Below are 72,089 nucleotides of genomic sequence, written 5' to 3'. Positions count from 1 at the left end.
ATGAGCACTTAGGAAATACCTACTGTATGCCAGGAACTTCGCAAATATTGCCTCATTTGATATTCGCAAGAATCACATGAGGTAGGTGTTTATTGTTCCTATTTTATAGTTGAGGAAACTGAGGCAGACAGAGGTTAAGTGATTTGTCCATGGTTTCACAGCTAGTAAGAGTCTGAGGCTGGATTTGAATTCAGATCTTCCAGACTTCAGGTTCAGTGCTCTTGCTACTACACCATGGAGTTGTCCTTTCCTTCTTGTAATATGTGAATAACAATAGTACCTTCCTTCCTTCCTTTCTCTTCCCCTTCCCCTTTGTTCCTTTCCTCCTTCCTTCCTTCCCTCCCCCGTACTTCCTTTTTCCTCTCTTTTCCTTCTCTCTTTCCTTCCTTATTTTTTTCCTTCTTTCTTCCCTTCCTTCTTTTCTTTTTTCCTTCCTTCCTCCCATTTAACACCCATTTTGCAGGACTATTGGGAGAATTAAATGAGATGATGTTCTTTGCAAGCTGCAAAGTTCCATTTAAATATTAATTATTGCTATTATTTTATTTGATCTAGACTTGTGATTTCATCAGTAGGGGACTCTGGAGAAGGAAAGCCATTCAACTGACGCAGGTCAATGACTGGTTTGCCACCTATCACCTTAGGAAGTGAACTCAAAGTACAGAGAGACTAAGGGATTGGGTCAGAAGTGGAATTCAAAGCAAGCCTTCCTGATTCCTAGGCTAATTCTGTCCCAAGATATTCTTACACCTGAGTATAGTTATTGTTTTAAATTCTGAATATTACTCCAAGAAGTCAGTCTATTTGGTGCTGTGCTCAGCTGATTCTGCAATACCTGGAACACCCCCAAAATAGAGGTGACTCCTAAGGGCTAGGTCCCAACAGTTCAAGGACCTGGGGAGTTCCAAGGCAGACAGTAAGTCTCACCCAGTTATTAAGGGAGGGTGAGGAATCTAATGAGCTGAGAATAAATCTGGCATGGGAGTAACTGCAAATTCTGAGAGATATCAAATGGGATAGGCTTGGCTTTGCTTGAACCCCTACAGAGCAGTCATTTGTCTGGAATGGTGGCCCCCAAAGAATCAAATGAGATCATTCTTGCAAGATGAGTCGACTCACTTTGGCTAAACTCTAAGCAAGGGAACAACCTGTAACGAACCCAGCCCGATTTATTGAGATGTCTACCTCCTCCCTGTTGTGATCTTACATCAGGCAGTCAATAAGTAAGCACCTACTATGTGCCAGGAACTGGGCTCTTATGTTACTGAGAGACACAATTCCCTAAGGCATTTTCTTTTGCATTATACCTAATGTTTATGTAGCGCTTCATAGAACATAATATCTTAGATTTAGAGCTGAAGGACCTCTTACAGCTCATCCAGTGGACTCTTCCCCTCCTTTCTAAATGAGGAAAATGAAGCCTAGAGAGTTTAAGTTACTTGCTAATGGTCACATGTCTAGCCAGTGTCTGAAGAGACATTCAGGGCTAAGACTTCACGGCTCCAAGCTCCATTTGCTGTTCCACATTTCTTCTTTGTGAAAAAAGCTTCCTCGCAATAGCCCTAGGAGGAAGGTTAGTTGTGAGCATTATTGTTTCCATTTTATGGAGGCAACTGAGCCCTGCCCAAATTAAATAAGTTGATCACACAGTTACAAGATCTACAACACCAGTCCAACAATCTTCCCACCAGGCTAGTTACCAGATTTTAGCAGTAGGTAGAGAAGTTGTTCATGGAGTCAGGGAGACCTGGGTTCCAACTCTTCTTCAGATACTTACTTTGCTGTGTGGCTCCGGACAAATCATTGAACCCTTCAGACTCCATTTCACTTATCTCTAAAAGATAATACCATCTACCTCACCGGGTGATTATGAGATTCAAATGTGTTCATACGTCGAAAATTCTTTGTGAATGTTGAGGTGCTACTATAAATCTGAGTGTATGGCTTCTCTCCCTTGCCTTGGGAGATTCCCAAGCAGTTGCTCATTACAAAAAGTGGTCTTAGGGACTCCTGCAGTATCCCTTAATTCCACCCCATAGCATTCCTATCTTCCAGAGTGCTCACCCAATTCTCAGTGACATTTTGTTGTTTTGTGGCTGTTCAGTCACATCCCACTCTTCATGACCACATTTGGGCATTTTCTTGGCCAAGATACTAGAGTGGCTTGCCATTTCCTTCTCCAGCTCATTTTACAGAGGAGGAAACTGAGACAAACAGGGTTAGGTGCCATGCCCAGTGTACCCCAGCTAGGAAGTGTCTGAGGCCAGATTTGAACTCAAGGAGATGAGTTTTCCTGACTCCAAGCCCAGCGCCCTATCTGCTGCATCACCTCACTGCACCAGCCACCATGCAGACATGCAACTCAAATATTTAAAGAGGTAAGGTTTATTGCTTTTTTTGTTTGTTTATTGCTGAAATGAGGAAAACAATGCCAATAGGAGAAAAGAACCTTTCAATAAGGGTTACACAAAATTTTGAATGAGAAGATCACTAGTTAAACCCCTCATGTTACAGTTAAGGAAACTGAGGTACAGAGAAGTTAAAAAACCTAAGGCCACACAAGTAGTAAGTCACTGACAGAGCCACAATTTGAATCCAGGTCCTTTAGCTCCATTTTTTACTTTACCTCTTTAGGTCTCCTACTCTAGTTCCTAGCAGATGCTTTGGGTTATGACTCTCCCTTACAGCATTAGAGCTATGCTTCCTTCTATAGGTCGCCATTGTTACCAGGAAGAGTCCAGCATTGCCTTCCAGTATCTTTGTCAAGAAAATCCCAAATGGTGTCATGAACAGTCAGACATGACTGAAAAATGACTGAATAATGCACACATATTGTATACATATATGTGTGTATGTAAATAGCTATAAGTATATACATATATTTACATATGTACCTATATCCTATATTTCCTTACATGAAAGATCAATATAGAGCACATCTCAAAAGGCTTACTGCAGTATTCAGGCATTAAAACTTAAAACAGCACTAAGTCTTTTGGGATACACTGTATATGTATGTGTGTGTATATGTATACTTATGTAGATACATACACAAACACACACACACACATATATATGTATATGTATATACATATATATATACACACATATATATAAACACACATAAACATTCATACATACATATGTTGTTGAGCTTTGATATCAAGTCCAATTTCAATCATGTTTTAATATCTTCAATATGTTCTGAAATGTGGAAGGGCCTACCCTTCTCTATCATGAAGGCCTGGAAGCAGGCCCACCTCAAGCTTCTAGAGCTTGACAGGCATGACAGTGGCACGACAGTTGGATGGGGGGAATGGAGGGGCAAGAGGACACTACATTAATTTAAATCCTGTCTTTTAAGAATTCTGTTAGCACCAGCACCCTCTTCTTCCTCCTCTTTTTCTTCATCTTCTTCCTCCCCCTCTATCCCCTCATTATTGTCATGGTACAGCTTGGAGTCAGTAAGACTTAAGAATAGTTCTGAGACCTTGGACAAGCCACTTCTAATATATGAGTTAGCAGTTGTGAGGCTCAGATGAAATGATACAGGGAAAATATTTTAAAATGTCTAAGCCCCACGTGAATGTAGATCTTTGATGTCACCATCATCATCACTCATATACAGTGTTTTAAGATTTGCAGAGCATTTGCCCATTATCTCTATTAACCCTCGTAATCTCTTTGGGGAATGTGCTACTGTTACTTCCCTTTTTTTGAGATAAGGACACAGTCTCATAGATCAGAAGAGTAAGAGAACAGTCATTTATTAGGCACTTACACTGTGCTTGCTAAGTGCTTCACAACTATCCTTTCTGATCCTCACAACCACCCTATCATCCCCATTTTATAGTTGAGGAAGCTGATGCAGCCAAAAGTTAAGCAACTTACTCAGAGTCACACAGCTAGTAAGTGTCTGAGGCTGAATTTGAACTTGGGTCTTTCTGATTCCAGGCCTTGAACTCTATTCATTGTGCCACCTTGCCCAAGGTCATACAGCTAGAATGAAATAAGTAATCTAAGACTATCCTAACTATGACTGTTAGGCTATATTTTTTCCCCATTAAAAGTTAGTGAAACAATCCCTGAAACTTATTTGACTCGGGAACTGAAAGACTCAGGCCAGTAATGCATGTTTCTGGTGTGCTAGATGAGTAAAAGCACGTCATGAGAAGTCTATGGCTCTTCCTTCATAGCATAAGAAAGCTATGACCACCTAAATCAATACTGTATCCTTGCTGAATGTCCTTTCCATGTTGGGGATCAGCAAACTTCCCTTTGATGACTCTTAGACAAACCACAAGTATCTTATTTTGTTTCAATTTTTAATCTAAGCATTCAGATCAGCCTGAATCCAGCCTGTCGTAGGAAAGCTAGATAAGTATCAGAAGCAAGTTTTGAATGAAAGTGCTTTATCTGCTGGAAGCAGCTAGGAGGCTCGGTGGAGAAAGCATTGGATTTGGAGTCCAGGAGACCTGAGTTCAAGTCCAGCCTCAATCATTCTCTAGCTGTGTGACCCTGGACAAGTCACTTGACCTCTGCCTGCCTTAATCGCCGGAGAAGGAAATGGTGAACTTCTCCGGTATCTTTTCCAAGAAAACCCCAGAGACAGTATCGGCGTGCTATAGTCCACGAGGTCAGGAAGAGTTAGACATGAGTGAATTATTGAACTGCAACATTTTATCTGTTCTACCATCCCAGCTCTAATAGGTACCAATCAGGCAATTGTTAGCTTCTATTTCTGAGTCTTTATCACTGTTTGATGAGTCTGTCTACTTCAGTTGAGAAGGGGGAAAACCAATTCATGAAAAATGTAAGAATTGCTGGATGTCCAAATAGAATAGGCAATCCTTCCTTGGCATTACGACCTTCTTTTAAACTCAGCCCTGACCCAGGTCTTCATAGATGGGCCATGGCAGAAGAAAGTACCCTTAGAAAGAACAGAGCATTTAACCCGAGAGAGAGTCCAATTTGGAAAAAAAAAAAAAAGAGGAATTACCCCAAGTCTTTCATTCAATAGATCAATTAATCATTTGGGTCCGTGTCATTGGGCTCTATTCAGACCCACAACAGTAGATTCAGTATGTCTCTGATGTGGGGCCTCATGAAAAGTCCAGCCAACCAGCCATGTGTTTATACAAATATATTAGCTAATGTCAATATCCCAAAGTAAACTCCTGCACTCCATAACCTCTTGTGGATTTTGGATGATCTCTGGAGAAGTTTGAACTCAGAGGGAAAAGGGGAAAGAAATGACACATACTACCCTTGTTCTCATATGCTGTTTAAGGGGAAACTCTACCTCACATGCCTTACGGCATGGTGGGGCTAGGTAATTTGATTATAATGGCTGAACAGAATTTGATAACAGAAAATTTGATATACAAAGTCAACTGGCCTGAAGGGTAAGAAATCAGGGTTCTTATGGCAAAAATGAACAAAACAAAGAGTGATAAATTCACCCCCATTTTCCCAAAATTCCCAATTCATTTCAGCTTTCTGAGTCTCTCAGCTTCTTAACCTACAAAATGGAGATGATAAGATAACCTTTGTTTTATATACATACACTATCTATTCTAAGATTTTTGTAGCAGCATTATATGCAACTGTCCCAAACTAGAAACAACCTAAATGTCTTACAAATAGGGAAAATGGTTAAGTAAAGTAGTACATTAATATGATGGACTACGAAAACACAATTAAGACATCGCAAGTATCAGGAAAGACCCAAAGCTATAGGTAGGTAGATAGAGATATAAATACATACAAACACATAATACATAGAGACATATGTTGTATATACATATAAATATATAAAATATAATATAAATATATACCTATACAATAATATATGCATATATATATACATACATGTACACATATATCAGAACTAGAAAAACAACATGCAGATTATGACCACATCAGAAGAAAATGGCACAAGAATAAGTGGACAAAGAAATAAACCTGCTGAGGACTTAAAAGGAGTGACTGAAAAGTTGTTATCTACACATCAGAATTAATTAATTTAAATGTAAATACTTGAAAAGCAAACTTAGGTGGTTGTGCTGCCATTCACTCAAGTTTTTAAGGAAACACTGAAATGAATGAAATGTAAAAGAGAGAGTCACCAGAAAGGGGGCAAAGAGAGTACTTGACCACAAAGTGGATACAATGTAGAAAATAAAATTAATAAAATTTATTTTTATCAATTTTGTTAAATTTTATTTAATAAAATAAATTAATAAATTTCTTTTTATCAATTTTCTTAAATTTAATTTAATAAAATAGATTATTTGAAAGCACTCTATAATCTTAAAGTGTCAAGTGATTCAAATCAATTCAATGTTATTAAGAGCAACATATGTTCTAGGCACTGCAATGGGAATTTCCCCAGCAACAATGAAACGCCTACCCTCTAGAAGCTTATATTCTGCTATTACACATAAAAATGTACATGATCATGCTCATCATAATTGTACAGTGAAAAAGATCTTGGATTTGAAGTCAGATGAAACCTGGGTGCAAATCCTGCCTCCTATAGCTACTAGTCATGTCTTTGAACAAGGCCTTGTGTCACTAAGTCTCAGCTTCACTATCTACAAAGTGACAATCACAAACTTCCTCACCTGAGAGGGCTGGTGTAGGAATGAAATAAAATTATGTTTGTAAAGCCTTTGCAAACTTTAAAGCATTGCGTAAATGCCAAATATTATTATCTTAGTCTTCTTACTTACTTCTTCTATTTAAAAAGGCATTGACCATGGGCTTCCCTGCTCACTTAAGGTATGAAATAAGAATACTCATTGACATAAGTATTAACTTCTAACTAAGATTGGTTTTAATCTATGATAATGTATGTTTTTCATGTCCAGAAAGTTAGGAGCAAAATGCTCATTATTTTTGATGATTCAATGTTGAGAATAAGTGAGATAAATGGGAATGCAAGGCACTTTGACATTATTGAAGGCAGAAGCCCATGGGGAACTGGAATAGAGGCTATTACTAATGGAATTACTATTTTTATCTTGTTTTATTGTGCATTAATTTTCCCATTACATCATTTTAATGTAGGAGGAATACACACAAATTAAGCAAATATCATTCTAATGAGTTTCTTTGGTACCTCTTCAGCTACCCTCTTACCAGAGTTGCAGAAGAACAGGAAACAAAATGGACGGGGATTCTTAAACCCATTGTTTTTCATTCCAAAGACCTTTCACCAATAGAGAACCCATCAAAAAGTCACCTGTTTGTGAACAATACTGGATGAATGATATCAAGCTCTCATATGCTATAAGGGCTTCTCAGTGAGATCTACAGCCAAGCAAGAGACTTTTTAGTCATCCATCCAAGAAAAAACTTAGTAGATTAAGAAAGCTTATTGCCAAGCTTCTGACATGCAGCTCTATGGCCAGTGTTGTGGATTCCCGAAGGTTTCTGTTTTGAAACCACCATTTCTGCTGCCTCATTTTCCCTTCTCTTAGTTTCCCCCTCACTCTTTTCCCCAAATTTTGCCATATGGTGAGTATGTGGAATTAAAAAAACAAAGAAAATAGTTTAACTAGCAGGGACCTAGTAAATTACTAAGAGTATATAAATCCTTAAAAATATTTAAATACAAGAAAAAATGTGCAAAACTGTGATTTGAAGACACTTCATTCTGAAATTTTCATGTGGACATAGGTCCCCAAGCTTTTGACCACTGTATTTTTAACCTGTGATTTTTTTTTTTCATTTCAACTCAGTGAGTACTTACTAAGTATTCAGTATTGTGCCAGGCACTATACTAAATATTTGTGATATAAAGGCAAGAAAAAGTCTCTGCCTTGAGAAATCTGTGGCACCATTATGAATTCAGTCATTCATTCAATAAATAGGCAAGTTATTAGGCTAAATATTTGACAATAAAATCAATCCATTCTTCAGTTATTGACTTATTGTGATAATTAAAAAACAAATCATGGTGGCAACCTAATGGGGAATGTAGAGATGGCCTTCTTCATTAGCAAACCACTGCATTTATCCAGAGTTCCTTATTACATTGAAACCCAATTACCCCTTTCCCTCTCAGAGCATTTTCTTCCCTGAGGAAAGGAATAATGCAGGTTTCTCTGTATTTGTTTACTTTTCAGATTTATTTTTTTTAATGTTCCCAATGCATTTTATGAGTTACAGCTATTAATGAGAGAAAAATCAACAAAATTCTGGAATTGTAAATCCACCCTGACTCCCAAATCCTTTCCCTTAAGAAGGCAAGGTGAAAGGACAGGAATTTGACTTATACCATGCCCTGGGAGCCAGGAAACTAGAGCTTTGTTGGCCCAGGAAGGGAAGGGAAGTAGAAAGCCAGAGGCTCCCTCTGGGAAATCTGTGGTTGTCTCCTAAGGACTGAAATAGCAGAACACCCTGATGTTAACACAAGCCCGGCAGGTCATATTAATGGTCTCAAGGTAAGGAAATGACCCTTCTTTTACCAAACCAGGGATGATTGAATGATGAGCTGGAGAGGCCACAGTCTGTCAGGCCTGGGCTCTAAATGTTAATGAAATTAAGTTTTCACTCCCAGCATGTCTGTCTCACCAGGCCTGATGCCTTCACATTCACTGTCTCCATGGAAAAGGAGCTATTGGTTAGGTACAGGGGGCTATAAACATCTAGTGGCCTACCTGACCTGGAGTTGGGAAACTTCTCTGCATAACCAAGAGGAGAAATTGGGCATTCTAAGAGTGACTTTCCAAGAATTAAAGGAGGTGGCTCCTAAGGATTAAAAGATAGGAAAGAAAAACTGGACAGATTTCTACTCAGGTATAATAATGTGAGCTAGGAAGTCAACACTATGAAGAGGAGGATAAAAACCTGCTTCTGACATTGCCTTGTGATGTTGGGAAAGACACTAAATCTCCCCTGCCTCACTTTCTTCATTTGTATAATGAAAAGCTACTACTAGATGGCCCTGGAATTCCCTCCCAGTTCTATGAGCCTATGATCCTATTTACAAAGGAAACAAAATTGATTACTTATAACCCTCATCCTTTCCCTGCAGCTGATAGACTGGAATACAAGGCTTTTCTTGTGACATGTCTCAAGAAAAGGGGACAACAAGGACCAAAATGAATGAGGAAAGGATGTTTCCCTGAGTGCGGCAACGAAGGGACAGGATACTGAATTTCGCATTTTCTAGGTGGCTGGAGCAGATCAAAGTAAGCCCAACTGAGGGCATTATATATGACAGGAGGAAAGACTAGGGAAGAGAAAGACAATGCTTGCTGGACCCTGTTCTCTCATAAACTGAAAACAGATGAAGAGAAATGACTGACTCTCCTGGACCACTGTTTCTGGCAACTCCCTCCCCCTATATTTCATTTCCCTCTCTACTTTTTGCTTATCTTTTCCATAGCCTTCTCAACCACCACACCATCACAAGCTTTCTTTCCTATTCCTTCTGCTCTATTCATGGAACCATGACTCACGATCAAATTGGCTCTGCCATTGTTTCGAGATGGGGTTTGTTAATCTGCTTCTCTCTAACACCAGTCACTTAACTTTCTGACTAGAGTATTCCTTTGTAGACAGTACCCATGAGTCCTTATTTGGATTGTCTTTCCAATGGGAATGCTCCTCGGGGGCATTTGCTTTTTTATTTGCATTCCTAGTTCTTAGAACAGGGTCTAGCATATAATAAAACATTTAATAAATGCTAATTCATTCATCCATATCAGTCATTGTCTGGGGAGCTTGATCCTATGACGATATGGAGGTATCTATATCCAGGGATATGTATTTAGAGGGGCAGGTAGATGGTTCAGGTTTTATGTTGTGTGATATAAATACCTCGTGCTATTCTAGGTGACAAGATACATGATATATTTGAGTAGCCCTTGCCTGTCCTGTCACACTTTGAAAAATTCCCAGCACATACCTCCTAGAACATACGTATCCTATATCAGTCTATGAAGTACCAACATCAGTATATAATGAGTTGAAAACTAAAAGGTGACCCTAGACTGCCCAGTGTGGCTTGGGAAGCCAGAGAAGCTGATTAAGTGTTATTTCCTGATCTGTAAATCATCTGTTTCCAACTTCGTTGTGTGCCGTCCATAAAATATTGGCTGAGGGCTTTTGTTATAAAAAAAAAGACTTGATTTTTACAGTGACCTTATAAAGAATTAACATGATATAAAACACACAGCATCCTGTCATAAAAATGCAACATGAGATCATTTGTTTAATTGTTTGGTTGGCAGAGGTATATGTAAGTACATGTATTTATCAATGGGCACTTTGTAAGGGCCCCCATGTTGTATGTCCCTCTGTGTTTGCATCTACATTAATTTCATGATGCAGGGATGACTTGTTGCAAATACTATTTCCGTGTTGTCTTTGGAAGCGTTGTCTTTTATCCCCAGAATCTAGAGCTTAATAAGTTTGAATCTGAGCAAATTCATGACTTCATTGTCATTATCATTAAAACATTAACAACGACAACAACAACATTTCATTGAGAACCTACTACATTCTATGTCTCACATGATAGAAGTCATGTATGAACATAGTGGGAATTAAGAAAGAATTTCAGACAAACCCTAAGTTGACATGGAACTGTTTGAATCGGCCATATTGACTGACTTGACAAGTCATCAAATTAATCAAACCACAAGTTAAAATAAACGACTGGTTCACCTGATTTTTTCCTACTTCACTGACATGCAAACAACTGATGGAAAAGTGAAAATTTCAGTCAACAGTTTGCAGCTTGGATGTTTTGGGCCACAAAACCCCAGCGGTTCTGTTTTGAGTGATTTTTCCGCTCCCCAAATTAGCTGAACTGACCTGTTGTTTTACCTTCTAAAAGACATGGTCTAAGTAAATGGTTTTCTAACCAGTGGGCAGTCCACCCCTGGGAGACTATGGGGTTATCACTAGGGGTCCACAAATCCTGGTGGTACAAAAAAGGATCAGTTATGTCATTAAATGACTCAGTGTATGAAAAAAGAAAACATACCTTCTGTATGACTGAATGAGGCTGAGATGGAATGACTCACATATATGTACATTACTATTTATCAAACATATGTAGATATGATTATGATTAATAAAATAAAAATTAATTTAAAAGATTTACTGACATCTTAGCAACTTTTTTGCTATCATGTGTTTTCTTAAATGATAGATAGTCCCACAATACTACGTCTACTACCAACATGTTAGAGTCTGAAAAATCCTTTCCCTTTAGAAAGAAGCCCTTGTACTCAAAAAAGGTTGGAGACCACTGGCCTAGATAGTAACATACTATTTTCAGGTTTCTGTAACTGGAAAACACCAGGAAACTAGGAAAACACAGTCAGTTTCCCCTAACTATGCTAGCACTGACTAATATTAACTATTATATGCAGTACGTATTCATACTTTCAAGGATTAGCAACAAAAAACAATTAAAATGGAACACTATTATGAGGAAACTATAAAAGGGCGAGAAGTGGAGGTGTAGAGAGAGAATAAATAATTTCCAGTTGGCTTAAAGCAATATGGAAAAAGAACTGATTCTGGTGTCAAAAGACCTGGGTTGAAATCCATGTTTGATATGTTGGGTAAATCGCCTCACGGTACCTCTGTTTCTTCATCTGTGATGTATGGGGCTTTGGACTATGTGACCTCTGAGCTCCCTTCCCGCTCTAGTTCTGTGATCACAATATTAAGTTTGACTAGGACTTTTGGTTAACATGGGCTGATTAAATACCACCATTTTCAGAATGCCTTCCTTTTCTCCCCTATTGCTAGTGTCTTCTCTTTGAAATTATCCTCCCTACCCTATCTCTGTGTCCCTATGTGTGTGTGTATGTCTCTCTCTCTCTATCTCTCTCTGTCTCTGTCTCTCCATATCTCTCCATATGTATATGACAGATAGATACACACATATATACACAAACACATATGTGCATACATTTATACAAACAAATATGCACATTTAGTAATAGATGTCCCATATCTATTACTCAATTGTTTGCGTGTTGCCTCCCTCCTCTAGACTATAAGCTCCTTGAGGACAGGGACTATGTTTTTGTTTTTCTTTGTAATCTAAATCCTAAGCATAGTGCCTGGTACAGGATACATTCCTTCCTTTTCCTTTGCTTCCAGTTCCATCATCAGTCATATACCAGCACTTGTGGAATATTTAAAGTAGAGAGGAAGGCTAAAGTTCGGTTCAGCTAGAAATGATCACGGTTGAGTTTAACAACAACGGTGCTAGTTTTTTGCCCGGGCATTTATATTTCTTAAGCTCTAACTTGTGTATTGCCTTTATTTTATATAAATTTCTCATAATAAGAAATGAAATAATTTATGCTGTTATCTTAATGAAGTGATCTACTTTGACAGAAAAACATCGCTGACTAAACTGTGTCACAGTGAATGGTCTCTCAGCTATTCCAATATAGAGAAAGCCCAAATCTTAGGTTAATTTAATCTAATTCAGTTCATTCAGCATTTATTAAGTGCTTAGTAAGGGCAAGGTTATGCTCCAGGTGCTGAGGTTGCAAAGACAAACACGAAAAATAGTCCCTCCTAGCAAGAAGTTTACATTCATTGATTATGCAGATTACATTTACTTTACCTCTGCTGCTCAGCTTGGTTTCAACTCCTGGGAACAAGATGTTCCCTCTCAGATTATCACCTCTAATCTCATTACCACACTGCTAACTCAAGCCTTTCCTGACACCACCTCTTTATTGTTCCAGTTCCCTGGAATAAGATGCCTCTGTACCAAGTACCCCCTTGGTGTCCCACCCCACCCCCTCAACTGGCTTAGATAACATAATAAAGACCAAGTAAGAAACACATTAAGCTGAGAGTTAGAATTGTGAAGCGGTCACATAAAATCTTGTTCTCCCAAGATGGACTAGATTATAGGCTAGCTTAAAATGGGGTCTGTGAACTTAAAAAAAAATTGTTTTGATAAACATACTTTGATATCATTGGTTTTCTTGGTAATTCTATGTGTTCTATTTTATGCAATTAAAATTTATTGCTATCATAAATACTCAAATTAAGTATGAAGAGCATATGAAGAAAGACACTATCTGTATACAGAGAAAAAACTGAAAAATAGAAATATGTATGGAATAATTTTACATATGTAGGTTATAGCACATTGTGCACAATAGATTTGAAGTTTCATGTGCATATTGAGACAGAGACAGAGAGAGATAGAGAGACAGAGTGAGACAGAGACAGAAACAGACAGAGAGACAGAGAGACATACACACACACATAGGGACACAGAGATAGGGTAGGGAGGATAATTTCAAAGAGAAGACACTAGCAATAGGGGAGAAAAGGAAGGCATTCTGAAAATGGTGGTATTTAATCAGCCCATGTTAACCAAAAGTCCTAGTCTAACTTAATATTGTGATCACATGTATATTGAGGTATATATTAGAATTCATATTTATAAAATATATCATATATTAATACAATATTTATACAGCAATTATACATTATGTAATACACTATATAATGTTTAATGTATATAAGACATATTGTTTATCAATTATATAATTATATGTTGATATGTTTTATTAAAATTTTTATATATATATATATATATATATATATATATATATATATATATATATATATATATATATATATAGTTAGAAGAGATCTCAGAAAGCATCCAGTGCAACCTACATCCAAATGTGAATCCTCTTCACAACATATATGTGTACGTGTGTGTGTGTATGTACATATATAGTTAGCTAGCTAGATATATCTATATCTATATATATATATATATATATATATATATATGAGAGAGAGAGAGAGAGAGAGAGAGAGAGAGAGAGTGAGAGAGAGAGATGAAAGAGATATTGTTCAGTGGATAAAGTGCTGGGCTTGGAGTCAGGAAGACTCATCTTCCTGAGTTCAAATCTGGCCCCAGTCACTTACTAGCTATGTGACCCTAAGGAAATCACTTAACCCTGTTTGCCTCAGTTTCCTCAGCAGTAAAATAAGCTGGAGAAGGAAATGGTAAACCACTCCAGTATCTTTGCTGAGGGTCACAAAGAGTTGGACACTACTGAAAAACAACTGAACCACGTATGTATGTATGTATGTATGTATGCATACGTATGTATGCATATCTATACATAATATGTAAAATAAATTGATTTGACATGAACAAGGACTAAGTGGGTTTAATTACTTCTTAGGGTCCATTTGGACCTGATTCTTTAGTCCTAGGACATTTTCAAAGTCACATAAAATGCCTCTGGCAGAGCCAAGGCTCAGACTTAAGAAAGACTTCACATTGGCAGTTTAGAGCCCTTTTCCTGAGGATGCCTGAGCTCTATTCTGAAGTTCCAAGTCCCTCTTTCATTCTGCTCTCCATGATGGCTACAGTGGATTCTATTATGCCATCACTGGCAAGAAATTTAGAAATGTATGGCATCTCTGTTAATGCAACCCTTAGCTATAGCAAAGGAGCCTTATACATTGATGGCCATAAATCATCCATGGCTTTGATTTTATAATTTTGCAGGCATGAAGAAAAATGAGTTTGTACAACATTTTTAATGTGGAAACCACTTAAATGGCCCATTAAAGGTTGGGACTTTAAGCCTCCATAAGTCAGGATATTATGAAAGAAAAGCTCTCACAGTATCAATAAGGCTATGTCTGTATATTACAACCAAATAACCCATGGCATAGTTGATTCCATAACTTAGACTATCTTAAATATAAGATAGATATCTGACAATTCAGTTTAGACTTTTAAGACAGCCAGAATGGTGGTCAGTCTGGGAAAAATCCAGTCTGGAGTTTAATTATCTAGACAGGGCCTATCCCAGTTATATCTGCCTTAACTAACCATTAGCCTTCCTTTCAACTTTAAGGGAAATTTAAAACCTTCTTTTACCGTCAGAGCTTCTCGGGGGCTTATTAGCAATTCTTGGCCTGTTACCACCTATTCTGGCCTTCTCCAGACTGAAGATATGAACTACCCTACTGGCATTGCCTTTGCTAGACCTCTGTTTAGTCCAGGAGTTCTTAGCCTTTTTTCTATTTGGATCTCTTTAGAAGTCTAATGAAAGTCTATGGGACTCTTTTCAGGACAATTTTTTTAATTTATTTTATTTTTAAGTTATACAATAAAATAAACATTTCCCTAACACGGTGCAATAAGAAAGGATGACAATAAAAATGATTGCACATGAAACTTCAAATCTATTGTGCACAATGTGCTATAACCTACATATGTAAAATTATTCCATACATATTTCTATTTTTCAGTTTTTTCTCTGTATACAGATAGTGTCTTTCTTCATATGCTCTTCATACTTAATTTGAGTATTTATGATAGCAATAAATTTTAATTGCATAAAATAGAATACATAGAATTACCAAGAAAACCAATGATATCAAAGTATGTTTATCAAAACAATTTTTTTTTAAGTTCACAGACCCCATTTTAAGCTAGCCTATAATCTAGTCCATCTTGGGAGAACAAGATTTTATGTGACCGCTTCACAATTCTAACTCTCAGCTTAATGAGTTTCTTACTTGGTCTTATTATGTGACCTAAGTGGAAAAGTAAGAAAAATGGAGAATGTTCAGGTTTGTCCAGATAGGGGTGGGTCTGGAGAGTCCTACCAGATGGCAAAGGCTTTATATATGGGTCTAGTGACAATTTATGTTCCTCATTGGAACATCATTCAGAACTGGACACCAAGGATTAAATTTGTTATGGCTGCAACTAATGAAAATTAACTATTGAGTTGTTGGAAGAGTTGTGATGGACATCAGTGGAAGGAGGGCCCACATTAATGAAACTGGATGTATTTTGGATTGGTGAAGTGTCATGACTATTTTCACCACTTTTGTTAATAGGCAAATGATTGTGGAAGAATATTTCACATAGCACATTGCCACTAGAATGTCAGATTTAAGCTCCATGTAAGAAAAAAAAATTAACAATTTAGAGCCATCTCTAATTGAAGTGGGTTGACTCCGATGGTGGTTGAGGTCTTTAATCAAATATTGGATGACTTCTTCCTGGAAGTGTTGTAGATGATCATTGCTACTTATGCAATATCCAGAAAGTCACTTAACCTCACTATGACTCAGTCTCCTTACATATAAAATGAGAGAGTTTAACTAGATGATTTCCAAAATCCATTCCAGCTCTAGATCTGTTTCTGTGATCCTATTACTTCTTAGTTAGTTGGCTCTTGCTTAGTCATTTTTCAGTCATGTCTGACTCTGTGATCCCATCTGGAGTTTTCTTGGCAAAGATACTGACGTGGTTTGCCATTTCTTTCTCCAGCTCATCTCACAGGTGAGGGAACTGAGGCAAACAGGGTCCCACAGCTAGTGAGTGTCTGAGTCAGAAAGATGAGTTGTCCTGACTCCAGGCCCTGCACTCTATCCTCAGAACCACCTAACTGCCTGCAATTCTTAGTTAATTATGAATTTTAACTACTTGGACGCTAAAGTCCCTTCCAGTTCTGAGGTCCCATGATTCTGGTTCTCTCCTCTGCATTTGTCTTAAATCTCCCTTGTATCACAATTCTTTGCATATCTGTCTTCCCCCTCATTGGATTATAAGCTCCTTGAGAGCAGGATCTGTATCTTTGTATTCACAGCACCCAGCAAAATGTTTGCACATAATAAGCACCTAATAAATGTTTATTTAAATGCTATAGGATACCTGGCTCTGGAGAGAAAACATTGTGGTTGAGACATCTGAAGGTCCAACCATGCTGTAGGAAGGACTGGCTTCATTGATAAGAGTCCAGGAGCCACATAACTTTGGAAAGTAGAAACACACTTTGAAATGACTATGACTTGGGGAATTCTAGGAATTGTCACTGCCTCTTGTGACCAGCTTTCTTTATAGAGGCAGCATCTACCTCAGGTCCTTCGGATAAAGGTTGTAGGTTCTGACAATAAATTTGAGCCTGTCTTGATATTCTCATGATCTCTAAGACTTCTTTTCCACTTAGAAGATATATAAGCTCCTGAGGGCTCAAAAAAGCCTCCAAAACTCAACATTGACAAATAAATGTGTATAATCAGTGTAGCCTATGTCATTGTCCAACAAGGAAGTCACATGCCTTGTTTCACCTTTCTCCTTTGTTTTGATCTCATATCCAAAGGATCCTTCTTTGCTAACCCCGGTGTCTTCTGTGGGTGTGTATATGTGTGTTTGCGTTTCTGCCAGAGGTTTCTTCAAAGTCTTAATGTTCCTTTTTTTGAACATTTTAAAGACAGAGTTAGGTGGGGAGAAAGCTTTCCTCCCAGTTGGGATGTGTTGTTTTCTTGTTTTGAAGTTATTGGTCCCTATCACCTCCTACTCACACATGTGCTTGCACAAAGTCTCAAGGCTCATTTTCATTGGCTAGAAAAGAAGAGAAGGCAAAGAAAAGTATAAAAATGGGAAAGGACTGGGATGAAGCGTGGATTCCTGTAAACACTGGACAGGGTGTTTATGTCACTCAGCAGCACGAGAGTCTAATAAACCGGCAAAGGAGCATTCTTGGGTGACCACACTCCAGCCCATTCAAATAAACACCCTGCCTAGGTTTATTTGAATGTGTTCACCTTGGTGCATATGTGTTTGTGTGTATGTGTGTGTTGGGTGTGCATCTTGATATGCACCATCCCACAAAGAAATAAGCACAGCTGTGTTTATTCAAGGTTCTAACACTACACACACACACACACACACACACACACACACACACACACACACATACCAGGCAAAGACACAGTCAAGGAATCATTCTTAGTATAAAAAATAAGTGAAAAAAAATTTACAGTGCTGATTGACAGCAAAGAAGACAGATCCACATGTGTACATGCACGTGTGAATACAGAGAGATGCTCAAAGTGAACTAGGCTCTGGCTGAGAAACTAAGTTCATTTGAAGAATGAAGGCATTGTACTTGGAGGCCTTTCTGAGGAGAAACACAAACAAGATTAAAAGGGGTATGAAAGATTTGTACGAAATGTTACAAGGGACTGAGGTTGTTCCCCAGGGAAAGGAGAAATTTTCATATATGTGTCAGGGCAGAGAGGCGAGGCTAATTTAATACCAATTTTTATAACTATAAAAAATTATAAGCAAAAAGAAATAACAAAGAGTACTGGTCCAGTCCTCAGAAAACCTGAATGCTCGCTCCAGGTCTTCAAATTACTGCCTGTATGATTATGGACAAATCCTCTAACCTCTCTGGGTCTCAGTTTGTGATTCATAAAATAAAGGGACTCAATGATATGACCTTTATAATTCCATCTCTAAGATCCTATAAAGAGTTAGCATAGGTTGATGCCAAAACAGTCAGGTGACTTGGGTTCTAGCTGTGCCTCTTACTAACTATATGATATTAGTCAAATCATAATCATGTTTTACAATGTGTATATATATATATATATATATATATATACACGTTATATATATATATATATACATTGTAAAACATGATTATGATTTGACTAATATCATATATTATATATTAAAGGAAGAAAGGAAATAAGAACTTATTAAGTGTTTATTATGTGCCAGACACTATGCTAAGGACTTTTGTAAACATCTCGTTTCATTCTTGCATCAACCCTGGGAGGTAGATGCTGTAAATTAGGTGACTGCCTGGCCCAAGGTCACATGGCTAAGAAGTGTCTGAGGACAGATTAGAACTCAGATCTTCCCGACTCCAAGCCCAGCACACTATCTACTATATCAGCCAGCTGCCTTTAATCTTTTAAGTTCCTTCTAGTTATAAAATAGATATTGTAATTGGCTTATCTCTATTTCTTCTGAAAACTAAATGCAGGGTGGACTTGAAACCTGAAAAAAAAAAAAATTTCTGCCACATTTTCAAATTAAAGGCCAGGCATATGCCTAGATGAAAAGTAGACCTTTGTCCCAGGCTTAGCATTTGTGCTTTCTTAGCTTCACTTGCACAGTCAACTTAAAGTTTATGTTGTCCTATCCCTCACAATACCACAGGGGATTAGATTCACACCACTTTTAAGTTTCCTATGGCTTAACTCCCATGAAATAAGTTTGAGGGCCAAAATTCTCCACTGGGAATTAAACAGGGGTTCACATAGAGTTTCAAGCCCTAATTTAGAGGACTTATCTTCCTAAGAGAGGAAGGGAAAAGGAGGAAAGGGAAGGGGGGAAAGGGGGGGAGGAGAGAGAGAAAAGGTGAGGAAGAGAGAGAAGAAAATGGGGGGGAAGAAAACTGAGGAGGGAGAGAGAGAGAGAGAGAGAGAGAGGCAGAGACAGACAGAGAGACAGAGAGAGAGAGACAGAGAAAGAGGGAGAAAAGGGGAAAGATCTTTGATTGAGATGCAAGTCCCAGTGACTAGGAGATACAACTCAAAAAACAGATAAATCTGTCAGCACTAGCTAGCTGGAGTTGTTCTATGTTCCAAAGAGTTTCATGTCTAGGGCAAATATTCTCCATCCAAAGAGAAAGCACTCATTCTCCTGCGACTCAGAAAAACAGACAAATCTTAAAGAAAAAAAACTTAGAAGATCATTTCCCTAAGAAGGTTCCTCTCACCTCTACAACCCAGTCCAATGATTGATTATATGAGTGTCTGTCTTTTTTTCTAAAATAACTTTATAGAGGAAAACCTTAGGATTTTAAAAGAGCTATGCTAGTATTTGCTCATCCTCAAATAACTGCTGGTTAACATGGCTATGTGAGAGGTTCTAAACAAACACAAGTCCCCTGAGGAAGGTATTAAAAATAAAAAGGACCACAGGAAATGGCAGAATGAAGAAATGACAGGACTAAAATTCTCTATCTCATAAAACATGGCCCAAGAAACCTGGACCTGCAGCAAGGGTCACTCCATGGGTTGAAGCTTCCTAGTTGGAAGAAGGACATTGAACCAATGCTACAATGATTAGGAATTGGAGGATGCCACAGGAGATTATTACCAAGCCAGCTCCATCTCTACTGGGGTTGCTTCAAGGGTTGAGACCTGGGGCTGGAGTCCGAAGCCACAGACCTCTGGCAGATGACTACACAAGGACATAGGCAAGACCAGTGCAACGAGGCTGAGAAGCCTCAGATACTGCCAATTGTAGTGGTGAATGGGGTTCAGAACCAATGTGCATCCACATCCCAGGCTTTGGCCAGGACTACTACAGACTGGGCCAGGGCCATGGAAAAGTCTCAGCCGATCTCCAACCCAGTCACTACAAGAAATCAGTTTCCTGCTGAAGTCAGGGCAAAACCTAGCCCTGGTGCGACACTGTCACATTCTAGGATAGGCCATCCACCATATATAACCATGGAGAAGGGGTAGATCCTGACTCCGCCACAAAGTCCTAAGCCAAGAACCAAAGACAGGAGCAAACAGATTAGAATTCCTACTACAATGAAGAGATAATATATGTCACTTAACCTTTCTGTGCCTCAGTTTCCTTATCTGTAAAATACGAATAATAATAGTTCCTACCTCACACAATTATTATGAGAATCAAAGGACTGAATCAAAGCACTGTATAAATGCTAGCTATTGTTATTGAAAACCCTGCTATCTTCAGGAGCTAAAAAAAGAAGCAAAGACAGATGAACAGGTCCTGGATGGATGTTGATGCTAGATTGATTGATTGAAGAGAGCAATAAAAAGAAGAGGAAAAGGAATGTACTTGTCAAGATACAAGAAAGGGGAAAGAGCTTGCTATTTCTAATAAATGAGGCCCATTAGGAGAATATCCAAATGTGGAGGGAAGGATGGGGAGAGCATGGTTCTCAGGAATCTCACTGTTATTTGTATCTGGAGAAGGAAGTGGAACACATAGATATACACACAAAAAGTTCAGTGTAAAACATTAAAATCAACTAGGAAATCGATGGAGACAGAAAAGGAAGAGCAGTGTTTAAGAGAGAGGGTAGAATTAGGGAAGAAATTGTCACACACACACACACAAATTAAAAAAACAACTCCAACTAGAGAGATTAAAAAAGAGATTAAAAAGAAAGAAAGGGTGGGATCCAGGATCATAATTCTGAGCTAGCTGAAGAAAGAAAAGGCAAAGGAACAGGAGTAAACCATTATAATTATAGAGAGCTAGTGTTCATCCCAATCTCCTTTCACTATTTCCTTTTTCTTTGTAAAAATAGGGAGGTGAGGGACAAAGAGGAAACATTGTAGTAGGATTTGATGGAAGAAAAAAATACCCCTGATATTCATAACTATTTATGTGAGTGGTATGAAGTTGCCCATAAAACAAAGGAGGAAGGTAGGATGGGTTAGAATGAAGAATCCAGCAATATGTTGTTTAAAAAAACCACTCTGGAAGGTTAAAGATTCACAAAAGCAAAAATGAAAGTCTCTACCATCAAAGACCTTATGATCTCCATGGGGAGATAGCATGTACAACACATATACACATAAGCACCCGCAAAATAGATATGCAAGATATATACAAAACAGTAAAAGATAATTTCAGGGGGAGACAATAGCAACACCTGGGGATTGGGAATGAGTACAAGCCTCACATAGGAGGTAGCATTAGAATTGAGCTTTGAGGGATTTTAAGAAGTAGAGATAAGAAGATGTACATTCCAAGCATGGGAAGTGTCTTTGCAAAGGAGAGAAAGCAAAAGATGAAATTTTGTGTAAGAGAAACAGCAAAAAATGCTATTTTTGCCTGAAGCAGAGTGTGAAAGGGAGTAATATATACTCATGGAAAGATAACAATGGCGCTAGGCTATGAAAGGACTTCACGTGACAAATGGAGGAGTTTGTGTTTGAATGTAGAGGTAATAGAGTGTAACCAGGGTTTATTGAACAAGGGAATGCCATGGCCAGATCTGTACTTTAGCAATCTTACTTTGGCAGCTCTGTGGAAAATAGATTGGAGAGGAAGAGAGAGTGGAAGCAGAGAAACCAATTAGGAGGCCATTACAGTAGTCCAAGAGGGAAGTGACTGAGGGTTCCTGAGCCAAGATGGATGTTATATGAGTAGAAAGAAGAGAAAGATATGAGAGCAGTTGTGAAGATAGGCTTATAGGTATGTAGGGTGAGTGAGAATAAGGACCTGAAGACCACTGCAGTAGTAACCTTGGGTGACTGAAAGGACTGTGGTGCCTTGGACAGAAATGGAGAAGTTCAGAAGAAGGGTGGATTTGGGGGGAGAGATAATTGTTCTCACTATCTCACAGACTTTTCCCCTTGTTAATACATCAATCATATGGTAACTGGCAAAACTGTACCCAAGACCCACTTTGCCTCTTGGGCCACTGCTTGGAGTACAAAAAATATGTGCTCTGTGATGAAGATACCTGGTAAATGCCATGGTTCCTGGTCTCTTTGTCTTGTTGTGTGCCACTCCTCTCTTGTTTGTACTGACAGCTTGCATTCATCAAACATTCATGGTATCTACAGCATTGTATTCATATGAGTTTATCTGACAACTAACTCCTTCCCTCCATGAACTCAAAGTCTTATTCTTCCTCCTTATGGATTTGGGCTTTACTCATCTACTATGTTCATCCATTGGACAGAGTTTATGTCTGAGCCTGCATTTTGCCCATATTCTCAGTATCAATGGTGCTTAAGAAATATTGGCTAATAAAATGTGTGGACATATCCAATGTTTCTTCTTTTTAGGACTTCACTTGGAAAGTTTTGGGGACCATTATAGCTTATTCAATCCCATGCCATAAATTTTCAGGGAACTGGTAAGGAATAGTGAACAAGTTTCAATATGTCTCATAGGAGACATACTGAAATGACCCTTTCACTGAGGTCATGCTGAAAAGGAAACAGGAACATATGTGTAGATTATAATGTATTTAATTACTAATATACTTTATTGATATATAAGTACCTATGTTATTATTATTATTGTTTCTTTTCCCTTATATTTAAGAGCTAAAAGTATCATTATTATGTTATAATTGCTTGTATAAATAGAAATACATTGGTGGGGTGCTCAAGAATTGAAGTGGTGGGATAATATAGCGTATTTCCCTTAATAAAGTTATCTCTAAGATGATGAGACAGTTGGAGTGTAATCTTGTAATGGTGATCTGTCACTGGGGATGATGATCTATCACTGGCAGAGGTAAGAGCAGGTTGGGGTAAGCCAGCCAACCCAAAGAGTGAGTAGGTGTTCACATGTCCCTGGGAAAGATGTATAAACCGTGTACACCATTATCATTATACTCAGTCCTGATTTGATTCACCCTCTAGATGTCACCTCTTCAGTAACCCTACCTTTGGAGAGACCATGGTCCTGAAGCCCACTCTCCCGACTGGTGAGCCCCTAGCCCAGACCAGCATTTCATGAGAAAGCCCAGCCATGCCTCTACTCAACATCCTGATTTGCAGGGGTTGCTCCATTTTATGTGTTGTCTCCTCCCTTTAGAATGTAAGCTGCTTGAGAGTAGGGACTGCCTTGTTTGCTTCCATTGCTTCTATTTGTTTCCCTAGTGTGTGACAGTTCTTTGCAAATAATAAGTGCTTAACAAATGATTTTTCTACATATGAAGTTTAAATATGTCAACAAAAATTTGCAGTCAGGATTTGTGCATGGGAGATCCTCTGACTAGACATCTCTCATTCTTTCCTTTCTACTAAGGTTCCACCTTTGAACAGATCCTGAACTATTGACTCAAGACTGCTTCCTTATGGTTCTCCCTCATCTTTGGGCAAATGATTCTGTGATTCTAGCATCTGCCTGGAGGATGATATATTTCTCTACTGTAGTTTTTCTCGATGGTCCAAGTGATGGAGGAGAGAACTGAGCTGGTGAAAGTCAACATCCATCCAGGGAACTATTGTGGCTCAGCCAATTAATTGTCTGCCCCTTGAGAATCCAAGAGTGGCAAAAGAGCAGGAGGCAAAAGGAAAAGATGAGAGAAAAGCCACTAATCTCTCCAACCTGTCAGGACTTGTCTCAGCTTTTCCTGTAGAGCTGTCCCCAGTGACCCGTTAGGAGTAGTTTACCAATCCTTTTTCACATTTCTTTGATTTCGACATCTGCTTTCCTCCTACTTCCCCTGGCAGTTCTGTTCGTTTCCTGGATGCGTGGCAGCCAGTCTTTGATCTCAATACCTCTGGTTGGCTGCATATTGTAAGCTATCCTTTCTCTGATAATTCTGGGCAGTAATGAAATCTACATACCTTCCTATTCCACTGCTCTTTACCATCAGCCTTCCATTCGGCTTGTCACAAAAGATTGAGTCCCTCTGCAGGGACTTTCAAATGCACAATGGGACTGCTCACTAATGTTTTTCAAGAAAGAGAAGAATTCAGCCACATGTAATCCACTCTAAAATTCTATGATCCATGATCTAATCCTGCTACTGCTTTGTCAGCTGAATAAATTGTTTATTAAAAAAGTGGTCAAAGGCTGAAAAAAATCAGACTTGTCTGAAAATAAGAATGTTAATGTCAATGAACATATTCCAAGTTATTTATATCATCATTGTTTCAATTTCAATATTTCAAAGTAAGTAGTAACACCTGGGAAGCAGACTATCTAATTAGTATCAACAACATAATTGAGATGATTTGGGGAAAATATGGAAAGGGAAAAGAAAAAAAAATTGAAAACTGTAGCATCACTAATTTGAACTTATTGAGTAGATTGACAGTTTGAATTAGTGACAAGATTGATTTACAGAAGATTTTAAAAGAATAACAGTTATTATATTATAATTTAGCAGTCTGGTAGAGGGAGATGAAGGTGTGATTTCATTGATAAATGGAACTACTAGTGCTAAAAATCACTCCACTGATGTAGATCTACAAATCTTCAGTAATTTGTAGAGGTAGAGAGTTGTGTAACTCATGAAAGTTATCACTTTTCCAAAATAACAAAGCATTGAACTTCAATCTGGGTCTCCAACACTCCAAGGCTACATTTTAATCCATATAACCTCTCATAATTATTATAATTAGCTACATCTTCCTTTCTCCCTTTTTCCCTTCATCCCACCCTTCCTCCCTCCCTCCATTCTTTCTTCTTCCTTTCTGTCTCTCCCCTCCTTCTTCCTTCCCTCCTTTGCTCCTTTGCTCCTTTGCTCCTTTCCTTCTCTTCCTCCACTTCTTTCTTTCTCTCTTTTCTTTCTTTTTTTCTTTCCTTCCTTCCTTCTCTCTCTCTCTCTCTCTCTCTCTCTCTCTCTCTCTCTCTCTCTCTCTCTCTCTCTCTCTCTCTCTTTCCCTGGGGTCCCCCACCTCCTGGGGCCATACCATGTTAATACTGAACTTTCTGTGCCTGCTCAAGCAACTCAGCTCATTGAAACTAAAGATTCCTAAGCTCAAGGTATCCAACATTTTCATCTTCTCTGACAGGACAAACTACAGATGTGTGCTACCACATCCGAGAGTAGCTAGATCATACAGTGGATGAAGTGTTGAGTCAAGAAGACCTGAGTTCAAATCCAGCCTCAGACACTTACAACCTCTTAACCCTGGGCAAGTCACTTAACCCTGTTTGCCTCAGTTTCTTCATTTGTAAATTGAGCTGGAGAAGGAAATGGCAAACCACTCCAGTATTTTTGCCAAGAACACCCCAAATGTGGGTCACAGAGAGTCACTCACAACTGAAATGACTGAACAAGTCACCACATCTGGCTGGATTAATGACTTTATTAAAGTAATGAATTGTCCCAAGTAGATCAGAAGCATTTCTGTAATTTGGAATCTTAGAGAAAAGAATTTCCTGGGGACAATAAAAGGTTAAATAACTTACCCAGGGTCACACAGCTACTATGTGTTAGGCAGACATATAGAAACACTGCTGTCAACTGTGATTCTCTCCGGGGGGGGTGGTTATTAATTTTGTGGATTATTCATGGTCAATATTTAATACCAGGCAGGTTCTTCCCCATTTTTGACAGGATTACTAGACTATTAGTAAGCAAATATGCTCACACTATATCCAGTTAATGCCAGTACCTTTCCTCTGTTGATTATCTTCAACTTATCCCGTATGCGGCTTGTTTGTGTGTAGTAGTTTGTGCGTTGCCTTCCTCAGCAGATTGTGAGCTCTTTGAGAATTGGGATGGTCTTTCGCCTTTCGTTGTATCTCCAGCATTTAGCACAGTGCATGGAACATAGTAGCTTAATAAATGCTTATTGAATTATCTTGATGACTGCTCAGCAAAATATTCAATAAAGGTGCACAATATCTTTTAGATAAGATGGTGAGATGGGAACTGAATTTGGCTGGATCTAGGCCTATGGAGAGTGCTAATTCAACATGGAGGTCTCAAGTTAGTAATCTATTTTCTTTTTTGAAAAATTTATTTAGTATTTTCTTTTCCCCCAGTTACACATAAAAACAATTTTTAACATTCGTCTTTAAAACTTTGAGTTCTGACATCTTAATGAGGGGCAGAGCCAAGATGGCAGAGTAAAAGCAGTGACTTGCTTGAGCTCTCCCCCAATCCCTCCAAATATGCATAAAAAATGGCTCTCAACAAATTCTGAAGCAGCAGAACCCACAAAAAGACAGAGAGAAACAAATTTCCAGCCCAAGACAGCCTGGACAATTGATCAGGAAGGTGTACAGTGACAGGCTGGAAGAGGAGCACAGTTTGGCATGGGCACGCAGGCAAGGCAGGCCTCAGAGAACCTGGAGCAGGCCTCAGAGGACTGAATCATGGGTAGCTGTAGTGGTTTCCAGACTTCTCAACCCACAAACACCAAAGACAACTTAGAAGGTCAGTGGGAAAAGTCTGTAACTGCAGTGAGAGAGAGAAGCGCTGTCCCAGGCCCAATCCCTGAGCTCAGCCCAGGGCAGCGGCTGCTTCTGGAGCTTTGAGTGGTTAATCAGAGGGGGATTGCAGGGATCTCTCTGCTGGTGCAGGATTCTCTTGCTTTGCCTGTGCTTGGATCTAGGTCACAGTTCTGGGTGGCAGTCCTGGGGCGAGGAAGAGCACTGGTGTGGTGGAGCTTGTAGTGGTGGTGTAGAGAAAATCCTCCTCACAGTTCCAAGGCAGAAAAGAGTGTTTGTGGTCACTCACAGACCAGAGCACAGGCTAGGAAAGGAGTAAACACCTCACCCTTGATCATAGCATCTTGGAAAAGCTGAAAATTTACAGGTCCTTAAAAGTATCTCTGAAAACAGCTGCACAAAAACCCTGAACCTTGGGGCAGTATATTCTCCACGCTGGAAGCTGACCTCTACTTTAACAAAGAGTTTAAAACTCAAGTAATTATCTGGGATCATGAATACACAAAGGTCCAAAAAAAAGTCAGATCATAGAATCTTTCTTTGGTAACAAAGTATATCAAAAGATAAAACCAGAAGAAGACAACAAAGTCAAAACTCCTACATCCAAAGCCTCCAAGAAAAAAATGAATCAGTCCCAGGCCTTGGAAGAGCTCAAAAAGGAGTTTGAGAAACAAGTAAGAGAAGTAGAGGAACAACTGGGAAGAGAAATGAGAGTGATGCAAGAAAATCATGAAAAACAAGTCAACAGCTTGCTAAAGGAGACCCCAAAAAATATGAAGAAATAACACCCTAAAAAATAGCCTAACCCAAATGGCAAAAGAGGTCCAAAAAGCCAATGAGGAGAAGAATGCCTTAAAAAGCAAAATTGGCCAAATGGAAAAGGAAGTCCAAAAGCTTACTGAAGAAAATACTTCCTTAAAAATTAGAGTAGAGCAATTGGAAGCTAGTGACTTTATGAGAAATCAAGACACTGAAAAACAATCCAAAAGAATGAAAAATTAGAAAACAATGTGAAATATTTCATTGGAAAAACAACTGACCTGGAAAATAGATCCAGGAGAAAGAGAATTTTAAAATTATTGGACTATCTGAAAGCCATGATCCATCATCTTTCTAGAAATTATCAAGGAAAACTGCCCTGATATTTTAGAACCAGAGGGCAAAATAGAAATGGAATGAATCCAATGATCATCTACTGAAAGAGATCCCCAAAGGAAAACTCCTAGGAATATTTTAGCCAAATTTCAGAGTTCCCAGGTCAAGTAGAAAATATTGCAAGCAGCCAGAAAGAAACAATTCAAATATTGTGGAAACTCAGTCAGGATAACACAAGATTTATCAGCTTCTACATTAAGGGACCAGAGGGTATGGAATATAATATTCCAGAAGACAAAGGAGATAGGATTACAACCAAGAATCACCTACCCTGCAAAACTGAGTATAATCCTTCAGGGGAAAAAATGGACATTCAGTCAAATAGAGGACTTTCAAGTGTTCTTGATGAAAAGACTAGAGAGGAATAGAAAATTTAACTTTCAAATACAAGACTTAAGTGAAACATGAAGAGGTAAACAGGAAAGAGAAATTTTTTTTTTTGCTATTTACTTTATTTATATATTTTATATAAATTTATTTATTTTTAGTTTTCAACATTTACTTCCAAAAGATTTTGAATTCCAAATTTTCACCCTATCTCGCCCATATCTCACCCCAAGATGGCATGCATTCTGAATACTCCTTCCCCTAGTTTGTCCACCCTTCTATCTCTCCCCCTCCTTCTCTTATCCCCTTCCTCTTCTATTTTCCTGTAGGGCAGGATAAATTTCTGTGCCTCATTTCCTGTATTTCTTATTTCCCAGTTGCATGTGAAAACATTTTTTTTAAATGTGTGTTTTTAAAACTTTGGGTTCCAAATTTTCTCCCTTCCTCCCACCCTACCCACCCTCACTGAAAAGGCAAGCAACTCAATACAGGCCATACATGTGCAGTTATGCAAAACATTTCCATAGTAGACATGTTGTGAAAAACTAACTCTATTTCCCTTCATCCTATCCTGCCCCCACCATTTATTCTATTCTTTCTTTTGACCCTGTCCCTCCTCAGGAGTACTTCCTTCTGATTACCCCTTTCCCAATCTGTCCTTCTCTCTATCATCCCCCCTGCTCTCTTGTCCCCTTCCTCCCCTATTTTCCTGTAGGGTAAGACAGATTTCCATACCCAATTGAGTGTGTATGTTATTCCCTCCTTAAGCCAAATCCTCTGAGAATAAGATTCCCTCATTGCCTCTCACCTTTCTCTGCTTCCCCTCTTCTGTAAGAACCTTTTCTTGTCTGTTTTGTGCAAGATAATGTACCCCATTCTGTCTCTCCCTCTCTCCTTCTCCTAGTATAATCCTCTCTCACCCCTTAATTTTATTCTCAAGATATCACCCCTTCATCTTCAACTCACCCTGTGCCCTCTAGCTATCTATCTATACATACATACAATTTTTCCCCTCCCACTACCCTAATACTGACAAAGGTCTTATGAATTATAAATATCATCTTTCCATGCAGGAATGTAAACAGTTCAGCCTTAATAGGTCTCTTATGATCTCTCTTTCCTGTTTACCTCTTCATGTTCCACTTGAGTCTGGTATTTGAAAGTCAAATTTTCTATTCAGCTGTGGTCTTTTCATCAAGAATGCTTGAAAGTCCTTATTTCACTGAATTACCATTTTTTCCCCTGAAGGATTATACTCAGTTTTGCTGGGTAGGTGATTCTTGGTTGTAATCCTATCTCCTTTGCCCTCCGGAATATTATATTCCATGCCCTGTGGTCCTTTAATGTAGAAGCTGCTAAATCTTGTGTTATCCTGATTGTGTTTCCACCATACTTGAATTGTTTCTTTCTGGCTGCTTGCAATATTTTCCCCTTGACCTGGGAACTCTGGAATTTGGCTACAATATTCCTAGGAGTTTTCCTTTGGGGATCTCTTTCAGGGTGGATTCTTTCAATTTCTATTTTGCCCTCTGGTTCTAAAATATCAGGGCAGTTTTTCTTCATAATTTCTTGAAAGATGATGTCTAGGCTCTTTTTTTGATCATGGCTTTCAAATAGTCCAATAATTTTTTAAATTCTCTATTTTCCAGGTCAGTTGTTTTTCCAATGAGATATTTCACATTGTTTTCTAATTTTTCATTCTTCTGGATTTGTTCTACTGTGTCTTGATTTCTCATAAAGTCATTATCTCCCAATTGCTCTATTCTATATTTTTGGCTAGGCAATGGGGTTAAGTGGCTTGCCCAGGGTCACACAGCTAGTAAATGTTATTATGTGTCTGAGGCTAGATTTGAACTCAGGTCCTCCTGAATCCAGGGCCGGTGCTCTATCCACTGCACCACTTATCTGCCCCGCTTTATTCTAATTTTTAAGAAAGTATTTTCTTCAGTAAGCTTTTGGACTTCCTTTTCCATTTGGCCAATTTTGCTTGTTAGGGCATTCTTCTCCTCATTGGCTTTTTGGACCTCTTTTGCCATTTGGGTTAGGCTATTTTTTAGGGTGTTATTTTCTTCATATTTTTTGGGGTCTCCTTTAGCAAGCTGTTGACTTGTTTTTCATGATTTTCTTGCATCATTCTCATTTCTCTTCCCAGTTGTTCCTCTACTTCTCTTACTTGTTTCTCAAACTCCTTTTTGAGCTCTTCCAAGGCCTGGGACTAATTCATATTTTTCTTGGAGGCTTGGATGTAGGAGTTTTGACTTTGTTGTCATCTTCTGATTTTGTGTTTTGATCTTCTTTGTCACCAAAGTAAGATAATATAGTCTGACTCTTTTTGCGAGGTTTGCTCATGATCCAAGCCAACTATCTGAGTTTTAAACTCTTTGTAACAGTAAGAGTCTGCTTCCAATGTGGAGAATGTACTGTCCCAAGCATCGGGGGTTTGTATAGCTGTTTTCAGAGACACTTCTAGGGACCTGTATATTTTCAGTTCTTCCAAGGTGATATGATAAGGGTGGAGGTGTTTACTCTTTTCCTGGCCTGTGCTCTGGTCTTTGAGTGACCAGACACAAGCAGTCTTTTCTCCCTTGGAACTGTGAGGAGGGTTTCCTCTGCACCACTACTACAAGCTCCACCTTGCCAGTGCTCCTCCTCACCCCAGGACCGCCACCTAGAACTATGACCCAGATCCAAGCATGGGTAAAGCAAAAGATTCCTGCCTCAGCACTGTCAAAGAGATCCCTGCAATCCCCCTCTCATCAGCCACTTGATTCCTCTTCAGTCTGTGGGCTGGAAGCTCAGGACACAGCCACCACCCTGGCAGCACGCTGTGTGCTCTGAGCTCTGTGCTCTGAAACTGGCTCTGACCTAGCTCTTCTCTCATTGCAAAAACAGACTTTTCCCACTGACCTTCTAAGTTGTCTTAGGCATTTGTGGATTGAGGAATCTGGAAACTGCCACAGCTGGGTGTGAGTCATTCCTCTGAGGCCTGCTCCAGGTTCGCTGAGGCCTACATGCCCATGCCTAACTGTGGTCTTCTCCCCACCCGGTGCTATATGCCTTTCTGATCAACCATCCAGGCTGTCTTGGGCTGGAAATTTGTTTCACTCTGTGTTTTTGTGGGTTCTGCTGCTTCAGAATTTGTCTAGAGCCATTTTTTATGGGTATTTGGAGGGGTTTGGGGGAGAGCTCAAGCAAGTCACTACTTTCACACTGCCATCTTGGCTCCGCCTCTGAAAGAGAAATCTTAAAAGACTTATTAAGGTTGAACTGTTTACATTCTTGCATGGAAAGATGATGTTTGTAACTCATGAGACCTTTGCCAGTATTAGGGTAGTTGGAGGGAAAAAATTATATGTATTAGATAGATAGATAGATAGATAGATAGATAGATAGATAGATAGATAGACAGATGGCACAGGGTGAGTTGAAGATGAAAGGGTGATATCTGGAGAATAAAATTAAGGGGTGAGGGAGGATTATACTGCGAGAAGAAGAAAGGGAGAAGTAGAATGGGGTAAATTATCTCACATTAAAACAGACAAGAAAAGGCTTTTACAGTGGAGGGGCAGAGAGGGAATGTGAGAGGGAATGAGTGAATCTTATTCTCATTGGATTTGGTTTAAAGATGGAATAACATACACACTCAATTCGGTATGGAAAGCTATCTTACCCTACAGGAAAATGGGGGGGGAAGGGGAAAAGAGAGCAGGGGGATGATAGAGGGGAGGGCAGATTGGGGGAGGGGGTAATCAATAGCAAACAATTCTGAGGAGGACCAGGGTCAAAAGAGAGAATAGAAGGGGCAGCTAGATGGTGCACTGGATAGAGCACTGGCCTTGAAGTCAGGAGGACCTGAGTTCAAATCCGGTCTCAGACCAAACACTTGACACTTACCAGCTGTGTGACCCTGGGCAAGTCACTTAACCCCAATTGCCTAAAATAAAAAAATAAAATAAAATAAAAATAAATAAAGAAGAAGGGTCATAGTCTAATGGGGAAAATTATAAAAAAAAAAAGAGAGAATAGAATAAATGGGGGGTGGGATAGGACGAAGGGAAATATACTTAGTTTTTCAAAACATGACTACTATGGACATGTTTTGCATGACCACATATGTATAACCTGTATCAAGTTGCTTGCCTTTTCAATGAGGGTGGGTGGGGAGGGAGGAATGGAGAGAATCTGGAACCCAAAGTTTTAAAAACACATGTTAAAAAATTGTTTTCACATGCAACTGGAAAATAAGAAATACAGGAAATGGGGTAGAGAAATCTCTTCTGTCCTACAGGAAAATAGAAGAGGAAGGGGATAAGAGAAGAGGGGGAGAGATAGAAGGGAGGACAGATTAGTGAAAGGGATATACAGAATGCGTGCCATCTTGGGGTGAGGGGAGGGATGAGATGGGGAGAAAATTTGGAACTCAAAATCTTGTGGAAGTGAATGTTGACAGCTAAAAATAAATTAAAAAAATTTTGAGTTCCAAATTCTCTCCCTTCCTCCCTCCCCACCCCACCCCTCATTGAGGAGGCAAACAGTTTCATACAGATTATACATGTGTAGTCATGCAAAACATCTCCATATTAGTTATGTCGTCAAAGAAAACAGAATAAAAAACCTTCAAGAAAAATGAAGTAAAAAAAAAAATAAAAAAAAACCAGAAGTTTCGATCTGTATTCAAATGCCATCATTTCTTTCTCTAGGGATGGATAGCATTTTTCATCATAAGTCTGTCAGAGTTGTCTCGGATCATTGATTTGCTGAGAATAACTAAGTCATTCACAGCAGATCTTCTTATAATATTGCTGTTACTTTGTACACAGTACACAGTACATTTCACTTTGCATCAGCTCATGTAAGTCTTTCTATGTTGCATCCTGCTCATCATATAATAATTATGAGAGGTTGTATGGATTAAAATCTGGTGTTCCATTATAATCACATACCACAATTTGTGCAGCTATTCCGCAAATGATGGGCATCCTGTCAATTTCCAATTTTTTTGCTACCAGAAAAGAGCTGCTATAAATATTTTGTATATAGGTCCTTTTATTTTTTTGGTTTTTTTAATCTCTTTTGGGATACAGATTTAGTAGTGGTATTGCTAGATCAAAGGGTAAGCATGGTTTTAGAGCCCTTTGGGCATAGTTTCAAATTGCTCTACAGAATGGTTGAATCAGGTTACAACTCCACCAGGAGTGCATTAATGTCTCATTTTTTCCACATCCCCTCCAATATTTCTCATTTTCCTTTTCTATCCTGTTAGCCAATAAAAAAGGTATGAAATAGTACTTTAGAATTGTTTTTATATGCATTTCTCTAATTAATAGTGAATTGGAGCATTTTTTCATATGGCTACAGAGAGCTTTGATTACTTCATCTGAAAACTGTTCATATCTTTTGATCATTTATCAATTGGGAAATGGCTCTTATTTTTATAAATTTGACTCAGTTCTCTGTATGTTTGAGAAATGAAGCCTGTAGCAGAGAAGCTTGTTTCAGTTTTTTTTCACAGTTATTATTTCTAACTGTATCTCCCTCCATCCTATCCTCCAACCTGTTTACTCTATTCTCTCTCCTTTCACCCTGTCCCTCCTCAACTGTTTTGCTTCTGACTACCAATCTGCCCTCCCTTTTGTCACTCCTCACTTCCCTTTTCCCCTTCCTCTCCAACTTTCCTGTAGGGTAAGATAGATTTCTATGTCCATTTGAGTGTGTATGTTATTCCCTCTTTAAGCCAATTCTGATGTGAATAAGTTTCATTCACTTACCTTCACCTTCTCACTCTTCCTCTCCACTGTAAAAGCTTTTTCTTGCCTCTTTCATGTAAGATAATTTACTCCATTACACCTTTACCTTTTTCCCAGTGCATTCATTTCTCACCCCTTAATTTTATTTCTTTAGATATCATTCCTTCATATTCAACTCACACCTGTGCCCTCTGTCCATCTATACTGCTTCTAACTGCCTCAATAATGAGAAAGTTCTTATGAGTTAACAAGAATCATCTTCCCATGTAGAAATGTAAACAATTTAACCTTATTAAGTCCCTCATGATATCCCTCTCCTGTTTACCTTTTTATGCTTTACTTGAGTATTGTATTTTAAAGTCAGATTTTCTATTCAGCTCCTGTCTTTTCATCAAGAATGCTTGGAAGTCCTCTATTTCATTGAATATCATTTTTCCCCTGAAGGATTGTACTCAGTTTTGCTGGGTAGGTGATTCTTGGTTGTAATCCCAACTCCTTTGCCCTATGGAATATCACATTCTATGCCTTTTGATTTTTTAGTGTATAAGCTGCTAAATCCTGTGTTATCCTGATTGTGTCTCCACAATACTTGAACAGCTTCTTTCTGGCTGCTTGCAAAATTTTCTTCTTGACTTGGAAACTCTGGAATTTGCCTACAATATTCCTAGGAGTTTTCCTTTGGGGATGTCTTTGAGGAGGTGATCAGTGGATTCTTTCAATTTCTATTTTACCCTCTGGTTCTAGAATATCAGAAGAGTTTTCCTTAATAATTTCTTGAAGGATGATGTCTATGCTCTTTTTTTGATCATGGCTTTCAGATAGTCCAATACTTTTCAAATTATCTCTCCTGGATCTATTTTCCAGGTCCAGTTGCTTTTCCAATGAGAATTTCACATTGTTTACTATTTCAAGCTCTTTGCTACCAAAAAGGGTGCTGCTTAGGGTCATGCACTAAGGAGGGAAGGAAGGAAGGAAGGAAGGAAGGAAGGAAGGAAGGAAGGTTTCAAACACTGGTTCTCCTGACTCTAAATCCAATACTATCCATTGCATTGCCCTATCTCTCATCTCAAGGCTGAAATCCTAATTGAGGTTTCTTAGCTCCAAGTTGAATACTTTTTTTTCATGAGAACATGTCATGAAAGGTGCCTCTCAGCTGCTATATTCTATAGTTCCATAGATTTCCATACTTCTGAGTACCTTTTGATGAAGAGTGATAGAGATAATACTCTTAAGCTATAAACCCTTTAGTTACATTGATGGCAGGAATTTCAGCTTAAAAGTTTTGGTGAGGGGCAGCTAGGTGGTGCAGAGGATAGAGCACCAGCCCCGAAGTCAGGAGTACCTGAGTTCAAATCTGACCTCAGACCAAACACTTGACACTTACTATCTGTGTGACCCTAGGCAAGTCACTTAACCCCAATTGCCTAAAAAAAAAAGTTTTGGTGGAAGAGATATTGGGGCAAGTAGGAATTTGAATATTCCTCACATCAAGATATGTGTTCATTTATTATTTCTATTCTGACAATGTAATTTTGGCCCCAAGGAGGAGAACTATTAATATGGATAGCTAAAATGCTATTAAATTCACAAGCACCGAAGTATTTCATAGGCTTATAGATTCTCAAAATTGTAATGAAACTCAGAGGCGATCTGGTCCAACGTATACCTGAACAAGAATACTTTTTAAAACATTGCTAAATTTAGGCTGTATTTGAAGAACTCCTTTTTCTATTTAACACTTCCCTACCCCTCTTCATTGCTATACTTACCTTGGAGAATCTGCTTCCTGGGTATGTCATCATTTTCCACTCACTCGACTCCACCCTACCTCCCCAACCTCACTGCTACCCCTTCCAGTTCCACTTTGTTGTCTTCTCCCATTAGAATGCAAGCTCTTTGAGGGTAGGGACTATCTTTTTTGCTTGTATTTTTGTCCCCAAACCTTAGCACAGTACCTGGCACATAGGAAGTATTTGATAAAAAAGCTGTATGTATGTATGTATGTATGTATGTATGTATGTATGTATGTATCTATCTATCTATCTATCTATCTATCTATCTATCTATCTATCTATCTGTCTATCTACCCATATATCCTCTCACACTGCACTTTAATTGATTTTTTAAATCAAAATGTAAAATAATATATTTATCCCTGTTAAATACTATCTAATGAGATTCACTCCATTGTTTCTAAATTGTGGAAATCCTGGTTTTGTCATCCAGTGTATGAACTATTTCTCCCACCTTCAAGTCATCTTCAAATTTTATATGGTCATCCATATCTTCATTTAAATCAATGATGAAATAAATGAATAAACTAACAAATAGACCAATGAACATATAGGTAAATGAGTGAACAAAAAAAATTACCGAATGAGAATGAAAATTCTAAGAAAGCAAATCATTCCTTTGGCCATATCTGAGAATGTTCATCTCATTCTTTGTCTCTAGTCCATCACTTCTCTATCAAGAGTTGAAGGTATATATTTCATCAACCTTTTGTAGTCATTATGTTCATTTCTTTGACCAGAGTTATGAGGTATTTCAAAATTATTGTTTTTCATCTGATTGCTATCATCCATAACATGTTGTCTTGGTCTTCCTCATTTCACTCTCTATCAATTTAAGTTTTCCTTTGTTTCCCTTAATTCATCATATTTACTATTTCTTATGACACAAGACTATTCCACTGAATTCATATACGACAGTTTTTCAGCCATTCTCTGATTGATGAGCATCAATTTTGTTTCAGATTCTTTGCTACTACAAAAATGATCTGGTAAACACACACACACACACCTCTCTGTTTTGATAGATCTGTCTGTCTATCTACCTACCTGCCTACCTACCTACTTAAGGATCCTTTCCTTCTGACCTTGACTTCTTTAGCATAAGGCAAGTATCACTGAATCAAAAAATAACCAGAGTTGAATGATATTTAGCATATGGTTCCCATTTGTTTTTCCAAAATAGGTTCAAAAGACAGACAGCTCCACTAATTGTTTATTCATTTGGATGCTGTCCCACGACACCCCAATTCTCATTTTCTTTTTTCATCATATTTACCAATCCGATGGCATTTAAGTGAAGTGGCAGAGTTCTTTAAGTCACATTTCTCTAATTAATTTTAATATCATGTATTTTTTCATGTATCTACTAATAGTTTTCATTTCTGCATTTGAAAATTGTCTGCTATTTCCTGTGACTATTTCTATATTGGGGAATTTTTCTTCTTCTTACATATATGTATTCTTAGATCTTTACAAGAGAAATTTATTGTGAAAGTTTTCCTAATTTTGTTCTGTTAATAATTTTAGCTATTTAATGTGTTTTGACAAGTTTTGTATTATTAAAATATTTTCTTTTTATATAATTGAAATATTATACTTTATCTTTTATGATGGCCTCTGTCCCTTGTTTAGGCAAGAATATTAACTCTATCCATAGTTGTGAAAGAGATCTCTTTGCTTTCCTTTCTATTTTTTATGATATAGATTTTTGTACATAAGTCACATATTCATTTAGAGTTTATTGTGGTATAGGGTACAATATATTGGTTTAACTTATTTTCTGTCAGACTAATGTCTAGTTTTCCCAACAGGTTGTGTCAAACTGAATCCATACTCCCTTAGTCACATTGAGCTTATTAAATGCTATGATAGTATGTTCAATTATTTCTTAGTCATATCTACTATTAGTAGATATGTTCCATTGGTTGACTTTTCTATTTTTTAAAAATTGGTCCCAAATAGTTGTTTTTTTTTTTAAATGATAATTGTTTATAGTTTAATTGGGATCTGGCGCTGCTAGACCCACTTCATTTTTATTTTTTGTTCATGATTTCTTTTTAGATACTTCAACCTTTAGTTTTTACAGATGAATGTTGTTATTATTTTATATAGTTCTATAAAATAATTAATTGATATCTTGATAGATATGGCATTAAATCTGTAAGTTAAATTAGATGGTTTCATCATTTAAATTATAGCACCCAACCGTGAAGGATTAATACTTCTCCAATTATTTCAGTATTCCTCTATTTCTATAAAAAACTGTTTTATGATTATATTTATATTTCCTGATATAAGTAAAGAAGAAGATATTTTATATATTCTATAATTTCTTTGAAAGAACTTCCTTTTTCTACCTCCTCCTACTGTGATGTGTTAATAATATATAGAAATGCTAATGATTTTGTGCTTATTTTATATCTTGCTTCTTTATTGGTTATTAATTGTTTATATGCTTCCTCACAATCTTCTCATTTAAACTGGTTTTCTGTTTCCTATTAAGTACTTTTGGTCTATCTTAATTGATATCTGCCTGATTCCCAACAAACATGTACTTTCAGAAAAGATTTTTGAAAACACAGGAAAGTTGAGGAGCTCTAAACCTTTGTAATACCTGAAATGCAACAATCTCCTTCGGACTGAGCTGGAGTTTAACTTAGCTGACTCCATCCTGTGCTTCAAATGTGGAAGGGCAAAAGGCCCTGGAATTTCAGCCTTTGAGCAGCATGCCTGTTTATTCCTCCCCAGGGAGAACTGTCAGGGGGTGTTCCGGATGATAAAGAATGATCTTCTTCCTGGGGACTAGATCATTTCACCTGGAAAATGAAAGACTCTTATTCCTTCAAATATGTATAAGTGGAACTAGAACTATTTGCTATCAGTGATAAAGTTGGATTGGCTCTTAGTGACCAACTCTGCTTGGCCTTGGAGACTTGGGTTTTAGTTGTGTTCCCAGAAGCCTTGGCAGCCACAGAAAGCATACAGTCCCTCTTCCTGTAAGCTGCTAATATGCAAAGGCATCCCAATCACCCTGAAAGCAATGGCCTGTTTGCAGAATCTCAGAGTTAGAGGGGGCCTCACAGATCATCATCAGGTCCAAACCTGAGCAGGAATCTCTCTATGATATCTCAAAATGGGTAATCCTTTGAATTCTGCCGAATGCCTCTTGACAGTCAACTCCATTTTTAGAAAGTTCTATTTGTTAGCTTGGTTTTTTCCCCCCTTATATCAAATGAAAATCTGTCTCTGACACTCCCACCTATTATTCTTCTTTCTAGCCTCTGAGGCCAAATAGAATAAGTCTAATCCTTCTTCCCCATGACAGCCCATAACCATCTTGATGACTGCTAACATTCCCAACTACGTCTTCTTTTCTTCAAGATAAACTTCCTTATTCATTCAAGTAATCCCCCTGTAGCATGACTTCTTTTTGCCCCTATGGTTTCCATCCTTTAGATGTGCTTTCAAAGCCTTTTCTAAAATATGGTACCCATAGTTGGACATAAGATTTCAGCAGAAAACTTTGGAATCATCACCTCCCTTCCTCTAGATACTGTGTTTCTAGTCATTCAGCCTAAGATCACAGTTTTGTATTTTGTTTTAGTTTGGTTTGGTTTTTTGCCTGCCATATTAGACTGTCAAACAACATTAAACTTGAAGTTCACTCCAGGGATAACATCATATAGTAGAAAACAATATTGTATCTGGCTCTGACTTCCCATTCTGTTGCTTACTAGCTATGTGGCCTTAAGAAAGTCACTTCATCTTTTTGTTTGTCAATTAAGTAATCAGTGAGGGGAATGAACCAGATAATACTCATGGTCCCTTCCTGTAAATCTACAATCCTAACATAGCCACATCTTTCCCATATTGTACTTATGTAGATGACTATTTTAACCCATATGCAGGATTTTATATTTATCTCTATTCTCATGGCTTCCAGAGCCCATATCTCTACCACTATTTCTTTGTTGTGCATTTCTTAATCCAATGAAACAATTAATTCTGCAGCCTCTTTCTCTGGTTGGTCATTTCCTCTTGGAACCTCTATTTTAAGGAAGCCCCCAGGCTAGCCATGTTCAGTGTTCCTTAATTCCTCTGGCTGCACTCAATTGTTCAGACATCTTTTTTTTTTTTTACCAGCCTTCCTGTCCATTCCCCATTCCATTTTTCAACTTTCTTTTATACTTTCATATGTTGTCTTTCCCCATTAAAATATAAGCTCTAGGAGGTCAGGGAATATTTTTCATTTTGCTTGTATTTGTATTCCCAATATTTAGCCCAGTACCTGGTATATTTTAAGCCCTTGCCACTTACATCTGGTGGTTCCATAATGTTAAAGGCCAAAATATGCGAGGGTCAGTTGAATGAATTCAGAATGTTTAGATTAGAAGATAGAAAACTCCTTACAGTGGGAAAAGAGAAGAAGGTATGTTCATTGCCACTCAAGTATTTAAAAGGTTGTTACATGGACAAGGAGTTAATCATATCCTGCTTGGCACCAGAAAGCAGAATTAAGAATAATGGGTGAAAATTATAAGGAGATAGCTCGATGTTCAATATAATGACCTTTGAGTTCCATACACACACAAAAAAAAAGGAATGTACTTCCTTGGTAGGTAATAAATTTGCTGTCACTAAAAGTTTTCCAGCAGAAAGGTGGATGACCACTTGTCAAGGATACTGTTGGAGAAAGTCAAGCTTCAGGTAAAGGAAGAACTATAATCAAAGGTTACACATACTCAACATGTCCTAAATTGAACTCGTTATCTTTTTCCCAAAGTATTTCCCTCTTCTGAACTTATTACTTTCAAGATTATCACTTTGGAGAAAAGATAATGTTTGAGACATGTTGCATGTGTACAACCTGTGTTTAAGGGCTAACCCTAATATCCTGCCACCCCACCCCCTTCCCAGAATAGCACCCTTCCTAATTTAGACTATGATGATACAACCAAACTGCTGCTTATGGTCGTGTATTTATGCACCTGAGAGTACCCAGACATCCAATAAGGGTGTGTGTGTGGGTGTGGGTGTGTGGGTGTGGGTGTGGGTGTGGGTGTGTGTGTGTGCATGTGAAGGGGGAGAGGTCTAATTATCAGTCTTGGCATTCTAACAGTCTCTCACAGTGCTGTCCTTGGGTAGGAGTGAATCAGAAAGATTTTCCCTGGACTGAAGGCTGGATGACTCCTTTGGGGAAATATAGAGGAGATTCCTATTCAGATAAGGCTCAGATTAGGTGACCCTTTAGGTCCATTCCAACTCTGGCATCTTATGATGCTATAAACTAGGCATTGGAGGCACCCATTGAAAAAGGAGAAGATGGCTCCATCAGTTGGTGCTAAAAAAAAAAAATCTAGGCTTCATATATATGCAATTGATCATACCATATAATGCTTCCACCCACCCTCGCCTCACGTATAGAATCACTAAGGCAAAATAGATGGGATTCTCCCTTTCCCTATCAATTTTCAAATTTTGCTGTCTTCTTTTAATCCATCTTCACCTTATAAAAGTGATTAGGGTAAAATTGGATATTATAAAATTTCCCAAGCCCTGTACCTTTTCTTCTCACCCTTGATTACCCTGGACCTACCTATCATATGGCTCAGGTTCTACAGAAAACAGCTCACCTGACTGAACTGTAGCATAGCATGCAGGCTGGGACTCCACATCCCACTCTCCCCAGGCCCACATGGGGCCTCGCATGCCACAGATACTCAGGAAATGAGTAAAACTGTTGTAGGTCAGATGACTACCTCGGCCAACTGGGCTTTGTCCAGAAAAGCAAAGGGGATAATAAATAAAAGTGTCCCAGGAGGTATGTTCTCATGAAGGCCGAGACAGAGCTTCCCCTTCCTGGGGTGGGCAGAGAGTGTGGCTTTGATCTGAGAGAGGAGCCGGGACTCAGAGCCTATGGAGCTCTGTTGGCTGGGCTCGCTCACTTGCTGTGTGGCCATTGAGTGGTTTAGCTGCTTCTCCTCTTACTTTCCTCATTGGTAAAACAGGAATAGTGCTAATGTCTCCATCTCAGGGGTCTCTGACAGCAAATTAATGGAAGACAAAGCCTTAGGGATCCTTTAATGAGGAGAACCATATGAGTGCAAGAGTTGACCACTCCAGGTAGCTTAAATTTTCTTCCAACATTAATACATGTTCAATTATTTGTCAGACTTGCTTTTGGGGCCTGAAACAAATTTTTTTGGAACATTTAAAAGGAACAGTCACTGAGACATTTGTGAGGTCTATGACAACATGGGACTCAATTTTGAAGCTTTGAGATTGTCCCTTAGTTAGCTTTAAGTGGGGAATTATAGCTTGGTCTGCTATTTTATATCCAGGATTATGGTTCAGGGCTTGGACAAGCCTTCTCTGTCCTTTATGGGACTGAAAAACATTAGAAATCAAGAGCATCCCATGGAAGTTTTCCTCGGGCCAGGTCTAAAAAACTGAGGCAATGTAAGATGCCAGGCACCCTGGTGAGCTCAGCGCAAACTAACTTGGGCAGCTGTCCATGCTCTAGCTGTGCAGATACTATTCCTGGAACATGTTTCATATTGGCTATTTGGAGAGAGTTCTTTGATGCATTAACAACCACCCCAGGTTAATATCAATAGCAAAAAGATCCTCCCCTATGGCCTTGCAGTTTCTCTGTGCCCCATTTTAGGTTTCATCCACCCTCTCACTGTGACTCAGTCTTTCAACATTTGGGCTACAGTGTTTTATGACTTTGCTTAGTACATCGCTGGTGAGGCGATGAGATGGAATACCACTTTACTGTGTGAGTGTTTAAATTTATCCCATCACTTTTTTATAGCGCCAAATTAGCCAGAGGTGACAGGTCTATGCACCTTCCTCTCCTTTCTTTTCCCTTCCTCTCTTGTCCTTCCCTTTCTTTTCCTGACCTTTCCCCTTCTTCCATTCTTCTCCTTTTTCTCCCTTTTCTTTTCATCTCTCTTCTCCCTTTCCAACTTTTCTCTCTTCTTCTTTACCTCAAGTTTCCTCTTCCCTCTACCGAAGGCATTTCTTTCCTCTCCAGTGGTAGAGCAGTGAAAAATCAGTATTGAGGGACAAGAATGATTAGCTAGGGAAAGAAGCTGGCTTTTGCCTCTCTCAGCTTGTGCCCCACCCTTCATTTTAGAAACTTCCTTGTCTTTATTACCCGATCTTTTCCTCCCAGAGGGTAGACCATACTGTTGAAAGCCTAGCTTCACTTCTGTATAACTTTGTTCTTTATTCTGAGAAGTAGCCCCTTCACCAACTTGAGTAATGACAAGCCCTTGTCCTCCTCAATGAGGCAGAACACTGGTACTAGACTGTGTCATCACCTGCCTCTGATCAGCAACATGGGGGTATGGGAGGCAGGGGTCTGTCCTCAGGATGGCTGGGGATGTTGGCAACTCTAGAGAGCTAGACCAGGCCATCCTGCTAAATCCATTGCTTGAGTCCCCTGGCAGTCATTTAAGACCATTACCTTCTCTCTTCTTCCTTGAAATTGTGCTTCCTCCCTCTCTTTGTATGAGGCATGACTGAATTGGGAGAGGATGGAATGGGAAGAGTAAGAGAGTTAAGATGAGAGCAAAGGACAATAAAATGTGACTTTTATGTGGGTGATGACACTCCAGTTGTGTTGTAAAGGGTGTTCTTCTTTTTTTAAGAGGATTAGTTTCCTGAGGTATGAATTCAAACAGTCCATGAAGCAGGCAAGTCTTCCAGGCATGTGGCTGTTGGGCTGCTTGGAGGAAATGTAGCTTTTACTCAGGGCATAGAACAACTTCCAGAAGCTTTATCTCAATAATATGGCAAATAACAACAACAACATTAAAACAAGATTGTTAGGGGGATAAAACTAACATCTGCTTGATAGGCTAACCATGTGACATCAGGATTTTTTGTCTATGTACTTATTATTTTAAAAATCTGAAAATTATTATTTAGGATCTGACCAAAAAAGGTAGCTGAATCTGAATCTGAGAAAGAAGGCATTTTCTCAATGGCACATGAGGCATTAGGAAGGCAGAGTGGCTTAATAGAAAGAACACAGGTCTCAAGAGTCAGGGGATCTTAGGTTTATAGAAGCAGAGATTGAGAACTCCTTGTAAGGAGCCTTAGAAGGGAAGAAGAAGGGGACAGGCATTTATTGCCCACTTGCTATGTACTATGCACTATGCTCAGGGCAGTGTGAGGTGCAATGACTTGAGGGTCAACAGATCTGGGTTCAAATACCCCCTCTGATGTTTTTTGGGAATATTATTTTACCTATCTGTGCCTCAAATACTGTTTATAAAATTAAGAGATTGAATCCATTGACCTCTGAGGTCTCATCTATGCCCATTATCCATCTAGTTCAAGTCCTTCTATGAAAATTAAATTAAACTAAGGCTCAGCGAGGTAAAAATGTCTTTTAAAAGGTAATGTGTAAGCAGAGGCGGAATTCAAACCCAGTTCCTCTGCTTCTAAATCAATCACTCTTTATACTATCACCCTAGGAATCCTGTTTCTGCCTCTACCATTCACTAACTGCATAGTCTTAGGTAAATCCCTCTCTAAGTTTTGGTTTCCTCAGTTGTAAAGTGGGAGGATTCTACTGATCAATCTCCAAGGTCCTTCCTAACTCTAATGTTCTATGATTCTGTACCATGAGAAATGATGGACGGGAAGAATTCAGAGACACATCAAAAAACTTGTATGAATTCATGCAGGGGGAAGTAAGTAGAACCAGGAAAATAACATTGGCGGGCTCAGGAGGCAGCGTAATAAGTTCTTCATACTCACAAAAACCCCTCGGACTCTGAATTACAGCAGCTGTCCATCTGAGCACCCAATCTACCAGCATAGGAGTAGTTTGCCTCTCTCTACTCATCTATAAATCATCCTTAGAGAAATGTAGGATTACAGACACAGTTGGTAGCAGTTTATCTTTAGACATGTTTATTGCTCATTATGCATAGCCAAGCTTGGTCAAGTATCATTGTCCCAATGTCAAATGATAGGGACAAAGCCTGAGGAATGAGGCTTGGGTTAGAGGAAATGTAGGAAAAGGGAACTGAAAGAAGGGCATAAGCATTTATCTACGTACCAGGAATTGTGTTAAGTACTTTACAAACATACCTTCTTTTGATAGCATCTAAACTGGCCTGAATTTGACACGTCATAACCAATCTCTATGCCCATAACAGGCTATTACCTGAACATAGAATGTGTTCCTTACCTCCATTTCTTGAAACTCCTCTTTCAATACTCAGTTCAGGCGCTACCTTCTACGCAAGGCTTTTCCTGGTCTATCTCCCTCCCCTTCTCCCCTTCCTGAAATTATTTTCTTCTCCAACTCATTTTACAGGTGAGGAAACTGAGGCAAACAGGGTTAAAAGACTTCCTAGGAAAACATACCTAGTAAGTGTCTGAGGTAGGATTTGAACTCAGGAAAGTGAGCCTTTCTAACTCTAGGGCCAGTGCTCTATCCAGTCCACCCTACCTAGCTGCCCCATTGAAAATTCTAAGTAAGGTCAATTCTGTTAGGAATCTGTCTATTAATATCTACCCCATTCCAGCACCACTATCACCGCACCTCCAAAAGAGACCTTTTCTGGCCTTAAAGTATTTGATCCCCTTAACAATGCCAAAATTTGTTAAAAAACCTGAAACACTCATTGGCCTCATTCTATATATAAAGAACTCCATTAGGCATGGACTTAAACTATTAGATAAAACATGGCATCTGACCTCGTGGAGCTCACAGTCTAGATCAATGGTGACAAACTCAAGTTCGAAAGGACCACTAATCTGTACCTAAGGATCTCTGAGGCCACATGTTGACTTACTTAGTTATAAAATGTGTTATTATCTATGCGTTATCATATTTTTATTTATTTCATTAAAATTTCCTAATTACATTTTAACCTGTTTTTGGCAGCACCCAAGAATATTGTGGGCCATGCATTGGACATCTTTGGGCTAGAGTATCTGTGTGTACCTCACCTCGGTTTTCACAGATTATTCTGGATGAGATCAATGGATCTAAGATCTATAGCTAGAAAGACATAACTTAATCCAACCCCATCATTCTACAGATGGAAGCTCAAAGACATTTCAGTGACTTGCCCAGGGTAACTCACAATAAGCGTCTGATGTGGGATTTGAATGAGGCCACGTCTTCCCTAATTCCTGTGCTCCATATCCAATATACTATGTCTTTTAGCAACCAGCCTTTCCCCCCTACTAGTCCAAGCTGCTTCTAAGAATGTTAGAACTGGATGGGATTTCAGAGATCAGTTGCTCATAGGTTTAGAGATCATGTCATTTTAAAGCTAGAAGGGACCTTCCAGATCATAGGATTACAATACTGTGGATAGAAAAAACCCTAGGGATCAACTAGTCTAATCTACTAATTTTGCAGGTGAAGAAACTGAGAACCAGAGAAGGAAAGATACAATCAATCAACAAGAATTTACCAAGTGCTTACTTTGTGTTGGGGGCCATCTCCAGTCATTCTGATCTATATCTGGCCAATAGACATAGATGGCTCTGGAGGAGAAAGGGAGGCTGGTAGCCTTGCACAGCTTTCCCTCACTTAAATCCAAGTCACTTGCAAGTCATGGCATCATACTCCGGATGTCATGGTCCTCTTCAAGAACAAAGGACAAACAACAACAAACATCTATGTGCCTGGCACTGTGCCAAGCACCAAGAATACAGAGACAAAAAACATCCCTTGTCTTCCAGAAGTTTTGTTTCTTTTGGGGTTGAACAGGTAGAATGAGCTAGAGCCACGACTAGAAACCAGATTTTCTGCTTCCTGGTCCCTTTGTGTTCCCCCCTCCCCATCCATACAATAAATCTCGTAAAAATAAATTTCTATACCGGTCATCTCTGGAAATGTAAGTCAAATTCTCCCTCCTGAGTCCATTGCTTCTCTGAGAGGAAGTGGGTAGTAAACGTCTGGAGTCTTTGGCATCCATGGGATCAGATTCCAATGACAAATCCTTCATAGACATTTTTCTTAACAATGTTGTTGTTATTATATAAACTGCTTTTCTGGTTCTGTTATGAATATGACACAATACAGGGTAAGCGGCTGGTTAGAACACTGGACTTGAATCAGGCAGATTCATCTTCCTGAGTTCAAATCCAGCCTCAGACACTTATTAGCTCTGTGACCCTCAGCAAGTCACCAAATCTTCTTTGCCTCAGTTCCTCATCTGTAAAATGAGCTGGAAAAGGAAACAGCAAAGCAGCATCTTTGCCAAGAAAACTCCATTTTGGGGTCAGGGAGAGTTAAACACAACTGAAACCACTGAATGACAACAACATGGTACAATGTAATATTCTATTACATTCATGTACCACAATTGGTTCGGCCATTACTTATGTAATAGGAACTCCCTTAATTCCAGTTATTTACTTTGAAAAAAAAATAGCTACTATAGTATCATTAAATCTGTGCTCAATAGTTTACGTGCAATATAGTTACTTTTGGAACATAGTTCCAAATTGCATCCCAGAATGGCTACACAAATTCCTATCTCTATCAACAGTACATTAGTATGGCTGTTTTCCCACAGCCCCTCCAACTATTATTTTCCACCTTCACTATCATCTTTGCCAATCTGAAGTGCATTGGGTAGAAACTCAGAGTTGCTATAATTGGCATTTCTCTAATTATTTGTGCCTATTGTCTTTCTACTTCATCCCATTGCCTCTTATGTCTCTAGGAGGTGAGGAAGCATATTTCCACGAGGGCCCCGGGGACTGGGAGTCTCTTGGGTACTCGTTAATGAACTGGCAGCCCATTCACAGCTTTCCACGTTTCAGGCCTTGTTGCCTCCATTGGCCGAGTGTTCCTGCTATTTCACACTTTGCTTCTGTACCTTTGGAGGAAGGCCACCCTGGCGAGCCTGGTGATTTATGGGCTGATGAGCTTCTTGCGAGTTGCTCCATAATGTTCTCCTCTGAGGTCTTAATCACCACACTCCAGTCTCCTATTAAACGGGTGTTTAGAATATGGACTTTTCCAGATCTCTTATAATTACCAAAACTAGAGACAAGAGCACATAATGGTGGACAGAACATTAGGCTAGGGGCCAAAGACATGAACTCTGGAGATTATCTAGTCCTATATTCTAGTGTAGGGAATTCCAGGGTGAGGAAACTCCCTCACTCCATGTGCAATAGAGTTACCTGGAAGCACCAAAAGTCTAAATGCTTTGTTCAGGGCCATGTAGCCAATGGAATCAGTGGCAAGACTTGAGCCTGCTATCAATCCATTACCCCATTTTGCCTCTCTCTATAATAATAAGATAGGGGTTAGGGACTGGACTCGGTATTGCATTGATACATGGCAAAAGTGTCAAACATGATGGCCTGGGCCTAATGGGTCTGCAATACTCCCAAGTAGGATTTGAACCAGATTAAAATATAATTGGGAAATATTTAATAAAATAAATGAAAATACAATAGAACACAGACAATGTTAATATGAGTTTTTCTAAGTCAGTATACAGCCAGCAAGAATCTTTATGTATGTTTTAGTGACCACTTCTCTATTTGAATGTAGGGAACTGGTATAAGGAATGAGAAATTTCCTCTACCAGCATGGGTCGGCATCTTCTCTGCCACTTATACTCTTAGAGAGTTTTCATGAGTACTGAGAAGTTTAGTGATTTACCTAGGGTGACATGACTAGTATGTTTCAGAAGAGAAACTTAAACTCAGGGCTTCCTGTCATTGAGGCCAGTTCTCTATTTACTTTGCCCTACTGCCTCTCCTTACAATCATTCCAGAACAAAATGTTAAGAATTGGAAAAGGACTTTCGAGATGGATCATCTCTAGCTCAACACTGTTTTTTAGAAATGGGGAAGTGGAGGTCCCGAGAGCAGAAGAGTTTTGCCAGAGGGCATAAGGCTACTTAGTGACTGAGTTGAGCCTCAATCCAGGTTTCATATTTTATAGTTCAGTTCTCTTCACTATTTTTTATTCTATTTTATTTTATTTTTTTAAGGCAATTGGGGTTAAGTGACTTGCCCAGGGTTACACAGCTAGTAAGTGTCAAGTGTTTGGTCCGAGGCCAGATTTGAACTCAGGTCTTCCTGACTTCAGGGCCAGTGCTCTATCCACTGTACCACCTAGCTGCCCCTCTTTTCACTATTTTTAAAATATATATTTTTATTTTGTTAAATATGTCCCAATTACATGTTAAAAAATTTAACATTCATTAAAAAAAATTAATTCCAATTTCTCTTCCTCTTGCCCCTTCCCCACCACTTGAGAAGACAAGCAATATGATATTGATGTGAAGTGATGCAAAACATATTTCCATATTAGCCAGGTTGCAAAGATATCACAAACACACAATCAAAAAAGTAAAGGAAGTTTTGAAAGTATACTTCAATCTGCACTCAGTGTTCATCAGTTCTCTCTCTGGCAGTAGACAGCATTTTTCATTCTGGGTCCTTTGGGATTGTCATAAATCATTGTCTTGATCAGAGTAGCTAAGTCTTTCACATTTGATCATCCTTATAGCATTGCTGTTACTTTGTACAATGTTCTCCTGGTTCTGGTCCTTTCACTTTGATGCAGGTCTTACCAGGTTTTTCTGAAACCATCTTGCTCATCGTTTCTTATAGCACAATAGTATTCCATCACAATTATATACCACAACCTGTTCAGCACTTCCCCAATTGATGAAAATCTTCTCAGTTTCTAATTCTTTGCCACCACAAGAAGAAATTCTGTATTTTTTTTGTATAAATATATCCTTTTCCTTTTTCTTTGATCTCTTTGGGATGAAGACCTAACTGTAGTATTGCTGAATCAAAGGGTATGTACAGTTTTATAGCCATTCAGGATTAGTTTTAAATTGTTCTCCAGAATGGTTTAACTAGTTCACATCTCCACCAACAGAGTATTAGTGTCCCTATTTTTCCACATTCCCCCTAGTATTTGTCATTTTCCTTTTCTGTCATGTTAACCAATCTGATAAATGTGAGGTGGTATCTCAGAGTTATTTTGATTTGCATTTCTCTAATCAATAGTATTACAGCATTTTTTTCCATGTCCCTATTGATTACTTTGATTTCTTCTTTGGAAAACTGTCTGTTCGTATCCTTTGACCATTTATCAATTGTGGAAGGGCTCTTAACTTTAAAAGTTTGGCTCACTTCCCTATGTATTTGAGATATGAGGCCTTTATCTGAGAAACTTACTGTAAATTTCACTCCCCATACAGTTTCCTGCTTTTCTTCTAATTTTGGTTTCATTAGTTTTGTTTCTGCAAAATACTTTTTAGTTTTCATGTAATTAAAATTATTCATTTTACTTCCCATGATCCTCTCATTTTTTTGTGTGGTCACAATCTCTTTCCTTATCCATAGATCTGGCAGGCAAATTTTTCCATGTTCCCTTAATTTACTTATATCATTCTTTATGTCTAAATCATGTATCCATTTTGACTTTATCTTGTTACACAGTGTGAAATGTTGCTGTATGCCTAGTTTCTTCCAAACTGCTTTATAATTCCCCCAGCAATTTTTGTTAGATAGTGAGTTTTTACCCCCAAAGCTTGGATCTTTGGGTTTATCAAACACTATGCTTATCAAACACACTTGCCCCTCCAAATAACTAATTTTACAAATTGTTTTATAAGTATTTATTTACAAATGATTTTGCAAATCATGACCCAGTGAACTGATGTGATTTATTCTAGGTAACTTGTTTCTTAGATTTGAAATTTTAAAAAATAACAAAGTGGGGGAGCAGAATAGGAAACATAAATTTAGACTTGGCAGGGACGTTAGAAATAATCTAGTTTTGTGGAATAGAATTATGTACTCAGCATTTTAGGCATAAGGCAGACAGAAATATTTTTATAAGTTTAGATCAGTACCTTCTCTGAGATTGTCTCCAATTTCTCCTGTACATATCTTGTTTGCATGTTGTTTCTCCCATTAGACTGTGAGATCCTTGAGAGTTGGCACTATATTTTTGCACAGTGCCTGGTACATAGTGTAGATGCTTAATACTTTTTTTTAATTTTGGTTTACTTAAATTACTGTAATATAAGCATTTCTGTTTAGAGAGGGGGAGAGATGACCATAGGCAGGAAAAGCTATCCTAGAGTTCTGAAAATCTCTTTCCCATAAGGCATTTCCCAGTTATAATTATGATATTCTAAAACAAAATAGACAAAAATGCATAGTAAAATAAAATATAGTTACAGACCCCAAGGTAAAGTCCAATTAACATTTTGTTTCATCAAATGGAACAATAGTCACTTAACTTTTGGCACACCCTTAAACCACCATTTTCCTAAAACCATTTGATCCTTTGACTATTCCCTTTAAGAATTCTCCTTTCCAACAGGTCAAAAGTGAACTGAAGATGTATTTCCATTAACTGAAGTAATCAAAGACTTTTCCTTTTCTTCCCTACCTTAATCCAGTTATTATGAATCAACCAAGGGCTCCTTCCTCTGATCACCGCTCTAATTACTTCTGGGAGGAGTCTTTCCTGAATTGAGAAGAGCATTGTTTTGGAACTGGTAGTTGAAGAAAGACTAGTAGAGTTTCTCTTTCAGATTACTTCAAAAGTTTCAGACTAAGGTAATTTTTAAATGCTGTCTTAATATTTCTAAAAGAGGCACAGGTTTGGGGTGGGCAGTGGGGGGTTCCATATAGTCTAAGATCACACAAATGATAAATAGTAGAGCAAGAATTTCACATCAAGGCCTTTGGGTCTAGAGTCAATGTTCTTTCCATTAGGCCGTATGGCCTTTTGCCTATCCCTTCCTAGAGAACTTTATATTTATCCTCTTGAAGCTCAGACTTGGGATAATTTACTCCGTATTTGATATAAGGATAGTGGTGACTTAATCTATGAGAATCAATGCAGTTTCCGAATCAGACTCCGTTGTTCAGTCATTTCAGTCGGACTCTTTGTGACCCATTTGGGGTTTTCTTAGCAAAGATAATGGAGAGGTTTGCCATTTCCTTCTCTAGATCATTTTACAGATGAGGAAACTGAGACAAACAGGGTTAAGTGACTTTCCCAGTGTCACACAGCTAGTAAGTATCTGCAGCTGAATTTGAATTCAGCTCCTCCTGACTCTAGGACTGGCACTCTATTCACAGAGCCACCACCTGCCCTATACAGGTCAAGGATTAGAGAATCATAGATCTATACCTGGAAGGGACCTCAGAAGTCACCCAACTCCTTCAGTTATAGATGATGAAACTGTGGCTGTGGTAGGTTAAATGTACAAAGTCACACAGGTAGTAAAGCATCACAGGTTATACCTTTGGAACTAGAGGATTCAGAAGAGCACAAAATATTCTGTCAATTGGTTTAATTTTGGTTTATCTAAACTGAAGCCTGCTACAGAGACAAGAGCCCAGGACTTAGAATCTGACAACCTGAATACAAATCCTAACACTGTCACTTACTAGCTGTGTGATCCACTGAACCTCAATTTCCTTACCTGTAAAATGGGAACAACAATAATATGCCCTATGTACCTCACAGAGTTGTCATGAGGAAAACACTTTCTGAACCATAGTTTTACATTTGGTCTCATGGATAAAGAGCTGGATTTGATATCAGGAAGACCTGATATCAAATGCTCCCCCTGATCCACCGTGGTACAATGGAAAAGCTGCTAGTGCCCAAATCAGAGAACCTGTTTTCAAATCCCTCCTGACATGATCAGTGTGATCTTAGATATGCCATTTAACATCCTTGGGCCTCAGTTTCCCCTTCTACACAACAAGAAAATTTGACTAGATGGCCTTCCAGCTCTTGGCCTAGCTTGCTAGCTCTCACATATAGCCTGGCCAAAGTTGTTCTGCATCTGGTTTCCACAATTCTCCAAAGAAAGATGTAAACCATACTTTAATAACCAACTTCAGTGTTTAACAAGCTTTCTTATATCTAACCTAAATCCCCCTTGCTGTTCTCTAAGGCCAAATAAAGCTTCTTGGCCCAAAACCAAAAACTCCCATCTCCCCGCCCCTCCCCGCCCAGGCACTGTTAAGCTTTCAGAAGCCCCCTTTCCCTCCTCTTCTATGACGTCTCCACTGTGAATTCATTTCATCTCTAGGTACAGGAATCACAGGACAGGATTGGGGGTGGGGTGAAGGCCACCTCTACTCAGCTGCTTCTAAGGAGGTTATCAAAAAGACAGCTTTATAGGACATTTATAGCTGGGCTGAACCTGAAGGACCCTGCCACATGGGTCTGGTGGAAAGGCTTTGTGTGTGTTCTGAGTGATGCAAGACAGAGGCTGCCTTCAAATCCAGATGGCCCACAATGTCACTGGCAAAGTTCTGAAATATCAGTTAGTCAACCAGCATTTCTTAAGCACCTACTCTGCGTCAGCCACTGTGCTAAGTTGTGGGAATATAAAGACAAGAAGAAAAATCATCTCAGATCTCAAGGAGCTCTAATAGGAGAGACAGCATGCAAACAGCTACGTACAAACAAAATACGTACAGGTTAAATTGAGGGTAATCTCGGAAGGAAGGCACTAAGATTAAGGAGTGCAGGGAAAGGCTCTTTTCCCTGATGCTTGGAGTCAGAAGATAGAGAGTCACATGTGAGGGGCAGCAAAGAGGTCAGTGTCACTAGATCACAGAGTCCTTGAGGATGGAGGGATAAGGTGTAATAAGGCTAGAGAGGTAGTAAGGGCCAGGCTATAAAAGCCTTCAAAAGACAAACAGAGCATTTTATATTTGATCCTGGAGGTCATAGGAGGCCACTGGAGGGGAAGGGGGTTTGGGAAGGAGGTAATAGGGTCCAACCTGCATTTGAGGAAGATAAATTTGAGAGGGAAAATGGACTAGACTTGAGGCAGGGAGATCAACCAGTGGATGTGAGGACACAAGATTTGTAGGGGGTAGGCTGTCCTGCCAGTTACACCAGTTGTAAGGTCAAAAGGAAGGAGGCCGATCTATTTTGCACTGATATGACAATTGTAGGAATGCAGACCTTCCGAAAGAATACTGAGATACTGAAGAAAGACGGGCCCATGCCAGCTTGGTGGTAAAAATATGTAGCTTTATTAGGCTTGATTGGTTTAATTGGGTTGTTTGGGGGAGTTTACTCATGAGACCCAGTCCTTGGGGGAAGACGGACAGAACGATGTGGTGGATCCCCATACCAATCCCAGGTCAGGTATTGTATAGAAACAGAACAGAGAAGGCATAGTGCCAGGGATGATCCAGGGTCATGTGCAAGTTCTCTTGTGGGCTAGTTTTGCCATTTACATTTATTCAAGGTAGTTTACATTCTTTGTGAGACTCAAGGTCACATTCCTAGGCACTGGCCTACCCCTGCGCAGCAGGCTATTGCAACAGTCCAGGCACACGATGACGAGGATCTGCACCAGGAAATGTGGCAAAGGGAAGAACTGCTTCATCGGTCCTCATGTGTAAGCTTCCCAAATGGCAGCTAGAAGGCCCTCCAGAGCAACCGCAGTGGGTCTCCTCTCCCCCAGCAATCTACTTAATGCTTGGGGCAACAGAGAAATGAAAGGATGGGGAATGGAGAAGGAGACAAGAAAAACAGATGGGAAAGGGTAAGAGGTAAAAAGAGAGGAGGAAGAGATTAGAGGAGTGAATGCTATTAGAAGAAAAATCAAACGTCTGTGAGAGAAGGCCTCAATGCTTGGAGTTTATCTTCCCCGAAATAACAAAAGCCCTAAAAACCAGAGTCAATGGGGCCCCATTCTGGTCATCGGGTTGATGCTCAAGAACTGTTTGAACAGTGATATCCTCCCGCCCCCATTTTCAACTTTCAATCATCTGAAAGTTCATTCTTCTTACATTGATGTTCTCACTTTTCCGCTTTGTTCTATTTTCTCATTACAACCATCCTAGAGCAGATCCTCATTATTCCTGTCTGGACTTTAGCAACGGTTGGCTATGATGCTTAATGTATCTTCCAGTATCTCATCCCTTCAATATACCTTTCATATTGATAAGTCATCGTTCCAATGCACAGATCTAGTCATTCCACTTACCTGTCAAGGAATCTTTAATCTTTTTCTATTACTAAACATTTCATATCCTTTGACTCACTATAGGATATATGTCGCAAAGGGATCAAAGACAAAAAAGAAAGATTACATATGCACTAAAGTGTTTATAACAAAACTTCCATAGCAAAAAAAAAAAAAATAGAAACAAAGTTGGCACATATCTATTGGCTCCCTATTAACTTTATTTTCAAATATCACATCCTCTGTTGGACATTTAAAGCTCTTCACACAAGGACGTTTCCTGCTATATCAGTCTTCTTACACATTATTCTCTTCCACATGTGCTATGGTCCAGCCATACGGCCATCCTTGCCAGTCATCAAACATGATACTCTATCTCTCATCTACAATCTCCATGTCTCAGTTGGCTGTCCCTGTTGTCTGGAACACTCTCCCTCCTCACCTTAGAATCTCTGATTTCCCACAAGACTCAGCTGAAGACTCATTTTCTGCAGGAAATCTATTGTTTCCTCACTCTCCCAAGCTCCTAGCACCCTCTCCTCTAAGGTTATTTTGTATAGATTCTGTATGCAACTTGTATACACACACACACACACACACACACACACATCTTATCTCCTCTGTTGGAATGTAAGCTTCTTGAGGACAAGAACAGTTTTTTTTTTCTTTGTATCCCTGACATTTAGCACAGTGCTTGGCACATCATAAGGTCTTAATAAATGCCTGGTCATAGATTGATTGACCATGAATGCAATGAAACATTGTTGCTCGCCTTTCATTTTCAAAGAGGACCATGACATCATAGGGTGATGTCTTGACTTGAGTGTGAATTGTATTTAAGTGAAGCACAGGTGTGCAAAGTTGTTTTGCCTCACTCTCTCTTCCAGAGTCATGGAAGTCCGGTGACAAGACAAAAGTCGAGATGCCCAGCAATGGACTGAGATTCAGTGGTTGACCTTAGCATCTTTGACGTCTGACCAAGCTCTAAGCATAACATGATGCCTGCTTGTTGATAAATAAATATAATATAACTGAATGCTTATTGATTGATTGACTATGAATGCAATGAATTCTATTACTAGAAGAAATGATGAATATTTGAATTCAGAGGAATGTTGGAAAACTTTTATGGACCGATTAATGAAGCAAGCCAAATAAGAACAGTGTATATAATAACGTAAATGAAAACAACACTAAAAATTGTGAAACAGGTTAATTTAAATGACTAATCTTGTGCAGGAAAACTGATGATAAAACGCATTTCCTTCTCCTTGGTGGGGGGTTTGGGAATTATGGGTACAGAATGTTGCATAAACTCTCTGATATAATTTTATAGGTGGGTTTGGCTTAACTGTTTCGTTTTGTTAATAAACAGGGTTTAGTGTGGGGAGCTGGAATAGCTTGGGAAATTAGTGCAGAATAAAACACAAAAGGCATTAATAAAGTTTTAATAAATAAATAATGAGAAACTGTTTGAAAAGGGCCACCCTGCTAATGAAGAGAAAAAAGAGAAACCTTTTGGCCATTATATTTATATTTTCAGTAGCTACCATCAAGTTGTTAAGTTAAGGGCCCCAATTTTTGAACCATCAACCAAATCAACCCTTGCAACAAAAACAGCCTGAGTAGTTTTTCCCTAAAGGCAAGTCTATAAAATAAATTCTTAAAAAATAATAACAAAAAACACACCAAATACAACTTTACCAGGTGTATTTTACACAGTGAAAACCTTTGCCCCCAAATTAATAAAACCTGCAGCCTGCCAACAGAAATCCAATTACTAAAAACAGCCCTATAAAGAAACCTTAAAAAAGAAAACTGTGTGATGTGTGGGGACAAAGAAGGAGAAACAGAGAGAGAGAGGGAGCATGGGAATACACACACACATACACACACGTCTAAAAGGAGCAGGAGGAAAGGAAAGAAAAAGGATGATTCTAATATAAGACCTTGCCCACAAAAAGAATTCAGTAGATATTTGTTATTGATGATAATGACAAAGATGGCTGATAATTACCTATGCCAATTAAAGGAGTGATAGCCTAGATGATCTAAAACAGATTATCTTGAAATTATCTGTCTTTGACTAAGTCATATATTTGTAATCATAAAATATTAGACATAGTAGACACATCTAACTGCTCACAGGGCTTCTAATAATAATAATAATAATAATAATAATAATTGTTGTTGTTATTATTATTATATGTACCATTTATGTAGTGCTTTAAGGTTTGCAAAGCACTTTACAGATATTGTCTCACTTTATCCTCACAAAAACCCTGGGAAATAGATGCTATTATCATCTGCATTTTTACAGATGAGGAAACTGAGGGAAATAGAGGTTAAGTGACTTGCCCAGAGTCACACATACAGTGAATATCTGAGACTAGGTTTAAACTCAGGTATTCCTGACTCCATTCCAGGATCCTAACCTCTGTGTAGCACAGCTACCTAGATACCCTGCTGGCAACTCAAGCAGGTATGATTATCCCCATTCTACAGATGAAGAAACTAAGGGTCAAAGCGATGAAAGGCTTTGCCTCAAACTCCAGTTCTTTAGCCAATATGCCTTCCTATCTCTCTACAGCTCCTTGCAGGCAGGAATTCTTGGGCTTTTTTGTTTTTGTTTTGTTTTGTTGTTGGTCTTTGTATGCCCAGTATGTAGCACAATGCCTGTCACATAGAAGTTGTTGATTAAATATTGGATTATTGAGTGGTTTGCAATGACTAAGAGCTATAGAAATGTCAGCTATTTTTAGAGATAGTCTGCTTTCACATGACTTGGCTAATAAGTGCTTTTTAAAGCAGTTTCTACTGACCTGGGCACTGCCTTTTTCCAATAGAAGGTCTTTGAAAGAGAATGAGACTGAGTCAGTTAATATAACTCCTCCTCATCCAAATCTGAGTTTGTTATAAAGAGCTGGCAGAGAATGCAATTTGCCCAGCTCCCAACCCACTTTGCCTGGCAGACTATAAGCTTCAGAGTCAACTTGAATCTCATGAGGTTTGAGTTCATTTCAGGCAAAATGGGGCTTCCTGTTTCTAAGAAAAAAAACTTACAAATAAAACTGAAAAAGCTTCTTGCACATCGAATTGCTCTTACAAAATAACATTTTGACGAGCTAAGTGTAAATTAATCAAAAACATATGGACTCGATACCCCCCTTAAGATAAATATGGGTTTAGAAATTAAGATGAGAGAAAAAAAGGGACTTGTTTCAAAACATACTCAGGATTGGACAAAACCCAGAAGCCTGAACACACTGGCCTAAACCAAATGAGACTCTACTTTCTGTATCAATTATTTAGGGATACATTGGAGCAAATAATTTCACTTGCATTCTTCTCCTCACATCCTTTGGACACTTTAAGTTATCATCCCTCTAAGCCAAAGATTTATTCAGTTCAAGGGAAAGTTGGATTCTATCCTTTCACTATTCTTACACTTTTCTGCTAGAAGTTAGCTCTCAATGACAACAAAAAACAAATAAATTAGTTAAGAATAATAGAATCCCTGACTATAAATGGACTTCAGGGGTCATCTAACCCAAGGCTTAACTAAAGGATGAGTCCCATCTATAAAATTCCTTACAAATAGTCATCTAAAACCTTAGTCAAAGACCCCCAATTATAAGGAATCCATTGCCTCTTCAGGCTGCCCATTTCATTTTAAGATAGCCATAAAGACTATTCCCTAACTGTTAAGGGGTAAGGAGTGCCCAAAGTAATTGTCAAGACACGCAGGTAAGAGTCCAACTCTAAATGCAGACAATTTAAGAAGCTGTACTAAATATGGTAAATGTCCTTTTCCCTAGGCACCCCTCTTCCCCCACCACAAATTCCCCTAGTCTCAGATATCTCAGTGCTTGGTCTAGGGTTTAAAATGTAACAAATATAATTCGTAGATAATATTTCATCAGCTTGTCACATATTTGTCTCATTAATATTGTCCCACCTGGAATTCACTCCAAGGAATTCTCCAAATGCCTCTTGGGCATAGTATGTTTTATATAAAGTTTGTAATCCCCTTTCCTATTTCAGGTTATCTAAAAGAAAACTAAATTTTATTAAAGTTGAAAATACATTTACTGCATTGAAAAGAATAATAAAACAGAATATCAAGACTCCCCCAAATGACAACCCTTTAATAACCCTATTTGAAGCCCCCATTAAGAGCTCATTTTACAGTATTATTTCCCCTCCCCAGGTAGGGGATTTTCAATTTGATGAGGAGTTATGGAGCTATGGTCTAAGATACAGTCTGGCATGACTTTCTGGTCTCTATATTCCCAGCCTCCCCATCCTTTTATGGTACGTTTTGGAAAAAAAAGTCCAATTGCATTTTCAGAAAATAGCATTGTCACTTTTCTGTTTTACTTATTAATTCCATCACCATTCCCCGGTATACCCAGTTCCTAAAGGAGATCATGGAAATGTAAGACAAAAGTCTACCCTCATAAATAGGAACTACATGGTGAAGCTTTTCTTTATATTGAATCCTAATCTTTCCCTTTGTTGCTTAAAACCCATTATTTCTACACGTGCAGAAAAATGTCATCTCTTCTTTGACCTGTAGAGTACCTGTTGTCCAAGTTAGCTTACGATCAAAGCAATGAGGCCAGCATAATCAAAGCAGCTTCTCTGTCTGGTGGGTGCCTATGGCCAGGGGCCCACAACTAGTGTGTTGTTAAGACAGCCCCAGGAGCATTGGATGGGCTGAATGTTCCAGTTGTTCACCGTATTCCCCCACACCTCTAAAACATGACCTGAAATTGAAAACTAAAACAAGGAGACTCAGAATTCCTGATATGAACATTATCCATTCATTTAGTTTGTGCAACTCAACTGAATTGAAACAGATCCCTAGTTAGTTCCCAATTCTGGACCCAAAACTATTTAACTTAAAATCTTTCTGGGGAGGGGTCAAAAACATGGTTCTCTAGGTAGAGTTGTTTTGCTGTCCAAATGATTTGGATTAGGTCCCAGAGCATGACTGCCTCAGAAAACAGGGGCTGTAATGCTTCACAGAGAGGAGAGCCCTGTGGCTTGGAACTATCAAGGAAGCTGTCATAGGAGCAGGAGGGCAGGGGCTTTAACTGGGCTTAAAAAGCGAAGAATAGGATTCAGATTAATAAAGGATTTTCTAAATGCCTATGACACCCTATTAGAACCTTGTTATGGACTATTTCATAGCTCCTCTGCAAACCTCAACTAGATTGTCTTATCTTATTATATCCCTTATTGGCTGCTGGTACCATTAAGCAGTTTCACAGAATTCAATTCAACGAATATCTACAACATGAACAACAGTGTGCTGGTTTCCATCTTAAAGAAACTTTGAATATAATTGAGAGGACAGGACACAAATTCAGGGAAATACAAGAAATGTATAGTACTTTGCATACATTAGGTGCTCAATAAATATTTGTTGGTTTGTTGTTATACGTAAAGAGGGAGAGGGAGACAGAGACAGAGACAGTGAGTTCCCAGGCTAGGACTGGATTAAGAATGCCTGCTCCATAAGATGCTGAATTGGAGGCAACCCCAGTTGAACTCTCTCAACATTTCCTTCCAAACAGCTTTAGAACAATGCCTCAAATTCTGAAGTATGAGAGCCAACAAAAACTTAGAGTAAGACATTTTTTTCTGGTGTAAGAAAACTTATGAGGTCAGCAAGAGAAGTTTGTGACACTGGAGTGGAGGCCTGTCCAGAGTTCACATACGTATGGCCATAGCAACAGTAGCCATAGCAGCAGTATGAGCTCTCAGACCAGAGGTGGTAAGAGAGTCGGACAACTGGTCAAAAGAGACTTGCTGGCACTGGGTACAGCTGGCACTGATTGGCAACTCTATTGGCCAGAAGCAGTTCTGGTCCACAGTTCCAGGGTAGAGAAAGGCGCTGGGGGCCAGTCACAAGGGAGCAGAGGCACAGTCTCAAAGCAAAGAAAGCTCTAGCACTTGTAGCTTCAGCAAACCAGGTGCTCTTCATGGGTACAGACAAGAACACAGACCAGGAAAGCAATTGACCATACCTCTCCTCAGATCATACCACCTTAGAAGTACCAAAAACTTTCAGAGCCCCAGAATTAACTCTGAAAACAGCATCATGAAAAGTCCTGAAGCTTGGCACAATGTCTTTCCTACCACAGGTGAGCAGAGCCCAACTTTAACATATAGTTCAATGTCAAGAAATAGGCTGAAAAATGAGCAAACAACAAAAAAAATTTGACTATAAAAAGCTACTATGGTCACAGGGAAGACCAAGACATAAACTAAGAAAAAGACAACAATGTGAAAACAGCTACAAACAAAACTTCAGAAAAAATGCTAATTGGACCCAAGCCCAACAAAAATTCCTGGAAGAGTTTAAGACAGATAAGTATGGTAGAAGAAAATTTGGAGAAAGAAATAAAATGATACAAGAAAATTATGAAAAGCAAATGAATAGCTTGGTAAAAGAGGCACACAAAATAATGAATAAAATAACACCTTAAAAATAGAATTAGCCTAATAGTAAAAGAGCCAAAAACTCTCACTGAAGAAAATTATTCCTTAAAAATTAGAATTGAGCAAGTGGAAGCTAATGACTTCATGAGACATCAAGAAACAATGAAATGGGTTTAAAAAACAGAATAAAATACTAAAGAAAAAAGAATAGAATAGAAAAAAATAGAAATATAGGAAAAGGCAAAATATCTCATTGAAAAACAACTGACCTGGGAAACAGACCAAGGAGGGATAATTTAAGAATTTTGGACTGCTTGAAAGCCAAAATTTAAATTTAGATTTTTAAAGAGCCTAGACTTCACATTTTAAGAAATTATCCAGGAAAATTGCCCCAATATCTGAGATCCAGAGAGTAAAATAAAATTAAAGAATTCACTAATTACCTCTTAAAAGAGTTCCTAAAATGAAAACTCCCAGGAATATTATAACCAAATTCCAGAACTCCAAAGTCAAAAAGAAAATATTTCAAGCAGCCAGAAAGAAAAAAAAAAAGATATTGTGGAGCCACAGTCAGGATCACACAAGATTTAGCAACTTCCACATGAAAGAAGCAGTGATCTTGGAATATGATATTCCAGAAGGTAAAGGAGCTAGGATTACAACCAAGAAAAACCTATCCAGCAAAACTGAGTATAATCCTTCAGGGGGGAAATGAATATTTAATGAAATACAGGCTTTTCAAGTATTCCTGATAAAAAGGCCAGAGCTGAATAGAAAAATTTTACCCTCAAAGACAAGACTCAAGAGAAGCATAAAAAAAAATTTAAAAAAAGAGAAGCATAAAAAAGGTAAACATGAAAAGAAACCATAATAGAATCAAGAACATTAAGCTGTCTATATTCTTACATGAAAAAATCATACACGTAACTCCTAAGAATTTTATCATTATTAGGACAGTTAAAAGGACTTTACAAAGAAGGCACAAATGTGAGACAATTATGTTGGAATTATCTTTCAAAAAACAAAGCGGTGAGAAAGAAGGATGCCCCAGGAGAAGGGGGAAGGGTGAGGTAAAATGGAAATTTTTTCTCTAATAAAAGAGGCACACAAGGAAGAGCTTTAACACTAGAGGGGGAAATGGGCATGATAGTGAGCAATGCTTGAACCTCATTGTAATCAGAATTGGTTCAAAGAAGGAAGAATATATTTACACACTCAGTTGGGTATAGAACTATAATGTAACCAATAGGGAAATATAAGGGGAAAGAGATAAGAGAAAGGGGAAGGATAATAAAAGGAAAAATTAAGAGAGTCCATGATTAAAAATAAAATACACTTTTAAGGAGGGACAAGATAAAAAGAGAGAGAGAATAAAAATAGAAGAAGGATGGAGGGTAATACACAAGAATCATAACTGTGAATGTGAATGGGATGAGTTCACCAATCAAATAGAAGTAGATAACAGAATGGATTAGAAACCAGAATCCATGTTATAAGAGTTGCACTTGAAACAGAAAGACTCACATGCAGAGTTAAAGGGTTAGAGCAGAATCTAATACACATCAGCTGAGCTGAAAATAAAAAGATAGAACTAGCAATCATGATCTCAGATCTTAGATTTTAAACCTAATTAAAAGAGATAACCATGGAAACTACATTTTGCTAAAAGATACTGTAGAGAGTATAGTAATATCAAACAATTTTACAGCAAGTTTGTCTGATAAATGTCTTATTTCTCAAATATATACTAAGTATAAAACAAAGTCAAATTTATCAAATTGAGAGCCATTCCCTGATTAATAAGTGGCCAACAGATATAAATATGCAGTTTTCAGAAGAAGAAATCAAAACTATCTATACTCATGAAAAAAATGCTCTAAATCACTATTAGTAAGAGAAAAGCAAATTTAAAAAACTCTGAGATGCAACCTCATATGTATCAGAAATGACAAGTGCTGGACAAGATGAGGGAAAATAGGTATACTAACGAACTGTTGGTAGACTAGTGAATTGGTCCAACCATTCCCAGAGGACAATTTGGAACTGGGCCCAAAGGGCTATAAAATTGTGCATACTCTTTTACCCAGAAATACTATTACTAGGTCTATATCCCAAAAAAGTCAAAGAAAAAAGGAAAAGGACCTATATGTACAAAAATATTTATTGCAATCCTTTATGTGGTGGCAAAGAATTGGAAATTAATGGGATGTTCATGAACCAGGGAATGGCTGAACAAGTTGTGGCATATGATCATGATGGAGTACTGTTGTGTGGGAAATGGCAAGGGGCATGGCTTCAGAGAAAACATGACAAGATCTATATGAACTGATGCCAAGTGAAGTGAGAAAGACTGGCAGATCATTGTGCATGACAGCAATGCTGTAATGATCAACTGTGAAAGACTTGGCTACTCTGATCAATACAATTTCAAAGGATTCATGATGAAAAAAATTGCTTCACCTCCAGAGAGAGAGAACTGATGAACTCTGAGTGCAAACTGAAGCAGAATTTTATAATTTATTTTTACTTTTCTTGCATTTTTTAGAAATACAGCTAATATGGAAATATACCATGCATGATTTCACATGTATAATTGATATCATGTTGCTTGCCTTCTCAGTGGGTGTGGAACAGGATGGGATGGAGGTGAAGAAAATTTGGGACTCAAAATTTAAAAAGAAGAAAATGCTTAAAATAAATAAATGGGGGAAAAAAATCTCCTGCTCTAAACAGGACATTTTAACTTTGTGACATCCGCAATGATGTGGCCCTACAAGCAGTTTGAATTGACTTGTGTGCTGCCTTCCTTAACCTTATGTAAAAGCACCATATCAGTGTTTCATCCAGTGCTTATGTTCAATAGCTGAACTGTCCACTACAGAGTAACCTACCTCATTCACCTATCCAGCAGTTTCTTCAGAGTCTCTATGGCACATATGAAAGATAGACTTCCATCAAGGCAATAGTATCTCTTCTTGCCATCACAGGACACTCAGCCTGCAAACATCTAGATCGCTCCACTTCAAAGGCAGCTGGATGGCACAGTGAACAGAGCTGTGGACCCAGAGTCAGGAAAACCCTTGTTCAAATGCAGCCTCAAACACTTATCAGCTGTGTGACATCAGGTAAATCACTTAATCTCTGTGTGCCTGAAGTTCCTCAACTATGAAATAGGGATCACAATAGCACCTATCTCACAGAATTGTTAAGAAGATCAAATTAGATAAGATCTATAAAGTGCTTACCACAGTATGCATATAATAAATAGGCACTTAATAAATACTTGTCCTCTCCACTCGTCCCACCTTCATGCAGAAACACTGGTTGGGTTCAGAATGAGGTAAAAGGGATATTATTCAAAATATTAAAAATATGGCATTTTACATCAATAAATCATCCTAGGGCCCCTATTCTATGCCTGGACTCTAATTCCACTGGTCGTGACTACCTTCATGTCTGCAGGATTCAGATACTTAACATCATGTGAACACATTTTATGGGAAATAGCAAAAATGGAAGAAAATAAATCAAGCACCCACACATGGGGTCGTTTGCCTCCAATACCTCCTCACATCAGCCATCTCAGATCTTCCTGTACTGGGAAGTATTATTCCCAAACCTCCTGCATGTAGAGCTTATGGGAAAGAATAAGAGAAGGATGTATGTAAGTTTATTTGGGACTCCATTCCTAGATTACAGGCTATGGCGAGGGAAAACAAGAGAGAAGAGAAATGGAAACCAATCTCATCACCTCATGAGCCAACTAGGTAGCCAACAGTCTTGACATTTGGAATTTCTTCTTGACCTGGCTCCCACCTGCATTATTACTTTAAATTCAGAATACCCTCCTCAGGACCAGTCTTCAGTAATCTCCATCACCACCTAAAATAATTCTGGGCTGCAGCAACAGTGGCCACTATATATAGCCGTTGACCCGGTCATTCTGGTCCACCTCATGGAAATCTGATAGTCCTAATTCAATGGCTACTGTTGCTTGCCCACAGACATCCATATAATGACCAGTAACTCTGGCTCTGACAGAAGCCACCAATCCTGCATGGTGATTGAGAAAGCAAGATCAAAGACAAAAGAAGGAAGAAGAGTTGGCCAATCTCGTACTCCATTTACAAATTTCATGTCCCACCATCCTATCATGTCATCATGTGGCTTCCTACGTGTGATTCCCAAGACTCCAAAAGGAGTCAGAGTATACTCAGCTACTCATATTTTCCATCATCATCATAAACTACTTTGCCATTCTCTTTCTTCCCAAATCTTCATTAGGCTGGGCCCAGAAGAAAATAGTAATTTTAAAATATAAGAAGGCAAGGAATGAACACTAATTACATAATATATTACAGTTGTTTAATAAGTTATCCCCCTGACTAAATTGTAAACTCCATAAGGTCAAGAACTAAGCCTATTTCTTTTTTGTATCCCCTCATGGTACCTAACAAAATGTTTTGCACCTAACAAGCATACAATAAATTCTTACTGAATTAGTAAGAGGCCATACAGTATACTGGAGGAGAACTTTGGCATTGGAGTGAGAAGGCCCGCGGTTCAAACCCTTCTTTAGACGGTGAGTGGTTGTATGACCTTTAATCTCATTGTCTGCAGTCTTCTCATCTGTAGAATGGGATGGTTGGACTCAGTGTCAAACAGGTCTCCATCCAGCCCTTGCTCCACCATCTAATCCCCTTCCCTTACTTGGCTATGAAGCATATAGACCATGCACCAAAACAACTCCCCAGGGATTGATGGTGGTAGTGAAGCCACGTCTTCTGCAAGAGTTCACATCTTGTTTCTGAAATCCCCACCTTCAGTAATTCCTGTTACAGTCAGATGTAATGTCCTTGTACAAGCAATGGCTCAGAAAAGAATCTGTTCTGAATTACACAAATGTTGCTGCTAAGAGGGGGTGGGGAGATGTATTAGGGAAGGGGATTTAGGGGTTTAATGTGGTCAGGGCCTGTGTACTAACAAAAGAGAAAACTTGGGCAGGGCTTTTACAAAAAGAAAAACATTTGTCTCCTGATGAAAAGCAAGGCTAGAAAGCAAGTGTGTTATAATTCAATTGCTGGAAGCAGGTTGGCCCTACTTACAGAGAGATAGCTTAGCTAATTGATTTTCCTGTGCCACAGAAATCCAGACTCTGATTAGCCACTTATTTCACTGATCACACCTGAAGTCAGGTATCAGTTTATCCAAGTCAATTTCACCAAACAGTTGTGAGAGAGGTATGGGGACCACTTTTCACTTACTTCACAGCTTTAACCCATGCTGGATCTGGTGTGACTAGGAATTCGTGTTCCTTTCATAGAACTATATGGCATTGTTGGCTTTGGAGAGTCCTTTCTAGCTGAGGATCTTCTCCAAGTATGAGGCATGTTTTTTGTTATTGTTGTTGTTGTTTCCCTTGAGCTAGTTTGAAATGGATTAAAGGCAGGTCAGATATTCTGAACCCTGACCTAATCTTTTTTTTCTGGCAATTATAAACAGAATAAATGCTTAGCAGTAGTGGAAAGAGTAAAATATTTTAAAAGTTCTTTCTGTTTTTGGTTTGGTGAGGCAATTGGGGTTAAGTGACTTGCCCAGAGTCACACAGCTAGTAAGTGTTATGTGTCTGAGGCCAGATTTGAACTCAGGTCCTCTTGACTCCAGGGCTAGTGCTCTATCCACCACGCCACCTAACTGCCCCTAAAAGTTCTTTCTATATGATGACAAGGACCTGGGAAGTAAAGGGATGCCCATTTATTGGGGAATAGGCGAACAACATCTATTGGGGAGTAGGTGAATATAATGGAATACTATTATGCTCTAAGAAATGGACAAAGGGATAGGTTCAGAGAAATCTGGGAAGACTTGTTTGAATGAGGTAGCTCAGTGGACAGAGTGTTGGGCTTGGAGTCAGGAAGACCTGAGTTCACATCTGGCCTCGGAATCTTCCTGGCTACGTGACACTGGACAAGCCAGTTAACCTCTGTTTGCCTCAGTTTCTTCATCTATAAAATGAGAATAATAGCATCTACCTCCCAGGGTTTTGGTGAGAATCAAATGAGATAATAATTGTAGAGCAATTAGCACAGAACCTAGCACACAGTAAACACTACAGATGTCAGCTATCATTATTATTATTATGTAAATGTTAGTGATGCTGATGCTGATGATGACAAAACGATGCATGATGAAATGAGTAGAGCCAAGAAACCAAATGATAAAACACCAACAATGTTGTGAAAGCAAACAGCTTTGAAAGACTTAAGCACACTGCCCAATGAAATGACCAGAGCACTAGTGATGAACCCACCACCTGACAGGCAGGTAATGGATTTAAGATACCGAATGAGACACATTTTTGAACATAGTGTGGGCATTTTGTTTCGTCTGACCATGCATGTTTGTTACAAGGGTTTTTAGTATCTTTTATTTTAAATTGGAGGGAGTGAAGCAGGACGTAGAGAAAATAAATATTTACTAATTGAAAAATAAAATGTAATGATAATAGAAATAGAAAAAATAATTAAAAATTAAAAAGAGCATGGATTTGAAGTCAGAAGACCTGGGCTCAAGTCTCAATTCCAATATTTACTATGTGATATTGGTCAAGTAAATTTTGGGGACCTCAGTTGCCTCATCCGCAGAGTGGGGATAATATTAGTACTGCTTACTTAACAGGGTTCATGTAAGAATCAGATGAGGTGGCATATCTATAAAGCACTATGAAATGATATAGGTGAAAACTGCCAATTCAATTATTTTCATTATCACTCATTCTATGTTTCCAGCATGTGTGTGGGTACTTACTCTGCTTATACAAATCAAAAACACCCCTTCATAGTTGAATGAATTGCTTTGGCCAAAAAAAAAATCACAAATAATATTAATGTCTTGCATTTATTTAATGTTGTAAGGTTTAAAAAGAATTTCACAAACATTATCCCATTTTATCATCTCAACAGTCCTGGGTGGTAGGTATTATTATTATCCCCATTTTACCAGATGAGGAAATTGAGGCAGATTAAGTGGTTTGTAGTCACATAGCTAATAAGTTTCTGATGTCACAATTGATCTCAGGTCTTCTTGACTACCGGTCCAATGCTCTATCCATTGTACCACCTAGCTCTCTGGTGGCAAACACTTTGGTAATGTCTCTTCAAAGTTAGACTCGTCCTACCTAAACCCTCTTGAAAGGCTTTGAGAAACCTTTTGCCAGGCTTCAAGAAAGTTCAGAGTTATTCGGACTATAGTTTGGGATAAGCCAGCGCACTAAACTGAAAGAATTGAGTTCTTTAGAGAGTCCTAGAAGTAACTAGAAATAGCAATAATTACCAAACCTGGTAGCTTTTCCTTAATCCTCATCCTTTTCTATCTTTCTCCGGCCTTTGACACTGTCAATCAACATCATCTACCAAATATTCTCTTCTCTCTAGGCTTCCATGATGCTACTCTATCCAGGTTCTCCTCCTCTTGATCTGATCACTTCTTCCCAGGATCCTTTGCTGGATCCTCATCCAGGTTATATAACCACAAAGGGGTCATTTAGAGGCTGGTATGTTGTAGAAGAGATTCTTGTCCAGGTATGGGTTGGACAAGATGGCCACTGAGCTCCTTTCCAACCCTAGGATTCTGTGATTCTAAGAAATATACAAACTTTTGCTCACCTTTTATCTGACCCTTGTGTCCCAGAGTTTCAAGACATTCCCTGTTGTGGGGAGGAGACTAGAGAGGTGTCTATTTTTGCTTCCCTTTGAGCCACATCAAGACAGTCATATATTACACAGATATGGAAAATGGACCCAGAGAAGGAGGTAACGTACAAGTGGTAAAGGACAAAGCCAACATTCAAACCCAGATTATCTGGCACTACCTCCATTGTGGGACCTGGCTCTGACACTTACCACCCATGTGACAATGGACAATTCCCATTACTTCTCTGAGTGTTGTTATACTTATTTGGAAAATTAGGATAATATTCTCTCTACTTACCTTACAGGGTCATTGTAAGGAATTGGAAACTGTGAAGAACTATGTTAAGTACATCACATATTAATGTTACATATGGATGATCTTGTCTGTGGGTGTTGGGTCTTGACCTGCCTTCTGAGCATTCTAAAACATCTAGTCTAGGGAAGGTGAACAAATAGAAGTTTGGACTGGATGATTCAAAATTTGTTAACTACTATGTGCAAAGAATATAACCTCTTTACATTTACTGCATATATATGTTTATGTGTACTTTTACACTGGACTTGGGAGTCAAGAAGCTGAGTTCAAATCCAGCCTCAGACACTCACCAGCTGTGTGAGATTGAGTAAGTCACTTAACCTCCCATGGATGCTGTGAGGATCAAATGAGATAATATTTATAAAGCACTTAGCTCAGTGCCTGGCACTTAACAAATATTATGTAAATGTTAGCTATCATCATCATCATTAATTATCATTATAGAAGCACTTCTTGTCTCCCCCATAAGCTGCTCTAGAGTAGGGCATGTTTTGTTGCTTATCTTTATAGCCTGATCCATACTGGATTAAGCTTGTTGATTGATTGAATGAACTGTTCTAGGCAGTGGAGATATAAACAAACAGACACCACCTCTACTTTCTATGAGCAATGAAGCTGGAGTAGGGCTCTTGTGATAACGTTCCTCTTTCTTGAAAGATTTCCAAGACACCAGTGAGTCACGGAAATGTAACTATTGCTAGGATGATATAATGTATTTGTCTATAAGGGTATGAAATCTGGGTACGGGCAATGTTTTTATACAAGGGGACTTTATAGAAGGGTAAGTTCCTCATTAGGGCATATCTGGTTGAGACAGTAAATGTTGACAGTAAACTTCAGGTTACTGTGATTTACATGCTATCTTTGAATCTTTTCTTCTCAGCCCCACAGGAACAGAACAACTTCACAAGGTTTGGGAGTCTGATGGTGATGGGGGAATGGTTTGGAAATAAGTTGAACAGCAACAACAAAATGATTACTCCATATGCTTCTTTTGAAATTTCCCAGAAGACTGCACAATGGAATACAAGGCTGTGTCAACATGCTATGATAGGCTCAGTCACAGGGTGGTTGGCTTACCATTTGGGGCCATCTTGAATGAGTAATTAGATAGTATACTCAGTTATGTCCTCTGTATGTTAACCCCATGTAGACACTAACTAAAATTTTTGGAATTTCAAGTTTGGTTATTGATATGATGAATGAAGTATACTATATGCCACAAAAATATATACTATATTTTTTCAGTTGTTTATTTTATTTATATTTATTTAGATTCACACTTTGTTTTTATACTTTGTACTTTATGACTGCATTTTTTGCATTAGGAGCTATTATCATTAACTTTCTTTTCCTTGGAAGTCAATTAATGAGGGCCTGATGTTAATTTGTACTTCCAATTGAATCAAATTAATTACTGATGTCAGGAAAACTTTTCTGACAGTTAGTTACCCATAGTCTCCAGAGGCAGCAGATTCCTTCTCATTGGAAGCAGAGTCTTCTAGAAGACTCTACAAGCCTGTCAGACATGTTGTAATAGGGATTCCTTTTTTAAGTAGGTATTGGACAAGATGGCTGCTGTGATTCCTTACGACTGTGAAATTCTGTCATTCTATAAAACATTTATTAAGCATCCACTACGTGCCAGGCACTAATCTAGACACTGATGATAAAAAAAAATGAAAAACACACCTTATACTTCAGGTGTTTATATAGCCATGGGATAATAATAATTTCTGTACATAATGATGAGTCTCCAGATCTTCAAAATCCTGAAAAACCTCCTGAATAATCAAAAAAGATTAAATTCTTTTCAATATAATTTCATTTTTTTGTCATGCTTAGATTCTTTGAAGATTGGATTAATGAAAGACAGCATGTAATACAATTTGATTAACCATACATTTGATTAACCACCACACAATATTCTTGACCATGCCAAATTACCAGGTAATTCTATATCACAAGGAAGCATGTCCCCTTTTTCCTCCCATGTGGCATACACACACACAGAACTGTGGCAGCCTTCACTCTGAACCTCTCCATGATGGGGAGTTTAATCTTGACATTAATGTAGCATTAACATTTCCCTTTGCAGTCATTCCAAGAAAACCATTTCAGTTTGCCTTTTCCTGACACTGTACAGCTTAGGAAGTGCTATTGGAGATGGAAGCTTTCAGATGTGGGGCTGATTGAAAAGGATGAAGTTTGTTTTCTTTTAAGTCCTTGCCCTCTCTTGTTCCATCATAAGCTAGTGGATCCAGATGGCTAGAGCAACCAATTAAAAACAAAGAAAACCCTGAGAAAAGGAAAAGGAAGAGAAAGAGAGAAACCAAATGGCAATTAGGGATGAGACAACCAGAATGGCTTCATGATGGTAGAGATGCTTTCACTGGAGAAGAATGTGTGTATCAATTAGAATTTCCCCCCCCCCCATTTTCCCCTCCCCTGACTTTAGACTGCAAGAGTAATTCAACATGTATAAATTACCATCAGAGATCTTTTCTCCTGTGAGATATTTGTGCCAGTGACTATACCGACAATAATCAAGAGATGTCACTTAAATTACAGTTATAAAAGTCTTCTAAAAGTTGGAGATCAGCCTGTCTATAGACTTGATTTGAGGTACTACATGTGCCTAGACTACTGGATTTGAAGATGGCAGTACTTTATTTATCCATCAATTCCATTTCAAAAAACTTGAAGAAATTCCCACCAAATCATTAAACAAGAAAGAGGCTAAACCACCTGGAGAGATTTTGGTTTTTTCAACTTTGTTCTCATGTAATGTTCCATTAAACAAATTTAGACTTGCCTCATCTACTAGCTAAATACATTTTCTTCTAAGATCCTGAGATTCTAGGCAGCACAAGGCTTAAAACTCAAAGGGAATACAGAGATCATTTAG

This window comes from Phascolarctos cinereus, unplaced genomic scaffold (assembly GCF_003287225.1).
Source record: "Phascolarctos cinereus isolate Bilbo 61053 unplaced genomic scaffold, phaCin_HiC Scaffold_5;HRSCAF=322, whole genome shotgun sequence".
Taxonomy (NCBI): domain Eukaryota; kingdom Metazoa; phylum Chordata; class Mammalia; order Diprotodontia; family Phascolarctidae; genus Phascolarctos; species Phascolarctos cinereus.
This window is presented reverse-complemented; position numbering follows the sequence as displayed.